The 72,089-nt window shown below is 40.7% G+C and overlaps 1 protein-coding gene and 1 pseudogene across 3 annotated transcripts; one reads left to right on the top strand and one right to left on the bottom strand.

Moving 5' to 3' along the window:
- Positions 1-10,943: 10,943 nt before the first annotated feature.
- LOC101529354 (small ribosomal subunit protein uS2-like) lies at positions 10,944-19,531 on the bottom strand (annotated as a pseudogene).
- Positions 19,532-34,359: 14,828 nt separating this feature from the next.
- Positions 34,360-63,706, top strand: KCNA3 (potassium voltage-gated channel subfamily A member 3). Of its 3 annotated transcripts, XR_009244888.1 has the most exons (5): positions 34,643-36,278; positions 41,065-41,185; positions 45,924-46,050; positions 54,691-54,818; positions 63,516-63,706. XR_009244888.1 is itself a non-coding variant. In XM_004581939.4 (1 exon), exon 1 carries the CDS (start codon positions 34,715-34,717, stop codon positions 36,431-36,433), a length of 1,719 nt encoding a protein of 572 aa, XP_004581996.2. In that variant the 5' UTR covers positions 34,360-34,714; the 3' UTR covers positions 36,434-37,109. The 3 variants fall into 3 exon arrangements, 1 of the variants encoding a protein (XP_004581996.2); XR_009244889.1 differs by lacking the exons at positions 54,691-54,818; positions 63,516-63,706 and having other exon boundaries at positions 41,068-41,185; positions 45,924-50,408; XM_004581939.4 differs by lacking the exons at positions 41,065-41,185; positions 45,924-46,050; positions 54,691-54,818; positions 63,516-63,706 and having other exon boundaries at positions 34,360-37,109.
- Positions 63,707-72,089: the final 8,383 nt, after the last annotated feature.

Genomic DNA, 72,089 nt, shown 5'->3' with positions numbered 1-72,089 from the left:
TGTTGTTACCTAACTCAGCCCACCCTACCCCATGAAGCTGTCCACATGTATGCCAATGGGTGCTGCTGCCTTGTCCAGTCTGGACTGCCCACAGGCCTGGATGTAATACACACCAGCAGGAACTGCAGCCTACAGAGAAGTTCCCACAGTTTCACTAGTAGGGCCCAGTTCCTTGTCTCCATCTTGGATCTTGCCCTTTCCAGGCAGTACAGCAGTACAATCTGACACAACGTGCACCCTTATTGACACTTGCTAGCAGATGCTGTGTCAAAGCCCAGCCAGCTAGCACTTATCCTGTCCCTTACATTGACCGGCAGATGCAGTGGCTTGGCCTGGCCTGGCCCAGTCCTCCGCAAATGCAGCTCACATGCAGGCTAACAGTTGCAACCTGCCCAGCCTGGTCCGCCCCCAGTCTCAGCTCACATGCTCACTAGTAGAAGCAGTGACCCCAAAACTCCTCCTTCCCACCAGTCTGGCATGGCCAGTCTCACCTTGGCATTCACCAGATGCTTTAGCCTGGCTCTATCCAGCCTGCCAAAAATCCCTGCTCATACTAGGGATGCTACAGCCTAGCCCAGGCAAACAAGCCTTCAGTTCTGGCCCTAACATGAACTAGCAGGTGTTGCGTCTCAATCCAGCCTGGCCTGCACCCTGTCCTGACTCTCACACCTGCAATCAGGTGTTACAGTCTAACCCAGACTTGCCTACCCCCAGACCTGACTCACATGTATGCTAACAGTTACTATACCCAGACTTAGTTCTCATGATGACCACCTAACGTTGAATCTTAACAAGGAAATTCCCTAAGCTCTTCTAATAGACCAGCTCCCAGTCATGGATCTCATGCACACTGATGGGTGTTTGGCTCAGCTTGCCTTGGCCCACCTCCAGTTTTGACATTCACCGGCAGGTACTATTGCATTGCCAGGCCAGCCCACAACCTGTACCAGCTCTCACTGGTGGACTACAGCCTAGCCCTTCCTGGCTCACCCCAGACCTGGCTCTCGTGGGGATCAGCATGTGTCGCTACCTAGCTCAGCCTTTTCCACACCCACTCTGGCTCTCATGAACTCCAGAGAGTGCTAGAGCCTAGCACAGTCTGGCACACCTCCAGACCCAACCCACACCCATGCCAAGAGATGTTATAGACATGTTCAATCCAGTCTTCCCTCATTCTCAGCTCTTGCACTCACCATTGGGAAACACAGCCCAGTAGGGAGGTCCCCTTAGCTCCTCTTCCAGGCCTTTTCTAACCACAGTTCTTACACATGACAGTGGTTCTCTGACCCAGCTTGGCGTGGAGTACCCCCAATCTAGGTCCTTGCATCAGGTGCTGTAGCCTGGCCTGGACATGCCTATCCAGGCCCCAACTTTCACTGGTGGTTGTGTAGCCTATGCCCACCGAGCCTGCCCCCATCTCTGGCTCTCATGCAAACCAGTGGGTATGACAGCTTAACCCAGTATGGCCCACACCCAGTCCAGGCTCCTGCACATGCCAATGTGCTATGGATTGGCCCATCCCTACCCAATCTGCCCCAAGCCAGCCACACATCTCCCAATAAGTGAAGCAGCCTTTCCTGGTCCGGCTCATACCAAGCCCTGACTCTCATGCTCATCAGCGAGACCTACAGCCCAGTAGGGGAATTCTTCAAGGTCCCCTACCAGGCCTACTCTCATGCATGGATCTCACGCATGTCAGCAGGTACTAGACCCTACGCAGTATATTCTACTCCCAGTACTGGCCTTTGCGTGTGTGTTTATGGATTTTGTGGTCCAGCCCAGCCCACTCTACACACAATTCTTGGGTGTGCCTAGGTGCTGCAGCCTGGACCAGTCTAGCCTATTTCCAACCCCAGTTCCCATAAGTGCAGGTGACCGCATAGTGTCATACCTAGTTTGGCTCATAACCCCCAACCCTTGAGCAAACTAGCAAGATTTTCAGTCCCATGGGGGTGAGCCCAGAAATCACCCATAGAATCTACCCTCAGAACTGGTTCAGTCTCTTACCAGTTAGTGTCATGACCCAGTCTAACATGGCCCATCACCTGCCATGACACTCACTGTCGCATACTGTGCTCAAGTCCCTCCAGGCAGGCCCCCAGCCCTAGCCTTTGTGTGCACCAGTAGGTGGTCAATACCAACAAGTCCAGCTGAGGTTTCTCACATGGGTGGGTGCACTTGTCCCACTAGCAATGTTCTCAGGTTTCCCTCCTCCTAACTGCCCAGCCTCAGGCTCCTCATTTACATGAAAGTGCAGTGGTCTAGTTGGTGGATGTCCTCCAGGAGTTATACCTCACCTGCAATATGAGGTGGCCCTCCATCCCACACATCCCCATACCCACTTCCCTGAGCATTCCACAGCCCCTGTGCCAGCAGGCATAATTTCCCATGGCAGGTCTCCTGGCAGATGCAGTATGTTGGCCTGGTGTCTTACATGCCTGCTCTGAGCCTAGTATACCTTCATGGGGCTTAGCATACCTCCATGGGGCCTGACGTAGCAGCATCTGCTAGTGTGGAAAACAGCATTTAATAAAGGCAGCTAGAGGACACATTCACCCATTATTTCTCAAGATCCATTCACATATCCATGCACTTCCTTTACTTTTTTCCATATCCCTTATTATCACTTAATGTTAGCACAAATGCTTTGATACATTTGCATTTCCCTACTACAATGAAAGTTCTATGAAGGTAGACCTGAACTTCATTTTTGTTTCTCAGCATCCATAACAGCAACACTGAGGGCACTGTAAATTTGCATTGATTGAATTAGTGATGGTAGCATTCTGTTCAGTGACTAAAATTTGACAACTTAGATTAAATTAAATTAATGCAGCACTCAAATATAAGTAACATAAGAACTGCATATTATGCTTTTAAAGAGATCATTTCATTTGTTTCTCACAACAATTTTGTCAGGTAGGTCTTAGCACCAGTTGTATTTTGAAGATATTGAAACGAAAGCTCAAAAATGTTAAATGCACTTGGGCTCAAATGTGTACCACTGGTACTTAAATTTAGTTCTTCCAAGAACTTGCCTAATGGTCCTTTAATTATTACTCTCTAATGGCTTTACCAAGTTATTATTTGATAATTCTATTGTGAACCATTTAAAGAAATAGTCTGACAAATAATATTTGTAACCTGCTGGATTACTATTGAGGACAATAATTTTAAAAATAAGTAAGAATGGGCTCAGCAGCGTGGCCTAGTGGCTAAGGTCCTCACCTTGATCCCATATGGCCGCTGGTTCTAATCCCGGCAGCTCCACTTCCTCTCTATCTCTCCTCCTCTCAGTATATCTGACTTTGTAATAAAAATAAAATAAATCTTTAAAAAAAAAAAAAAAAAAAAAGTAAGAATAAGAGTCTAGTCTGTTACAAATAGATGGAAATTCAGTGTCCATAATAAAGCTGTGTCTCCTGAAGATGTTTTCTCTTATCTAACAGAATCTTATAAATTAAGGGATTTTACTTTTTTCTTGACTGTTAGAAAGCATAAAAATTGAATTAGTACTTAATTATAGCAATAATCAATTTTTTATCCAATTGCATCCTTTTCTTCTGTGTGATTCCTGATCTCCATCTTCACTTCAAGTAACTGTGAACATAGATAAACCGTTTGACTATTAGCTATAAAAAGTTCTTTTTAGGGCCTGGTGCCGTGACCTAGAGGCTAAAGTCCTTGCCTTAAGTGCACACCGGGATCCCATATGAGTTCTAATCCTGGTGGCCCCGCTTCCCATCCAACCCCCTGCTTGTGGCCTGGGAAAGCGTTGAGGATGGCCCAAAGCCTTGGGACCCTGAACCTGTGTGGGAGACCCGGAGGAAGCTCCTGGCTCCTGACTTGAGATTGAGCTCAGCTTTGGCCGTTGCAGCTGCTTGGGGAGTGAATCGTCGGACAAAAGATCTTCCTCTCTGTAAAAAAACAAAGTCCTTTTTAGAAATAACTATGATAAAAAAAGAAAGAAAGAACTATAGTGGAAAACAGAAAATAGGCAATAACTAACACTAATCAAATGTTTATCATCTTCCAGGAGCCATTTTTGTATCATGCATATATTTATTTTATCATCAAAAAAATGAAATTGTCTTTCCAGAGACATTTTCAAAACCCCAAATTTTATATTGCTGTATTGCAATGTGCTCTAATAAGTTGGGCATTCTGAATTATGAAAGACTATAATCTGTGCCTAGAGCACACTTCCTCCATTGCCACCATGGTGTGCCTCCTAGCACCTCCAGCCTTTGTTGTTTTACTTCTTATACTCACACTCCCTGCTTCCACTTTTGTCCCTTTCAGTATATTTCCCCAATGAATGACTAGAATGATCCTGTCATTACTCTGCCCAGAACCCTCCAACGACATCCTGTGTCCTGCATGTCCACAAATATCTCTAAGATCTGGTTCCATGTTAAGTCTCATGGTCTCACACTTTCATGGTCTCCCTCATCTTTACACTTTATAGTCTTTGCCTTTGCTGTTAGCCAAAATTGAAAGCTTCTTTCTATAGATATCTACATGGCTTCCTCCTGCTTTCTTCAGATGTCACAAATCACCTTGTTGAGTGTAATAGGTTAAGCCACTGCTTGGGACTTCACATTCCACATCAGACGGCTGGTTCAAGTTCCTGCTTCTCCAGTTTTGATCCAGTTTCTCGTATCTTAATGCATCCTGAGAACCAGCAGGTAATGGCTAAGTGCTTGGGTCTGTGCTATCCACTGGGGAGGCCTGAATAGAGTTTTAGCTCCCTGACTTTGGTATGGTCCAGCCATGGCTGCGGTGGGGATTTGGGGGATGAACTAGCAGATAGAGGATCTCTCTCTGTCTTTCTCTTTTTATTTTCTCTCTCTCTCTCTCTCTCTCTCTCTCTCTCTCTGCCTTTTCCAAATAAATAAATAGACAAGCATTTAAAAATAATCACATCACTTCATTAAAAACTTACTTAATCCTTCTGCCAGCCCTTCCCTCAATACTCCCTATCTGCTTCCTTGGTATATATTTCCCTAAGCATATTGAACTAAAAACTTCTTACTGTTTTCATCTGTGATTTGCATTGAATGCTATACCATACAGTGAAGATTCTGAAAGCAGGAAGTGCTGTTCATCTTTGTCTTTGCTAGATTCTGATCAATTAGAAGAATGTTTGTCATATAGCAGGTGCTATACTTTGAGTTAATCAGTCATTGCAGGAAAAAGGAGGCATATTTTGCTACAAACATACTACATTCTGCAAACATACAAATACAAAAATTTTCTGTATTTTGCAAATACAGAAAATGTGCAAATCTAAAATATTCACTGTAATTATTAAGCTTGTTTTCTAAAGTTCTTCCTCCTGCCACATATTGAAACTATTCAGTAAATTTAGTTAGTGTTTGATTGCATGATATATCACCAATACAATTTAAGCATGTGAGTTTTTCAGACAGACAGGGTATTTTTTGTTACTGTGGGCAATACATTTCTTGCCAGTGCTGCTTTCTCCTAAGACCTTCTTCATTCATGTATAGGCTTAAGAAGGTTTGTTAGGGACTAGAGAAGGTAGGATAATTGAGTTTGCAGGGAGCTATGGCAGAGAAGGGAATGAGAAGGTAGGGATGAAATCCATGTGTTTGTTACTGCAGCCCAGCTTCTCAAAAAGTACCAGGCCACCATTAAAGACTTACTGATCAAATTGCTCAAGTGTCGCATTGGCCTATGTCTGAATATTTCTGGCTGGAGTAATGAAGATGAGAAAGAACATTTTTTCTGCAAGCCTTTTAAGGTTCAGAGCAGTACATTCTACTCATCTTTGCCTGGAGTCCTAGCAGCTCTGCGAGCTTTGAGAGGTGGTGGCCCTGGATGGACACAAATGTAGGCAATGAACAGGAGGCAAACCTCTTCAAGGCGCTTTTGGTCACTAAATATGGGCAAGCAGAGGGCACCTCTCAGTGACTGTCACTCAAGCCTGGGCTGAAAATACTTATTTGGGAATTCCTAGAAACAATGGAGACATTTTGAGAAAATGGGGTAGGTGGCTCCACCAGCTGGGGAGGCCAGGTTTGATTTTTATTCATCATCATTAGAATCAGATTGAATCACCCAGCCCTGCTTCCCTGGGGGAGGTGGCTGGGAGACCTAGGCTAACCTAAATAAACCACCTTTATGCCTTAAAAAAAAAAAAAGAATCAGATTGAAAAAGGGTGCAAGTCATTTCAACTAGCTAGGTATCTCTTCCAGAAGTATCTTCCATCTTCATGGAAGTACACAATTTAATCACCCCTTTCACATGCATCTCTTTGAGTTTGTCTAGGCTATTGTAAATCCCTCTCATCCCTGTCCCACAGTTATCAGTGTTGACATTTGTCTTCTCACAAACTTTCTGGCTCTTGTGGAAGTAAGAGCTTTTGTTCCTCTCCACTTAGTGTGCCTTGCTGTTGACACTCCTGCCAAGTGTCTCCTTGCAGTTTTAATTGCTAGTCTTAGTATGGGGCGGCTCTTTCTTCTTTTAGAAGACAAAAAAAAGCATTCATTTAATCTCTAATTCAATTAAACCATGAGCTCATGAACTCTTGCTCTGTGGGCAAGAGACAGGCACAGAAGAAAAACTGCCAACATTAACCTGACTTCCTCTTCCTCACTCAGGAATGACTAACACATGGTGAGATTATATTTGTATTCCAGTACAAATAGCTTTCTTCAATTAGTTAATCAGCAAGAACAAGTTCAAAAGACAACACTGAGTGCTTGCTGCATTCTTGGAACCATCAGGACAATAACTCAGGAGTTGCACAGGAGCTCAGGAATGCTTTGTGAATCTGATACTGACTATTAACCCCTCCCAACTAGCAGATTCTGGGCAGTTTCATTCAGCTGCAAATCAGTTACAGGCCTGCAAAGCAGGGTCTGAGAGTAAACAGAATAGAATGGAAAGTTGTGCCTGCTCTGTTCCTGGTAGAAAGCGAAGAACGAGCCTCAGGTTTGCTTGACAGAATGACCAGTGATGACAGGGAAAGCTATTAATGGCAGGGGAGCACTGGCTCAGAAGCCAGGAGAAGAAAACTGTGCAGGTGTCTTCTATTAAGGACTTGGGTGGGTTTTTCATTATATGAACCTTACTTCCTTTTCTGTACAACACAATTGCTGTGCAAGAAAGCTTCTCCGAGTGAATGACATTTGGGCATTTGCTGGGTGCTTGTGCCTTTTTCCATTTCTATTACGCCTCTCATGCCACTTCCTGCCAACATAAAACATTATCTTCCAGAACATGTCCTTTGAGTTGATTACCAGGACAGATTACTGGAATTTCTTGAGTTCAAGAGGTATGGGAGTCAGAGATCTAATCAAGGATGGAGACTAGAGGAAACAGATAAGCAATATGGTGCCAGATGCAGAGAGAGAACGATGATCTGAAAGAATCAGGCCAGAGAATGAGAGGCATCAAGACCCCACGGGATGGGAAAAGAAATACCATTGCAGAAAAATCTATCTCCAAGCTGATCAGATCTGGATTCTAATTATTACATCCCTCATTCTTTTTCCAGAGATCAATAAGGAAAGTGACTAAAAGAGAAAACAATACTGCTAAATTTTTCTCCAACCACAAGAATCAGGGCTTTGGACCATGAACTAATGAAAGGGAATGACCCTGGCAGGAGCTGTCTAATTCTGCAGGCCCATGATCAGACTCATGGCTAATGTATTACAGAGTTTTCTTGAATCAATCTCCCCCTCCACATACACTCTCACAGAATGACTCATGTGCATCCTTGAACCAACTGCAAGCACAATGTAAAAAAAAAAAAATGACTTAAAAAATTTTTATTTGAAAGGCATACTTCTAGAGAGAAGGAGAGACACAAGTGAGAGAGAATCTTCCATTTGCTGGTTCACTCTCCAAATGACCCACAATAGCCACAGCTGAGCTGATCTGAAACCAGTAGCCAGGAGCTTCTTCCAAGTCTTCCATGTGGATACAGGGACCCAGGGTCTTGGGTCATCCACTGTAGCTTTCCCGGGATACAAGCACAGAATTGAATCAGAAATGGAACAAGTCATGACATGAACTGGCACCCATATGGGATGCCAGCACTATAGACAGAGGATAGTTTGCTATGCTACTATACCAGCCCCATAAGCAGTTTTAAAATGTGCTGTCAGAGAAAAACAAAATGTGAGGGTGAAATTCTCTCTCTCTTTTTTTTAAAGATTTATTCATTTTATTACAGCCAGATATACACAGAGGAGGAGAGACAGAGAGGAAGATCTTCCATCCGATGATTCACTCCCCAAGTGAGCTGCAACGGGCCGATGCGCGCCGATCCAAAGCCGGGAACCAGGAACCTCTTCCAGGTCTCCCACGCGGGTGCAGTGTCCCAATGCATTGGGCCGTCCTCAATTGCTTTCCCAGGCCACAAGCCGGGAGCTGGATGGAAAGTGGAGCTGCCGGGATTAAAACCGCCGCCCATATGGGATCCCAGGGCTTTCAAGGCGAGGACTTTAGCCGCTAGGCCACGCTGCCGGGCCCAATTTTCCCTCTTTTACACTGGTGTTAGTAAAGCAATAACAGGACTAGTATTTGAATAATTAAGGAGATATTTCATCAATTACTAAGAAAATTAAAGACTCATCTATTAATGAGAACTGATCCTATCCTATGGTAGGATAGGTACTCTGGTCTCTAACAGCATATTTACTATGTTTCTTTTTGGGACACTCTTATAAATTTATGTTTCTGTCAAAGCAAATAAACATAACATGTAAATAATACACGCAACATAAACAAAATGTGTAAACCTTCTACCGATGGCCTCCTAAGATGAGGAAGGTTTGGAAAAGTACTGTGTGAAGACCATTTCACTCTTTTTTGTCACCAACTAGCAAGAAATGCTGAGAAACAAGTGTCCGCAATCATTTTGTGTAGCTTGATAAGGCTTATTTTCTCACAGCTGGGTGAGATAAAAACAAGTAGCTGATTTTTTTCCCCAAGTAAACTAAATTCCAACTGCAGAGGCTATATCAGTAGAGAGCCCATTAAATGCACATATTCTCATTTTCTATTCTTTGACACTTGTGTAACATGAAAGACAAGATTCTATTATTTCCTGTCACTGTCTTTTCCAGTAACCAAGACGCAAAATCATCACTGGGTATGTATAAATGACTCCCATATAAAATTGTGATAATACAATACTGGCCAAATGCCAAGAAGAACTTTGGATTAAGTCAAAAATGTAAGCATCAAAGTTCTAACTAAATCGACTTTTTTTTCTGTATTAGAATTTCCCTCATTAAGTCTCATCATTGCAGGCTCCTCTATTTCATCTCTGGAATATCTCAGAGTGACTCTGCCTAAGACTAGAGTGTCATGAAGCATTACAGAAAATGGGAGTTGTACCCTCTGGAATGGGCAAAAATTAGAAGGTCAGGAGGGATTAGAGAGGCCCAAGAAGATATTTTCTGACCCAATCCATCCCAAGAATCCTCCAGGTAGTCTAAGCTGTTATACAGTAGGAGTGTGCATATTGGGAACATCAAACAATAATGAACATCAAAACATTTTTAGAATGGAAGTAAAGTGGAGAAAGCTGTATTTCCAGAATTATATTTCTAAACTTTCAGGAGATGAGGAGTAAGTTTCTCAAAAGTTGTACTCAAGATCACTATCTGTCTTCTAAGGGATAGACCCATTTAAATACGGGGAAGGGTGAGTCCATTTGGGACAGGATTGTTTGTTTGAGACTGTCTTGCATAATTGTCTTTTTTCTCTGCCTTTCTCCACCAAGCATTCATCTAGAAAAAAAAAGTAATGAGCAAATATTTGACAAATGATAGGGTTACAGAATAGCTAAATTCTAACGTACAGAATGGATATCTATGGTGCCTGGTACGATAGCCTAGTGGTGAAATCCCCGCCTTGCACACGTCAGGGTCCTATATGGGCATTGGTTCATGCCCTGGCTGCTCTGTTTCCCATCCAGTTCCTGCTTGTGACCTGAGAAAGCAGTAGAGGATGGCCCAAAACCTTGGGACCCTTCACCCATGTGGGAGACCTGGAAAACGCTCCTGGTTCCAGCTTTGGATCAGCTTAACTATAACCATTCCAACTATCTGGGTAGTGAACCAATGGATGGAAGATCTTTCTGTCCTTCCTTCTCTCTGTAAATCTGACTTTCAATAAAAATAAATCTTTTTTAAAAAGAAAAAAAAAAGGATGACCCTGGGCAAGCACCAGGCAAGGACTTTCTAGGTTTCCCTTTCGGCATGTGCTGCCTCCCATTTGGCACCTTCCTCCACCACAAATCCCTGTGGTTCTGGATGCCCAAGACGCCGCACACATTCCTTGTTCTTGGTTTGATCAGTTTGATCCCCAAAAAAATCTTATGAACAGATATATTTGAAAACTCATAAAAAAGCCACAGCATGGCTCCCAGGCTCCGTGCCCAAACTGTTGGCTCTAAGCTCCATGGTCCCCAAAATACCCTGAGTGATTTCTAATCACTATCCTCCATCTCAGCAGGAAAATAAGACACTGAGTTCAACTAAAACTTCAGAAATATAAAACCTGATTCCTAGCTCTAGTTTAGTTACCAAGTTGCCTTAGTAACTCATATGCCCTACTGCCTTCCACTTGTGGTAGGGTTGGAATCCTATGACTAGTACTTGTCACTGAAGTATGAAAAGAAGTAACCTACTTCACTTTCAGGCTGCAGCCTGTCCTTCCTCATCCCTGTGATTATGGAGGATGCAGGTTCCAGATGCCATATTTACAAAATGGAGGTAGATCACTGAATTATTTTTAATTGTGATGTGAAAAATGTACTTCCATTGTGTTAAGCCACTAATATAGATGATGATTTTGGTTTGTCTGGTGCCGCCTGCATTTAGTCTGGAGCTTCCCCCCACCTGCTCTGCAGTTTCACTTGTTATTGTTACACATCATCAACCACAGCCTGAAAATATTAAATAGAAAGTGGTATTTATTTTCCATCAACCTCATTTCCATGTCTGCTTCAGAGACTGAAGGTCCGTTTAAGACCACTCAGTGGTAGTTTCTATCCATGCAGTGACCTGAGCCATAGGGGCTGCAGACCAGTCTTCAGCGGCAGGCTGAGGCCTGCAGTCTTCAGAGGGAAACTGTTGAATAGGCATAGAAGGCACCCACATGCCTTCAGACCAGTCTGCAACCTCAGACTGAGTATCAGTGAACTCAGACACTGGAGCAATCCTTTTACCCTGAAATTCCTCCTTGGTCACAGATTTCTCAGAGGCAGCCTGATCTCCTTTTTCAGGCTCTTTGGTGTCTCAGTAGAGATCAGATGTGATCTCCCACAGGAGTTGTGGGAGTTGGTACCATGCATCCACCACATCAGATCCACTGAGTGGGCTCCTATGTTGTTGCAGAGGAGAGTCTGTGTAACAGAGCGGTGGTAGGCAGGTTCACATAATACATCTCCATGAGAGGCTGGTGGTCAGTCCTGGAATCAGTAACCACTGGGTTACGTGGCTCCCAGAAGGCTACCTCCATCTGGTGAGGGAAGGTTCCAAGAGCGAAGTGGCCAACGACACGAATAGCTCCAGTGGCAACAGCAGACTTCAGCATAGCCCTTTGGCCATTGTTCCTGGAAGATATCACACTGATGTCAGCAGTGTTTTCAATGGCAACAATAGCACATTCTGTCAACAGAAGCTTCTCCCAGGTCCTCTCGAGTGCATTCCTTTTATGGATGCACTGTTCCATTTGAAAGTCAAGGTTGGTGCCACCTAGGTGGATTCCTGATGCAAGGAATTTGAGGACATCCTCCTCTTTCATTTGCAGGATGTCAAGGGCTCTGGATATTGTGACAGCTTCCCTTTAAGTTAAGGCAGGAATCAAAACAATGCTGTATGGACCCCCTAGCCTGATAGCACAGATAAGCTTACATAGATATCTTAAGAGAAACTACAGCCACACAATTGTTACAGCAATTATAAAATTGTTTTTTATTATTATTTTGTTGATCTTTTATGGTATCTAATTTATAAATTAATATCATTATGAGTATATGCAAGAATATTGCAAAAAGTTCATGAAAACAATGAAACAAAACGATAAGTTAATTTTGGTACAGCTCAAGCACAACTTCAAAAAGCTCATGGAAAATGTATATCATAAGAAAACTATGTATGGATTTTTTTTTGCACCCAAATAAGCTTGTTTCATTTTTCTGCGAACATTATGAAGTCCCTTGTATGGATGGGGAAACACCATTTTGAATATTGGGGTCAGTGCACACCAAGATTTCAGGCATCCGCTGGGAATCTGGGAATGTGACCCCATGGGCAAGGAGGACTACTGTAGCCAGATGAGTGTGTGTTTCAGCTCTGATTTTCATTCTTCTCACTTAATTGAAACCGTTCCTCTTGAACAACCTCTCTCTACTTCTCCCTCAAAACCCTGCCCCTGCCACCCCGCCCCAAGTCCCTGTTAAACACGATTCTACTCTGTGGTTTTACAATTTCCACTCTGTTAGATTTCACAGTAAATTAGATCATGTAGTTATTTATCCTTGCTGTGTCTGGTTTTTTTCACAATGCCCTCCAGATTCATTCATATTGTTGCTATTGGTAAGATTTCCTAAAAGGCTAAATAATATCCCACTCTGCATATATATTACATTCTCTTTAACCATCAGTCAACTGATGGACATTTAGATGGCTCTCCATATTTGGACTCTGAGATAAACGTATGAATGCAGATACTTTGTTGAGATTCTGATTTACTTTCATTTAGTTAGATTCCTGGAAGTGAGATTATTGATGGTAAACTGAGCAACCTCCCACTTGTTTTTCATAATAGCTGTACCAATTTATATTCTCAATAACAGTCTACAAAGATTCCCTTTTCTCCACACATTCAGACGAGACCTAGTCTGTTTTTTATTTTGGTTAATCATTTTAAGAGGTGGATGGTAATATCTCTTTACACTTTTCATTTGCATTTCCCTGATCATCAGTGATATCAAGCATTTTTTTCTTATGTGGTTGCCATTTGTACGGCTTCTTTTTTAAGATTTGTTTATTTACTTGAAAGAGTTACAGAGGGAGAGAGCGAGAGAGACAGAGAGAGAAAGGGATGAGAGAGATTGCCTTTGCTAATATGAAGCTTCATCTGGTCTCCCACATGAATGACATGGACCTAAACCTTTGGGTCATCTTCCACTGCTTTTTCCAGGCTGTTAGCAGGGATCTGGAACAGAAGTGGAGTAACCTGGATTGGAATTTGTGCCTATATGGAAAGTTGGCATTGCAGGAAGTAGATTTACCCACTTTATCACAACCCTAGACCCTGTATGTCTTCTTTTGAGAAATGGCTATTCAATTCCTCTTTAAATCAGGTTATATGCTTAATATTTATTTTATTTATTTGAAATGTAGAGTTACAGAGAGAGAGAGGGAGAGACATTTTGTTGCAACGATCAAGGCTGGGCCAGACTGTAGCCAGAAACCAGGATCTTCTGGGTCTCCCATGTGAGTTCAGGGGCCCAAGGACTCAAACCATCCTGAGCTGTTTTGTCAGGTGCATTAATAGGGAGCTGAATCTGAAGTGGAGCTACTGAAACATGAACAGATTGTCCATATGGGATGCCAACATTGCAGGGAGACACTTTACTCACTACACCAGAATGTCAGCTCCTGTAAGTCTTCTTTTAAGAAACAGCGATTCACATCCTTTTTAATAAGGTTATTTGGGATTATTTTCCTATTTCCCCATGTTGTGTTTTCAGCACACTTATCAAAAATTAGTTTGCTGTAGATGATGCATGATTTTGGTTCTGAACTCTTTATTCTGTTTTATTGTCCTGTGTCCATTTCATGGTAGTATCGTACTATTTAGATTACTGTTAAGTTTGTAATATATTTTGAAATAAGGAAGTGTGATACTTACAACTTTATGTTTCTTGTTCAAGCATTCTTTGGTTATTTGGGATCTTTTGTGGTTCCATATGCATTTTAGGATTACAATTTCTGTTTCTGTAAAGAATAGTAAGAGCTGGGGCATTCGACTTGGTGGTTAGAATGCTGGCTATGACATCTGTATCTCACCTGTATTTAACGTTCTGCTTCAGTTCCTAATTCCAGCTTCCTGCTATCACAGACCTTGGAAGGGAACGGTTATAGTTGAATTAACTGGTTTCCTGCCACCCATGTGATACCCCTGAGTCAAGTTCCTAGCTCCTTACTTCAACTCCACAGCCATTTGGGACTTCAAGGGAGTGAATCAGCAAATGGGAGCTGTCTATTTGTCTGTACCCCTCAAATAAACAAATAAGTTCAGTAAGTGTCTTTAAAGAGAACTGTATGATAATTCTTCCAATGATGGAGGATTCATTTACCTTGAGAGAAATTGCCTTCCCTGAGGGCAGTTACAAAAACTCTTCTTTCACTATCTAATTAACTCACAATTTCTGTATGCTGTTCAATGGTTTTTTATTTTTTTTTAAAAAGATTTATTTTCTTTTAACTTTTAAAAAATTTATTTTGTTTTTATTGGAAAGTCAGATCTACAGAGAGGAGGAGAGACAGAGTAAAATCTTTTGTCCATTGATTCACTCCCCAAGTAGCCACAATGGCCAAAACTGCTCCAATCCAAAGCAAGGAGCCTGGAGCCTCTTCAGGGTCTCCCACACAAGTACAGGGTCCCAAGGCTTTGGGCCGTCCTTAACTGCTTTCCCAGGCTGCAAACAGGGAGCTGGATGGGAAGCAGGGCCACCAGAATTAGAAATAGTGTCCATATGGGAGCCCAGTGCGTGCAAGGTAGGGACTTTCACCATTAGGTTACCATGCCAGGCCCCTGTTTAATGTTTAAAGCAATAAGAATAAGTCTACTTTTTCCCAGGTGACAACTTTTCAGATAATTGAAGACAACTGATGATTTTTCTTATACTTCCACTTTGCAAGTTAAACCTATTCAGTTTCTTCTATAATGACTCATTCAATGTTTTATCATATTTAATTTACTAAGTTTACTTATGTACTATTTCAAAAGAAGACTTAAAGAAAAAAATAATGAGGCAAATATGCCAAAGGTTACGATTTGATTTATCAAATTTAATTCTGAGCATCCTGTGGCAACCAAGATAAAATGGAAAATAAAACTATTTTACATAGCTCTCAATATCAGCAAAATCAGACATCAAAAATTTTGTTTCCAGACATCTTTTTTTGCCATTTTCATTATTTTTTTTCCAAAAGAATCTAACTTATCATTATCTTCCCTATCCTTCCATAAGCAGAAATGAATAGTTTTCCTAGAAGAAGCTTGTGAAACTATAAGTTGGTTTTATATACAAAGCTATTTCCTGGAATATTTTTCACGGACTAAGAATGTACAGAGTGCTGCCCTGTATTATCTGTAATTCTCACAATGGCCTTGTAAAGAAGATACAGATCCTATTTCACAATGAATAGACATATAACTTATTCAAGGTTACATAATTATTACAAACCCAACTCTATCTGGATCCAAATTATTCATTAATCAATGATAAAATCTGAACTGAAAGCATTATACAAAGGTGCCTCAATAAAAACCACAGGCATATTGAGTCAGAGGGAGAAAATGGTTGAATATTTTGAATCTGACATTTTCTTAAAAACCAACACTAGTGACTGTTTTCATCTCCTTCCGGCATCTTAAGGAATCACAGAAGCACATGTGAGCTGGGGGTGGTTTTGTTTTGTACACTGCAGCAATTACTCATTTTTTTGGGACACACTCAGCACAAACTGGATTTGACCTACCAGGATTTGTCTAACACAGGTGTTTAAGGACTAATTCAAGTTTGGGTTGGCAGAGTAAGGATTCAATATGGTGGTTTACATCAGCAGAAATGTATGGGAAATATATTAAATACTACAGTATGCAGCAAGAGAATGGGGAAATGATTTCCTAGTGAACAGAGACCCTTAACGCCAAATATTTTTTTCTCTGTTCCCAGGGCTATTCACACAGCATTTACATTTTGATACCTTCTCAATCACCAACCCTGTCCCAAGCCACTACCCTGATCTATACCATCTTCCACACCCTCACAAAGAGACAACATTAGAAATAGTTTTGTCATGCCACATTCCAATTTACAAATATCTATCAATTTCCATTGGTCAAAGATCAGGTTAAAATCCTACAGCAGGAGCAAGCATTGGTACAGCAATTAAGACAGCACTTGATATACCAACATCACATAGCAGACTGCTTGGTTCGAGCTGTAGCTCCTCTGCTCCTGACCCAGTTTTCTGGGAGATGGCAGGTGATGGCTAAAGTACTTGTGTCTCTACCACTCACATGGGAAACCTAGCCTGGGTTCAAAGCACCTAGCTTCAGTCTCACCCAGCTCTGCTTGTAGCATACATTTGGAGAGTGAACCAGCAGAAGAAAGATATCTGCGCATTGTCTATGTCTGTCTTTCTGTCTCTCAAATAAGTGAAAATACCTAGTCAAGTAACTAATTTTAAATCCTGAAACATAATACAAAAGATACCTTTGATATTGATCAGTCACACTGATTCCATTTCCCCTTTCTTTCTCCATGATACCCTAAGCCCAAGCCACAATAAATCTCTCAGCATTCCACATCATGGTTTTTCAGTTTTCTGTCTCTGCATGGGTACTTTTCCTAGAAAGGCTTTCCTGTTCTCCCTCACCTAGGAAGTATCTATTCATTTCTTAAAGACCCCACTTAAAATTTGCCTATCCTATTATGACCAGTTTGATTGTCCTTGTTGCAACTTGTAGCTTCCTCTTCTGGGATCATAGTCTCCTATTTCCAGAGAAGCATGTACAACTCGTTTAACGTTTGTTTCTACCCCACCTTGACTCATTTAGGACATTCAAGACGCATTGTTCAAATATTTGTCCTCAAAGTCTACACAAAGAAAGTCCTCAGTAAATATTTGTTGAGTGAATGTCCTCATCACAGTGGTTAAATTGTGTGTTCATGAGCAGGAATTGACAGCCATAAACTTCATAACTGAAACTGAACTGTGAATGAAGTTAGTCCAGATCAAGAATTGGTAAATGACAGCCATTATTTATAGAAGTAACACAACTCCAAAACTGTATTTGAAGGCTACCCAATGTATAATTATACTGATACAGATAACCTTAGAAAGAACTGCATAGACTATGACTTCTATAACATTTATTTTATGACAAAATTAGTAAAAATTATGATACAATTAAAACTGATGCAGATATGAGTAAAGAAGAGCAATTAAAATCGCTCACGGGGTAGGCATTTGGCCCCAGCAGTTAAGATGTTGCTTAGGACATGCACATCCCGTATCAGAGTGCCTGAGTTTGAGTTCCAGCTCTGCTCCTGATCCCTGCTTCCTGCTAATGCACACCAAGGGAGGCAGCAGGTGATGGGCCTCCCTGTGGAGGAGTCAAACTGAGTTCTAGGCTGCTGGTTTCAGCCTGGCCCAGTCCCAGCTGTGGTGGGCATTTAGGGAGTGAACCAGTAAATGGAGGACCTCTCTCTTTTTCTTTTGCTCTCTCTTTCAAATAAATAAAAATTAACTAATTTTTAAAAACACTAATACCACCATTCAGAGAAAGTTATTGCTAACATATTAGTATATTACTTCCACATAAGACAATACATTGTATGAATCTGGGGTCAGGAACATGGGCATTCCATTCATGTGGCACGTGCTTTCTTCTGATACAGGTGAATGCCTCAAGTGCACGGTGTTTGATGGTTCTAATTCTCATGATCGTCTATCTTCCCTGCCCCTGGATCTCTGCCTGTTCAGTCTGCAAGGCAAGCAAGGCCTTGGCCTGTCAACAGCCTGAGGCTCAGTAGTTCCCATTGTCAGTTTTGTCATTCTGACCCATACATCAGTAATTTGGTGTAAGCCTTAGGCATCAAGTTTTCAAAAACAGCTGTATGAGAGGTAGTCATGTTGAAATAATGTGATCTCTATGGTGAAATCTCTTTTGGGGAAAACCCACACCTCTACAGGAATTTTCCTTTTCTCTCTTTTGCACTAAGATCTTCTAGGGGTTCTGAGAAAGCTACTGTCGCTGCCAAGGTGGAGGTATGTGGTCCACAGGCTGTAGAAAGCCAGTGGAATCATTTGGTCTGACCCTAGCAAGGCAATCACAGGCTCAAAATTCAATAAATCTAGAGCAGGCTAATTTTTAGGTAGGTAATTTTGTGTGGCCCATAAATTTCCCTTGGCAGAAAAAAAGGTTCCCCACTTCTGACTGGTTTTCTAGCAACTCGAGCTGAGGCATCGTCTCTGAGAATAGAACTTGGCCAGAGACCCTCCAAATCCAGTCAAAACCAGCTAGACTCTCCTGAAAATGATAGGAGCCCTGTCAAGACTTAACGTGTAGTCACAGCTCCAAGTTCTGCCCAAAGTGCTCCTGGCACCAGAAATAAACAATGAATTCAGAATTCATTCCTGGTCATGCTCTAATCAGAAAGGGCTTCCTAGAAAAAAGAGGAGTTCAAAGAGAGCAAGGGAAGTTGCACAGCAAGCAGGGAGAAGCTGTGCACATTGCTTGAGCCCATGAAGCATGCTTACCTCTGACTGCCTTTTTACTGTAACTCAAAAAACGAGAGTCGGCTGGAAAATGCCATCTCAGAACATGACAGACCCCACTGGTCTTGCCCCACAAGAGGTCAGGGTTTTCTCTGGCACTAGAGTGACACTAGGATGACTTCCCGCATATCAAAGGGTTGGTAGAGGATTCTGGGATCGCAATCCAGTGCATGCTGATGGAACCAGAACCTGAAAACTCAAAGGCTACTATTTTTCATAACATTTTTATTTCTGGATCCATATCAGGATGGGGGCACACCTGCTGCCTGACATTTCTTAGGTCCACCCTTGCCTTGGCCCATGCTCCTAAAGCTCTCAGGAATATTCATAGTAAAGTGGTTTCTAAAAACATGAGCTGCGCACCTGGCAAGTCCAGCACAAGCTCACCTCCAAGCCCAAGGGAAAGTGCACTTCCCTTCATGGCAACTCCCACACTACCAGCTCCCCACAGATCCACATCTATGACTATCAGAAGGTAGCCTGATTTTAGCCTCTTGGGTCCTCTTTTTGTCTCAGTAGCATCTCCAAGAAGCCTGGGAAAACACAGAGATTAGAGCAGAATCTTGGGAGGGAAAAAGATGCCAAGCTGGAGCCAAGCTACAAAGAGATTTACTTACTCACGTGAGCAGTGAAATGTGTCCAGGTGAGCAGACCGCTGAGCTCTGTCAGTGACAAATGCAGCTGCAAGCATGCTGATAAAATGCAGGCAATGTTGAGTTGACGTTTCTGTTTCAAAAAAGGGAAAAAACACATTTGAACTTCTCTCTGTCTTTCTGGATGCAGCATTAGCTGGCTTCCTCCACAATAAGCCCCCAGATAGAAAGAATGCGTGAGAGGTGGGTGCATTGAGGACAGTCCAACAACAAAATTAGAACCAAGTCCTGGGAGGCAAAAGAACCCTAGGCTTTTCACAAAATCTGCTCTCCAAATCAGGCTCCCAAAGCACTGCTCTTTTGTTAAACTGGCAACGGTTGCCACTGAGAACCTCAATACCATCTCACACTTGTCAATCTGAGTAGCTTGGCAGTAACTAAACCTGTTTTCAAACTGGTGTTTGTAGCTCTTCCCACTTCTGCGATCCACCCTCCTCAGACTTCTTTCATTTTTCGTTTACCTCTCAGTTGGCCTGCTTGTCACACATTTGGAGGACAGAAGCCAACAAAAGACAAAGAACATAACATGCATATGGCTCTTATTTCTCTGCTGTCAAGGATGTGAAACACGTCAGTCTTGGGAGTCATGGGGGCTATGAAGCTGAAGTGGGTGAGGGGTAAAGAGAAACCCTGGACTGGCAGTGAGAGAATAGTTGGGCTCCAGGGTGCCCAGATCTCATTTCTGGGCTCAATGATTCTCTCCATCTGGTTTGCTGATATGTGATTCTCATCTTTCAAGACGGGCCCCAAGTGTCAAAATGGTTTTCTTGCTCTTCTTTTGATGGAATTCTTATTAGCAGACAGTGCCCTTTGTGTGAAGGTGACCTCAGATAGGATACAATTCTCCCTGTCGATTCTTGCCCTTTGCACTGGAGGAGCTAGTGAGGTGGAGCTGGGTGTTAAGGGACTTGTTTGACTCAACAAATCCAGGAAACTCAGAAGTAAGGGATGTTGCTACAGAAGTTAACCCACTTAAAAACCAGGAATTGGAGGGCAATCCAGTTTCCAGCTAAATAACTTGCAAGCAAGCCTATAACAAGGACATAAGCTTTTCCTCCTGCTCCTCCCCACAAAAAGTGCTTACTTACTCCACCATGTTAGGCAAACTTATGATTATGAAATACTATACTTTTTGCTCTAAATAGCACAGATAACTGAGTAAAATTAAAGAGTATGTTATGGGAATCAGTATGAAAGTTTGGATGATTATTTTTATGGTTTTCACTTTTTACAAAAATCTTTTTGAGAAGACTATTTAAAATTGCCTACTGTGGGGTAGGCATTTAGCACAACAGAAAACATGCCACTTGGAATGTCTAGATTTCATGTTGGAGTACCTAGGTTCTAGTCCTGGCCATGCTTGCAAATTTGTAGCTTCCTGGTAGTGTGAAACTCTGGGGAGTAGCAGGTCAGGTACTTAAGTCCCTGCCATCCACATGGGAGACGGAGATGGAGTTGCAGCCTTCTGGCTTCAGTCTGGCCCAACCCTGCCAATTGAGAGCATTTTAGGAGTGAATCAGTGGGTGGAAGTCTCTTTCTCTCTCCCTCTTTTTCTTTCTCCTACCACTTCAAATACATTTTTAAAGGAAATGAAATTACCTAGTGACTTCAGAATTTTTTTAAAATTTTATTTATTTTTATTGCAAAGTCAAATATATATATATATATATATATATATATATATATATAGAGAGAGAGAGAGAGAGAGAGAGAGAGAGAGAGAAGGAGAGACAGAAAGAAACATCTTCCGTCCGATGATTCACTCCCCAAGTGACCACAATGGCCCGTACTGCGCCGATCCGAAGCCAGGAGCCAAGAGCTCTTCCAGGTCTCCCACGTGGGTGCAGGGTCCCAAGGCTTTGGGCCGTCCTCCACTGTTTTCCCAGGCCACAAGCAGGGAGCTGGATGGGAAGTGGAGCTGCCGGGATTAGAACTGGTGCCTATGTGGGATCCTGGCGCATTCAAGGCGAGGACTTTAGCCACTAGGCCACCACACCGGGCCCCAGAATTCTTTAAAAAAAGCTAAGATATATAATGGATATATAATCAGGGATGACAATGTTGCTAAAATAGTGCCCTTGCACAAATTTCCAGTTGAACATGTAAGGATGAAATAATAGTGCAACAGTAAAATTATGGGCCTGAGAACTAACCTGAGCTCATGTAAATGTGCCCATCAGGGCAGATTTTATGTCTCTTGATTTTAAAAGTTATGACATGGAGTTTATTACACAGGAACTTCCAGAGTAGAAACATCACAAATGTGTGCAAAAAATTTAAATGTGATCCTCTGGTATAAAGGAAAGAACAAATGTGAAAATCAGGAAACATCAGGATAGGGCCAGTTGTCTCTACCATTGAGGGAGAGACAGTGCTAAATGCTTGGCAATGCAGCTCTGTGCTGCTCCAGAATCAGTTCGGAAGGTCGGGTGCTCATCATAGCAATAGGAAAGATTTACACTAAAAATAGAACACTGTAAATACATTTGGCCAACAGAGCTCATGAAATAAAACGATGTAAGAACTCCAGAAGACAATAATTATTACTGCCATGTATCTTCAGGCATCTATCCATACTTTATATAGATATATAATGACATTAGTCATCATTATGAACATTTAAATATGTTTACATTCTATTCAAATACAAATATTATGTGTATTTGTGTATATGAATACATGCACATATACAGATGGCTATAAGTAATGTATGGGGTGCTTTGGTGTTTTGTGAATATTATCTCTAACCCTTCACATTTTAAGGATTTAATTATTTATGTATTCTTATTTGTAAGTCAGAGTGACAGAGAGAGAGATTTTACAAGTTCTAGTACATATTTCAAATGCCTATAACAGCCTGGACTGGGCCAAGCAAAACCAGGAGCCAAGAACTTGAAACTCTGTCCCAGTCTCCCAAGCAAGCATCAGGGACCCAGGTACTTATTTCTTCCCAAGGTGCATATTAGTTGGAAGCTGGATCAGAAACAGAGGTGTTACTCAAACCTAGGTATTCATATATGGGAGGCAGGAATCCCAAGCAACACCTAACACAAAATACTAAAATGTGATCTTCCGCATTAGACTGATTTAATACAACTAAATTCACTACAAGGTTGCCCCTTTTCCACTAACTTACTTAGTTAAATATTTTTCTATTTAACTTAAATTGCAATACTGAGTCTTCCTCTTGCAGCAAGCGGTTAGTCTCACATTTTATTTTTATTTTGGTGTGCTAAATACTTGGTCAAAGTATAATAGGTCAATTTGTCCTCACACTGTTAGCTAAAATTATTTCTGATGTCTCCTAGTCAAAGCAGGATTCTCTGTAGTCTGTTTTGAGGACTGAAGGTAGCATTCAAGAAGAGAAATCAGATCCACACAGCAATTTACAATGCTTAAACATATTTATTGTGAATGTTGCTATTCTTAGCATTTTTCAAATTAATACTTCAAAGCTGTATGGGTTTATGAGTAAGAACTGGAAATATTTAATCAGGATTTTTTTTATAATCTCTTACATGTCTTTAAAACATAATGCAGAAATTTTATGCAATGAGTTTAAAAGCCACTATCAGCAATGAGGATTATTATAATATTAATTGAACTTCCATTTCTGCAGTTCAATGCAGTTCCAGAACAACAACAAAAAAAATGACCAAAGTCAGACCACAGGAAGAACAGAAATGACTAGTTGGCAATATTACCTTATTAACTAGACACAGACAGGTTAAAAGAACACACTTATCTCTCGCCTGTGCAGCCTTTTTGGCCTGTTCACATCCTAATCTCCCGTTTGTGAGGGCTTCTATAAAAGAGAACATGATTCATACACATATAAATGATGGTACTAAGGACAAAACCGGCCCTTTAACGTGTCTGTGTGTTCCTAGTCTCTGGCTGGTAAAATGCAGCAACCCATAGAAGTTATAGGTTCATCCATCAATGTCCTGCCTGCCTTTCCTGTGTTTTCTCGTTTCCTAAGCAGGAGTAGCAGGTGATGTTTTCTTCTAGCTGGTATCATAGGCCCAGAAAATGCAGAATACTGTATCTTCAATGAGCAATGCACCAGGGACAATACTGTGAATCAATTAGATATATTTCATATTTGAAATTAAGTTACCTGACGTCCAACATGTCTTCTGTCCCCAAAGAATGATGTATTTGTCTTCTTGGTCATTTGGCAAAAATTGGGCTAACTGGAGTTGAAGCCTGTTCTCTGACTCTAACAAATTAATCTATCTTAGCAACTACTTTATTATTACAGCCCCTGAGCAGAAGGGCCTTACTTGTCTTTGCCCTAGATTATACTGGAGTCTTGCAGATTTTATTACATTTCTGCAAATCTGAAACTATAAGAAGGATGCAGCTAATAAGTAAATATCTTCCTAAAGCTGCTACGAGGCTTTGGGGAAGGGTGGGTGAGGATAAAACTGCAGGGTAAATGATGTATATACATACATATCAGTTTATCCTTATATCATTGTCATCTTGAAATGTAAGCTTTAAATCTACCACCTTATTCTCTTGTAGATAATGTCCATGTGCAGAAGAAGCAGTAACTTTTCCCTTTACACTCTCAGAAATTTTATTGCTTTGCAACATGATGCAAATTATAAACATGTTAAATGTGAAGAAATGACACAAATGGCTGCAGGTTCTGATCAAGGCAGCAAAAATGTACATTAAAAGTTAGTAGGGAGCTAGCATCTTTGGTCAATACAGGAAATAAATATTAAATATTCCATCAATGCCTATGGAGGATCACTATGGACAAAGCACAGTATAGAGTGCTGAGAGAAGTCATCATTTAAAAAAGGCACAGAGCTCTTTTCCACAACCTAAATGGAGAGATTACAAAACCAATCTGTAATTCTTAAAAGTGTTGCTTTATTGAACCAAGAGGTCATTCATGAGGTGAATTTTAAAAATCTGAAAAATTGAATATATCATGTTCCATGGTCATGTTATCAATTTCCTATTGCCATTTATGATCGGACATTTAGTTCAGAAGAATCCATTTATAGTAGACTTTGTGTGGTGTACACTTATTTTTTTAAAACTTCCAAAGTCTATTGGAATTTAGGAAAACCTGACCAAAAATGAATATTTCAACATTCTAATCATGCTCAATACTTTCTCTGATTCAAATATGCAGCATTATAAAAGCAAAGCTGTTGGCTTATTACTTTTTTTCAACATCTGGGGCCGATAGCATAGTCGGACTATTTATGAAGCACGAAAGTACTCAGATGCACTTAAAACTCTCAGATTCCATTCTTGCCATGTGAGAATATGGAATATTCCCTCTGGTTGATACCTGTGATTTCATTTTTAATGCTGAGCTAGGTTCAGAGTTCCTGTGTTTCATAATTCTTAGTAACTGAATTGCAGTCCATTTGTTTATAAACGGTCCTACAACAAGGTGTAAAGAGTACTTAGGGATGCATTATCTCCCAAAGTTGTGGAGCTGGTGTTATCCAGGCACAGCGGGAGCACTACCATCCACTAATGGTATGCAGCCCCACAAAGCACATTCAGTTTCTACACCCTCAGATGCTCACATTTAGAAACTGAGCCTCTCCTAGATTTTGCCATTTTGTTCTACAGAGTGTAGAAAAACAATGTTTCCTGTGCCCATCACTGATGCCCGTAGTCCTGGTAAGATATGATATAAAAGGGCATCTCTTCATCATGGTAACAGAAGAGGGACTTTAGTCTTCATAGTGTAAAGAATGGCTACTCATATCCACATGGGGTTGAGGGCTATGACAATCCAGGCAGCTTGGCACTGGCTAAGAAATGGGGCCATGGTTTCAAGATTGCAGCCCTTAAAGAGAATTCAGATAGCAGTTGATGATACAAATAGTAGGGCCAATCTCTCTTTCTCTCACTCTTAGATTTTTTTTAAATTGGAAAAACAGATATATAGAGAGGAGAGACATAGAGGACGATCTTCCATCCGTAGGTTCACTCCCCAAGTAGCCCCAAAAGCCAGAGCTGTGCCAATCTGAAGTTAGGAGCTCAGAGACTCTTCTGGGTCTCCCACACAGATGCAGGGTCCCAACTGGTGCCTACATAGATCTCGGCATGTGCAAGGTGAGGACTTCAGTCGCTAGGCTACTGTGCAGGGCCCAGTAGAGCCAATCTCTCAAGGAGCAATCTAGCATTTGTTGGTAAGGAGACAATCCATTTTTAACAAGAGGCAGTCAACTCTGAAGAACTGGGTAAATAAAACAAGAAGTGGAGGAGACAGCAACTTTGAAGACTGGTTTATTCAAAAGACAGACTTAGAGGGAGACAGAGAATCTTCCAACAGCCAGAGCTGGGCCAGTTTGAAACCAGGAGCCAAGGAACTTCTTCCATGTCTCTTATGTAGGTGCAAGGTCCCAAGCCCCTCCACTGCTTTCCCAGGCACATTGGTGGGCAACTGCATTAGAAATGGGGCACGTAGGACTCTAACCAGGGCTCATGGCAATGCTAGTCCCATTAGTGGCACCTAGATAGCAACTTGCTAGACTCTAGGTTGCATTAAGCTTGTGTGGCTGAGACCGCTGTACCAGTTGAAATGCATTTAGACAGTACACAAAATATAAATGAGAAATGAATTAATGAACACCTACTACAGACAATCTTAGGAACTGAATAATTTCATATATGTAATCTCATTCAATCCTGACTTCATGTGGCTTAGATATTATTCTCTTTAATTTACAACTGACTGAAAAATGGATTTTGCAAGGTCACTTTAACTCCAGAAAGTTTGAATTTCTGGATTCAACATAAAAAAGGCTAGAGTCACTTTTACTATACTAAAGAATATCTTAACATTGGCTTATTTTGAATCACGTCATAAATAAATATGTTCATAGAGTAGGTTTTCCATGGAAGCTAATCTTCAACATAAAAATATTTGGTGGAAAATTGTTTTCATATATATATGTTGAGGTGGACATACTATGGGTGGATTCCAAAATTCAAATTGAGTCTGATGGGGGTGGGAAGTCAAGAAAATTCTATTAATACAGCTAAGATATCTATTTATATGTATCTATAGACAAAGATAGATCATTCATCATGTAGTTCACTAAGTGACTAAACAGTGGACCTCGTTTTAAATTGGTTTAGTATTATCTGCTGTGGAGGCCAGCCTATGCAATTCAATTATGAACCATTTTAGGATTTCAGTAGGCTAGGCAGAATTTGGAGGATGGATGAGAATGGTAAGATTTGATGTGAGGAGCATAAATTGAGCTTCAAGGTAGGTCACCAATGAAGGTAGCCACGTCCTCCAATTACAAAACCTAAGAGGAGAAAAATACAAATATTACTCATTACTCAGGAAGCCCAAGATAATAGATGATGCAGGGTCATGAGAGTGACACAGCAGTGGTGATACTGTTAGTCAAATATGTGGGTAAAGCTATATAGCTCTAAGATGCCATTAAAGGTGACATTAAAAAGAAGTCCAGATCTCATCAGGATTCAGCCTATGTGCAGCCTAGTTAGGGCTAAAGATAGGAACAGAAAAAAGAAATTCAAACAAACCAGTTGGGGTTTCAGGTTCTCCAGACAGTGGAAAAACTGAAGAAAATCATAGTGAGTTAAGGTAGAGGCTTGGTTCTTTTGTATATAAAACATGACAAAGGTTCAGAAGGAAACTTTACAGGCAATGGGGATCCCAACTCATTCAAAATGACCTCAGGGCAGCGAGAATGATTCTAGCCCTAACACCAGGAATGTGAATAAGATTTTCTAATATATTTCAACAAGCTTATTTAGAATTGACACTAGAACTAAACTGTCCTGAACTCGAAATGAAGCCCCTCAACTCGCAGTTGTGTCTCAATCAGGAAGGGATTGACACATCACAATATGGTTTAATTTTATTTGCACTCATTCTATAAACTGAATCATGTGTTGCATTTTACCTCAGGTACAATGAAGTCCCCCCAAAATTACCATCACATTCTTTTGTCATTATAATACTCACTATTAATTGGATCATTATGGGTCTTTATACACTTTCATTAACATTATTATTATTGTAGCAAAAACCCACTGAAATTGTAATGCTAATTTACTGACATCTTTTTTAATTGCTTAATCAACATATTTGCAAAACCTAATGACAAAGTAATAACTCTGTAATAATATGCCCATAGATTCTTAAGATTTGGTTTTTACCAAAATATTAAAAAAAAAATTCTCAATCAAAATTTTCCCTTGACCTGATAGTTTTTTCAATAGGGTCCTGTGTTTGATTTATAATTTCATGTCAAATTATGCTCGATAGGTTATGTTAGTGTCAATCCAATCACAAGACTCAAATGCTCTTTTTCAACTCTTTAAATTAAGAGCTAAGTTATGGCTTACACGTAGCCTCACAATAAAATACAGAGAGAACATGTAGAAATAAATAAATTTTCTAGATAATTTTAAACAATCCTAGTAAAATTCACTTTGAAGAAATTCATTGTAAAGTATTATTTGGAATGTACCTCTTACTAAAACAAAGCTAATGTTCCTCATGCTCTAAAGCCATTCAGTTGTTTCTACATATGTTAAGAAGGTACCCATCTGCAAACAAGTAATTGGTACATACCAGGGGGCCTTTCAGCTTATCTCATCATTAACTGCACGTCTTGTCTATGATTAGAGGTGTGACTGTGCCTGCATCATCAATAAATTAACTAGAACCAGAAAAGGCCAGGCAGGTGTTTCAGTGTTGTATTGTTCTCTCTTACACATAGAAGCTTAAGAAGGAAGCAGCAGGCTTATTTAAATGCTTGCTCTAATGCAATACTTTTAACTCTTTGGTTGGCATACTTCTTGGTAGAGATACAATCTTCCCTAAATACAAACATTTTTCTGAAAATTGCTCTGCCATGGGAGAACACAGGTCATTCTGCAGAACACAGCCATAGGAAAACCTGCAATGCTCCAATCAGCACTGGGGTCTACTTCCACTTGAAATTACTTCCCCGCTATATCTAGCATCTTTCCTAATTCTTAAAAACAAAAACCCACACATTCAGAAAATTTGTTTATAATCTTTGTATTGAAGAACAGAACTGATTCTTTCATCATAGTCTCAGTTTTCTGGAGAACAAGAACTTGTGCTTCACCATCATTTCCCTTGTATTATACTATTTGAGAAGTTTTTTTTACCATAGAACAATACAATATTGAGGACCGGGATGAAGCTGGATAAGATAATGGTCTCCAGATCTCACAGAGATTGCGTAGAAGAGAGCTTCAGGTTGTGAACTTCTACACTTGATCTTAGCCAAAAGGCTGAGAAGTTACAAGAATCTGACTTGTCAAGGCCCTGGTTCTACCATTAATTAGTAATATCCGTCTGCACTTTTCTTCCTTCCCACTCTGTTCACATTTCTTCGTCTGAAACAGCGTATCAGTCCTCTTGCCCACTTTTACAGGGCTGCAGGATGCTACTGCATATAGAGCAGTGCTCAACATGTTAGCTATTAGTATCCCAGAGTTCACATTCTCCTAGGGAGGTTGGTCATACCATACACTCCTAAATATAGTAGAAGACAGTCTTTATCGATAGAGTTGTGAACAAAATGCCATGGGAGCTCTGATGAGAGTGTGACACTGAATTCACTTATAATCAGGTCTAGTGAGTTTTCTTTGCAGTATTGATGAAGAGAGGGGGCTTTCTTCAAAGCAGTGATCTCTAAGCTGGGACTTGAAGATTAAATTCACCAGTGGCAAAATGGTGGTAAGAGTGTCTGTCAGGTCTAAGCATGTGCAACTGACACAGCAAAGGTGTGGCATTGTGTAACTAGATGACCTGTACTGGGACAGCAAGTGGTGTGGAGACCCTGCCACAGTGGCAGGTCAGGATAGGGTTTGTGCATTGTGGAAACACTGAAAAGCAACATAATCAAGTCTAAATTTTACAAAAATAGCCCAGCTATACCCTGGAAGATGAAATACATTAAAAGAATGAAAGCAGGGAGTCTGTTATGAAACTTATCATTGCAGCCTGAACTGGGGCAGTAGCTGTGAGAACAGCGAAGTGAAGACAGAATTAACAGCAACTTTGAAGGGAAGTGAAAAGAACTTGGTGATCATCTGAATGTGGGGACAGAGGAAAGATTCAGGAATGACTATATTTCTAGAACAAAATAAAAACAGGAAGAGCAGCAAGTCTGGGTAGTCAGATAATGAGTTCAGTGCTATAAATACTAAGTTTGGGGTATCTGCAGGAAGAGTATCAAGTTAGGGAGTTTAAACTGAATTCCTGGAGTGCAGGATAGACCCATTCAGGGTGGTGGGGAGAAGAGAAGTTAAAGAAAAATGGACAAAGTGGAGCTTTGAAAATGATTTCTGTACATCTTCAAAGCCAGAATCAGACAGACATCCCAAAAAACCTCTCCACACCAGCAAAATTGGATAATACATTGAACCTTAATATACCTCATGTAGTCACTTTATGCCTTTTCTTTCCTCTATTCAGCTTACAGTCATTAAGTACCTACTGTACTTTTCTAGATGTGGGGGATACAGCTACTCCTCTAGATGTGGGGGATACAGATGTGAAAAAGCCTAAATACTAACATTAAGCAGTTTATATTTTTGTGCAACAGAGATTCTAGAGCAAGGGTATTTCAGGTAGGAAGTATAAGTACATAGACTCTAAGATGGGAATGAACTTGGTAGGACTAGAAAAAATAACAAGTTGTGCAAGCTAGCCAGAACAGACAGAATGATCACAGAATGTCTTATAGCTTTGCTGATGCTATTCTTTTACAGTGTTACTAATAACATTATTTAAGAAAAAACTGTCAAAAGATCTATATGCTGTCCTCTCAAATCTCCCCAAGCCTCCTCAGTGACTACACAATGCTTTGCATAAAGTAGGTGCTCTTTTTTCATTCATTTATTGTAACTGTGGGTTAAGATCTCTAGGCCTGTTTGGTCCCACTCCCAAACACATGTGTGCTAATCCCAGATGTTGCTTACCATCTGGTAAGCATCTGGTGATCTATTTTTAGTACTACTGCGGTCAGTGGGAAACCCAGGCTGTGTTTAGAGTAACAGAAAGGCCAGGTATCAAGATCTATGCTTCTTCTTTGTAAACTATCTTTGTAAACCTGTTAGTTTTACTTAGAGTGCAATATTAGATATTGACATAGAAAGAAATCCTGCCCATGCTCAGAGAAGCTGTAGGCTTTGCTGCAGTACTAAGCTTAAACATTATGCTAATATTATTATTATCCCACAAGGGTGTCTTGAGGATTAATGAGACATTTTCAAATTACTTTGAGCTACTCCACTGGTGGTATTAAATAAAATGATATGTGTTCCCACTGAAGTGCCATTTTTGACATTGATTTGTTGTGATGGGTTCTGCTGTCCAACAGGGCTGGAATGTACCCACCAACTCGTTTCCTGTAGACAGCCAACTATCCATCAGAAGGCAGTATTTTTCAGCTTAAATAAATATGAATTTAAGTGAACTAGTCAGCAATCAGAAGCAAATAGACTGCTGTTAGAAATCAAGCATTTATTAAGTATTCACAGTGATCAACATAAGAGTTTCACAGTGTGATACAGCAGAACAAATACTGGATTTGGAAATGGTCCAAGATTTTAGGCCCTGCTCTACAACTAACTAGCAATGTGAATTGAACAATTGCTAAATTTGGGAATCAAATATAAAATAGGGGGTGTTCTAAGAAGCTCATAATAAGAGCCTTCCAGACAAGGCAAATACATGAAAAGAATGGAAAAAGTCATTTCTGAAGAAGAGATATTCACCGCAGGGAAAAAGTTGTGATCATCCATCACAGGACCATTATCTGCTCTGAACTTCCTTGTGATTGATTAATATTAATTTCAGCACTAATTCATGCAAAATGAAAAATAAATCACTTTCCAAACCAGACATAGAAGTTCATGAAACATTTGGTCTTTAAAAATAGGGTCTTTGCCTTTTTATGAGCTATCCTTGAAGCAAACAATCTCTCTTGTTCTTATATTTAAATATGATTAAATATCTGCTATCCGAATCATCAACTTAAGAAAATACATGAAAAATGATGAGGGGCGGTCACACAAAACAGCATTCTGGAATTTTGTAACTATATTTTACATGACTCCAAATGCTAATCTCTCACCGGCTACCAATTACAGAGTTGCACACTGATCTGCTGTGCAAGACGAAGGCACAGTAAAAAACATGGGTACTTGTACTGGAAGAGCCAGACACACTAACCCTGCGGAATGCATAAGAACTATTCTGTACCATGAGCTCAGTGAGCTCTGTTTGTCTCAGGAAGCCCAGCAGGGGCCTGGGCTCAAAAAGAAAGTTTGACATCAAGAGCAAATAGAAATATAATAGATAAATAAATAAATACAAACAACAGAAAATTTGGGGGGGGAATTTGATTCCACACATACTGATTTCCCAGTTATAGAAATATAAATTGGGTAAGATCTAGTCTTTGCCCTCAAGAGTCTCGTGGTTGGGAGTGGCACTGGGAAAATAATGGCCAATAGTCACTCTTCAAATCTAATTGTCCACCCACTTCAGACTATGAGGATTTGTCAATATTCTCTTTCATAAATGACTTAAATGATATAATAGAACATGATTTTTAAAGACTTATTTACCATATGAAAGGAAGAGTGACAGCAAGACAGGGAGAAATGGAAGTCAAGAGAACAAATCTTCCTTCTGCTGGTTCACCTCTAAATAGCCGTAACAGCCCAGACTGGGCCAGGCCAAACCCAAGGTCCAGGAATTCCATCCTGGTCATCTATGTGGAAGGCAATGATCCAATTTCTCAGGTCATCTTCCACTGCCTTTTGGGCACAATAATAGGAAATTGGATTAAAACTAGAGCATTCACGACACAACCAGTACTCCAAAGCAGGATGCCAGTGTCACAATCCACAGTTTAATCCATCATGCCACACTTGCCCTGCATTTAAGCCTAGGGTTGTCAAATTATATTGGAATTGCTAAAATTTCTGGAAACAGAAATTGTGTTCAAAGTGACCACGACAATTTAAACAATAGTTTTAGCTCAAAGGAGATAAACAGAAGTCATTTCTCAGCCCAAATCAAGCAATAGAATAACATTCTCCAGTTTACCAACTAGAATGTAGAATTTACATGTTAAGTATTAATAAGCATGGTGACTTAACAGGCTACTCTTCTGCCCATAACAACAGCATCCCACATGGGCACCAGTTTGAGTCCCAGCTGCTCCACTTTTGATTCAGCGCCTTGATAATGGCCTTGGAAAGCAGTGGAGGATGGCCCTACTCTTAAGAGCCTCTTCATCAATGTGGGAGACCCAGGAGAAGCTCCAGGATCCCAGCCCGAGACCAGACCAGTCCAGCTCTGGCCTTTGAGAACACTTAAGGCATGAACCAGCAGATGCAAGATTGTTCTCTGTCTCTCCCTCACTTCATATATATATGAAGTCGGGAAGCAGTCCCTATTTGCATCCCTCTAGAGACAGACCTATTTCAGGGGTTGAATTTTCTTTGTTTTTTGTTTGTTTGTTTGTTTGTTTGGCATTAGTTTTTGCCTTTTTTTAAGATTTATGTTTTATTTGAAAGGAACATTTACAGAGAAGGGGAGACACACACAGAGAGAGAGAGAGAGAGAGAGAGAGAGAGAGATTGATCTCCTATCTGATGGTTAACTCCTAAAATGGCCACAGTAGAGACAGTTGGGCCTTACAGGATCCAGGGATTTCTTCCAGGTCTCCCATGTGGGTGCAGGGTCCCAAGGACTTGGGAAATCCTCCACTGCTTTCCCAGGTCATGAGTGAGGAGCTGGATGGCAAGGGAAACAGCTGGCACATGAATGGCCTGAGGGGGTGGGGGAGACTCTTCCCACAGGCAGAGATTTAGTGTGCTATGCCACAACATCAGTCCCTCTTCCTGTTTCTTCTTTTTTATTTTTATTTTTTTAGATTTATTACTTTTAGTGGAACATCAGATTTACAAAGAGAGACAGAAAGATCTTCCATCCACTGGTTCACTCCCCCAAGTGACCACAACTGCTGGAGCTGAGCCTAACTGAAGCCAGGAGCCAAGAACTTCTGGGTCTCCTATTTGGATCCAGGGTCCCAAAGCTGTGGGCTGTCCTCAACTGCTTTCCCAGGCCACAACCAGCGAGCTGGATGGGAAGTAGAGCAGCCAGGACATAAACTGGCAGCCCTATGGGATCCTGGCGCATTCAATACAAGGACTTAAGTCACTAGGCTATTGCGCCAAACCCCCATTTTGGTTTTTTTAGGATTCATTTAATGTATGTGAAAGGCATAGTGACAAAGGTGGGGGCTTTCCATCTTCTGGGTCACTCCCCAAATGTGTGCACAAGACAAGACCCCGTTTGCCACCATGGGGGGAGGAATCCAAACACTTCAGTCATCATCACCTGTGTCTCCCAGGGTGCCCTTTAGCAGGAAGCTGGGATTAGAAGCAGAGGCTGGACTTGAACCAGGCACTGCTGTATGGTTCACAAGTCAGCTCAGCCAACAATGTGGATCCCAGGAAGCTGAACTTTTCGCATTGGACATGGTGCATTTCTGTTTTCATTTGCCTCCTGTTTTCTCATTGACAGGCAATCTCAAGGTCTTGTGAAGACCAGGCTGCCCTGGCTAACCTCAACCTGAAATGGTTCTTGATTCTTGGCCAATGGTCAGTGTTTGCTACAGAATCAAAGTCCTTGAATGCCTGTAATGACCAATTGCTTTCAGACTCTGGTTGCCAAGCCCATTAACACCCATTCCTCCGTTCTTGCTTAGCCCGTCAAGAATAAAATCATTGAAAACATCCCGGTCCCTATCTGAGCAGCCCTCCACTCCCACATTGGTACCATCCTCATCTCCTACCTGGGATGCTCACCTGGCCCTGCCATTCCCTCCTTGGACATCGCTCTGATGAGTGTCAGGGGAGATGGGAGAGGCGCCAAGAGGCCCATGTTGTGCTCCCTCTCTTCCTGCCTCCACCTTCTGAGATCCAAAAGCCCCACAACTGCGACCAGTAGCCAGGGGTTGGGGGACGGAGGTCCGCTGACCGGAAACGAGCTGAACCCAGCGGGCCTAGGTCGGCTGGGTAGAGGATTCGGGGGATAGGGCACTCCGAAGTGCAAAATAACAGCGTCTGTGTGCCACACAGGGGTCAGGAAGACAGCGGCCAGCGGCAAGCACGCCGGCTCGCCCGGGGAGCGGGGGCGCGCGCCCGCGCGGTGGGCGGGAATCCTGAGGGGACGCGGAGGGCGGGCGCGCGCGCCGCGAGGGAGAGGGTGGCGGGAGCGAGGGAGAGGCGTGAGGAGGCGTCTGTGTGCCGGAGCCGCTCCGGCCGCGCCAGACCCAGACGGAGCCTCGCGGCCGCTGCAGCAACAGGCGGCGGGCTCCCGGAGGAGGCGGCCCCCTGGAGGAGGCGGCCCCAGGGGCGGGGAGCGCGAGGAGGAGCGCCCGCCGCCTGTTCCCCGCCGCATGGACGAGCACCTCAGCCTCCTGCCCTCGCCGCCGCAGCCCTCCGCCCGCCACCGCACCCACCCGCCCCAGGACCCCGCGAGCAGCGGCTGCGGCGCCCACACGCTGGTGAACCCCGGCTACGCCGAGCCCGCCGCAGACCCGGAGCTGCCTCCCGACATGACCGTGGTGCCCGGGGACCACCTGCTGGAGCCCGAGGTGGCCGACGGCGGAGGGGACCCGCCTCAGGGTGGCGGCGGCGGCGGCGGCTGTGACCGCTACGAGCCGCTGCCGGCCGCTGGCGAGCAGGAATGCTGCGGGGAACGCGTGGTCATCAACATCTCGGGGCTGCGCTTCGAGACGCAGCTCAAGACCCTCTGCCAGTTCCCCGAGACGCTGCTGGGCGACCCCAAGCGGCGCATGAGGTACTTCGACCCGCTCCGCAACGAGTACTTCTTCGACCGCAACCGACCCAGCTTCGACGCCATCCTCTACTACTATCAGTCCGGAGGTCGCATCCGCCGGCCGGTCAACGTGCCCATCGACATCTTCTCCGAGGAGATCCGCTTCTACCAGCTGGGCGAGGAGGCCATGGAGAAGTTCCGCGAGGACGAGGGCTTCCTGCGGGAGGAAGAGCGGCCCCTGCCCCGCCGCGACTTCCAGCGCCAGGTGTGGCTGCTCTTCGAGTACCCCGAGAGCTCCGGGCCGGCCCGGGGCATCGCCATCGTGTCCGTGCTCGTCATCCTCATCTCCATCGTCATCTTCTGCCTGGAGACACTGCCCGAGTTCCGCGACGAGAAGGACTATCCTGCCGCGCCGTCGCAGGACGGGTTGGAGGCGGCCGGCAACGGCACGTCGGGGAGCCCCGCGGGAGCCTCCAGCTTCTCTGACCCCTTCTTCGTGGTGGAGACCCTGTGCATCATCTGGTTCTCCTTCGAGCTGCTCGTGCGCTTCTTCGCTTGTCCCAGCAAAGCCACCTTCTCAAGAAATATCATGAACCTGATCGACATCGTGGCCATCATTCCCTATTTCATCACCCTGGGCACCGAGCTGGCCGAGCGACAGGGCAACGGACAGCAGGCCATGTCCCTAGCTATCCTGAGGGTCATCCGCCTGGTGAGGGTCTTCCGCATCTTCAAGCTGTCCCGCCACTCCAAGGGGCTGCAGATCCTGGGGCAGACGCTGAAGGCTTCCATGCGTGAGCTGGGGCTGCTCATCTTCTTCCTCTTTATTGGAGTCATCCTCTTCTCCAGCGCCGTCTACTTTGCTGAGGCTGACGACCCCACTTCGGGCTTTAGCAGTATCCCAGATGCCTTCTGGTGGGCAGTGGTGACCATGACGACAGTCGGGTATGGTGACATGCATCCTGTGACCATAGGGGGAAAGATTGTGGGCTCTCTCTGTGCCATCGCCGGTGTCTTGACCATTGCGCTGCCAGTCCCCGTGATTGTTTCCAACTTCAATTACTTCTACCACCGGGAGACAGAAGGGGAAGAGCAAGCCCAGTACATGCATGTGGGAAGTTGCCAGCACCTCTCTTCCTCAGCCGAGGAGCTCCGGAAAGCAAGGAGCAACTCGACCCTGAGTAAGTCGGAGTATATGGTGATTGAAGAGGGCGGGATGAATCACAGTGCTTTCCCCCAGACCCCGTTCAAAACGGCCAATTCCACTGCCACTTGCACCACGAACAATAACCCCAACTCCTGTGTCAACATCAAAAAAATATTCACCGATGTTTAAAAACTGGCACGAGGGCTGTTGTGTGGAACCTGCCCCCTTGGTCTGTGTATGCCCTTGTTTTATACATTTCCAGACCATTCATCAAGGAAAGGACATGAAGAAGTGGGACACACACTTCATTTTCCCTCTCCCTATTGCTTCATACTGAAACAGGTGCCTGTTTTGCAAGTGGGCTGCATTCTCTCAGCTCTTTTTTTTCCCTCCCTCCCTCTTAATTTTGTGAGCAACAAACTTACATTACACTTGATTTCCAGTACACGCCCTATTTTTTTAAAAGTACATCCTGGGAGGAAATGAAACTAAAAAACAGAAGAACTGCTTAACCTCAAAATTGAAAAATGATTGTCTCTTTTCTAAGTAAAGCAGACAAATGCTTACAGGATGCTGTGGTTTAATGGACTTTTAGACATTCATTATCTATTAAATAGTTCAGTTGCCTGCCCTGTGGGTATGTGGATAAAACAAAAAAAAAGCCCCCCACCCTCCAAAGTAACTCTTAAACCCACCAAAAATCTAGTTGGTTTTGGACTAGAATTTCAGTTTGAATCCTTCTTCCTGGAACTTGAAGGGTCCACTACAACTTTGAACAAAGGGAAATGCCCAAATCGTTCTGATCTGACTCTTTGGGACTTACAAAGCATTTCTAAAGTATTAACAGATTTCACTGTGCATATGTCCCAGCCAACATCTATCAAAGTCTAGAAACAGATGTTTTCAGTGCTGCTGAGACAAAGAATTTCCTAATGCATTTGAGAGATAAGCTTCTGCAGTATCACAAGAAGATTAAAGTGGCAGACACCCCTTCCAGCGGAAGTTACTAATTCGGACCTGACTGATGCAGTTCCCATAGCAACCTGTGTTTCCTGGGAAACCCGAAAAAGGTTGTCATGGCATCTCTTGCTCTCTAGCCCCACCCCCTAGCCCCTGCCGTTTCCACAGTAACCTTTCCAGATGGTTCCTACTTACATGATTTCATAAGGAAAAACAATGTTTGAATAAACCGCACAAATAAAGTTAAGTCTAAAGAAGGGAAATGAATTGTGACATGCATTTTTTTTTTCACTACGAAAATCGTTGATGTCATCTCATAATGACTTAATCAAGGAGGAAAATATTGTCATTGGAACATTAGCTATGAACCACAATAAGACATTGTTTGAATTAAATGCCTAGTACTGGCAATAATGTTAAAGTATGCTACTCTACCGTTTTTTGCTCTAAGAAGTTTCAAGCCAACAAATGAAATTAAGCAAATGTAAAAGTGTTCTGTACATAAGCAAATGAGAGATTCAATCAGTGTACCCAAGACCTTATAAGGGACCTTCAGTCTTCTTCTTTAAAAAAAAAAAAATGGTATAGATCCTACCACAGGACTGTCAACTATCACAGCACTTTGAAAAGCTAAATAAACTTCAAGTCTATAAAACATGCACATTTGTAGCTGAGGGAATTACAGTTAGTGAAACAGAGGGACGGGAAGCCGCCAGATCTTGGGGGAACACCTGCGAGTTGCAGCCATACGCCAAAGGTTGCCAGAAGACAGCTGGAAGCAGGTGAGTGCTGACTGAAGGCAGTCCCCTTTTGTACAGAGTACTGAGAAAATGTCATTCATACACAGACTGATAATGTGTAAAATCAATAGTTTTATATCAAGTGCATGCTGCCAGGTGCCTTTTTAAAGATCATTCACACCTTTCCCATTTGATTTCCATGTTGCTAACTGTCCTTTGTTTCCATGCTTTATTGTAAAAGGATGAGGAAAAAGTCTTTTCTTTTCCAGAATAATCGTCACCCAAGCTGAACTGAAAATATATTCTATTTCTTTTACCATTCCTCTTGGCTTTTAAACAGTCTGTTCCTCCTTTAAAAAAAGACAAAAGGCAGAACCTATGCACATTAAATTATTGTACATTATCCACAAGTTTTATTTTGATAGCATCTTGCTGTTCTATCCTTGTAGAGTGAGAGTAACTTTTCAAAGCTTACAGTGTATTTTAGGTAGTCAGAGCTGGTGTACTTCATCATTTGAGAGAGTGGAAAATAATGATTGAAATTATAAGGGGAAGAGAAAGGGAAAGAAAAAAATGCAAGAACTCTGTATACAACTGGCCATGGAGTATTAGTCTTACATATGTGGATATAAACAGAACTCTTTTTTTCTAGCTTCTTTTGCTGGATAAAATAAAAATTTCCTTTAGCATTGATTTACCTTTGCCCAAACATTTGGTAACTTATGACCCACTTTTATAGTAATGCTAGAAACACTACAGCAATTACATAAAAATAATGTTTGCATATGTTCTTAAAACAATCAAAGGTAAACGAAGTACAATGAGTTTTATTCACACTTATTCGTAGTATGTGGAAATTATGCCTATTCTAGAAATTTTGTGGTTATTATATGACAGTAATTCTAAGGAAGCCTTTCTTTTTTCAATTCAGAGAAATGGTATGCCTATTGAGGCATAACTTTAAGGTAGTATAATAGCTTGTAGCCGCCATATTGGAAGCTCCTTAAAGGTTATGGGTTATGTCTTGATTTTTTTCTGATAATTGGAGCTTTGGATACTATTGCCTAGCATAGAATATTGTGCCTTGTATATTTGCTGATGGAATGGCTATTATCTTATACTAATGCTATTTTCAGGCATTTTGTGAAGTGGTTGAAGACGCAAGCTCAGCAGTTGTTTTGCCAGGGTTTAAGTCCTGAAATGCTGTTTGACCTTGACAAAGTCACTAAATCTTTCTTTGTCTCAGTTTCCTTATCTACAAAATGAGAATAATCAATATTACTTCATGGGTTTGTCATGAATATTAAATGTTAATACAGACAAAACACTTAGAAAAAAATAATTGCATGACATGCATTAGAGATTTTGCTAAGAGATTACCATATCTTGTGGTCATTACAAACATTGTATAATTATTGCAAAACTTTGTGCATATGAAGCACATAATCAATGTCTTATTATTTTTCTCTTTATAATAATAATAAGGATTATTATCATTTATGAAGGGTTAACCATGTCCTGGATTCTTGCCAAAGCTACAAGGTGGGTGTTATTAACTTCATTTCGGAATAAAAATCAATGACAAAGCTAAGTGATTTCCCTAAGACTTCACAGCTAGCCATAAATCTAGTAGCGATATAAAACTAGGTCAGTCTAGCTCCAAGACCTATGCTCCTTTTATTGAGTAATTTGAAAGGCAATGTAAAATAAATTCATACTTGGGGGTTTGATTTCTGCCATGTCACTAATTAATGAATTTATGTAAAGAGCATGTTTCCTGAAGTCTCATTCAACATAATTAAAATTAACCCCTTTTCCATAATTGAATACTTTTAACCAGAAGGGTCAAAAATAAATCATTTAAATTAGATAAAGAGATTGGCTTTTCTTTTTTTAATTTTTATTTTTATTTATTTTTACATTTTTTTATTAATTACATTGCATTATGTGGCACATTTTTATATGCACTGGGATTCCCCCCACTCCTCCCCAAACCCTCCCCCCACGGTGGATTGCTCCACCTTATTGCATTTCCATAGTTCAAATTCAGTTGAGATTCTTTCATTGGAGTATTTACCAAGCATACATGTATGCTTGGAGATTGGCTTTTCTAATAACAAAAGATCTCTTGCTTCTATGATTGACTTATCTGTATCTCAGGAAATGCAATCAGTCATTGTAATACCTGCTAAGACAATATTTTTCAGTTTTAAGATTATTTCCTGTTTTTACATACTCTGGTCAACATTAGATGAGAATATAGTTGAAATTTTTTCATCTTCTGATACTTTGGTTAGGTTGCTGATAACAATGCCAGAAAGTAGTATAAATGTTTTGACTCCAATTAGGAAGGCAGGTCACTTAGATCAGTGGAATTGAAAGCAGAATGACATTGTCAGTTCCTTGAATTGTGGAATGTTATTTCTTTACCCCAAAACTGCATAGATCTTTAAAAGCATCTATACTCAAAAAACATTAAAATCTGGTCCTATGTCTGAAGCACCTCTCTAAAGTCTTAAATCATTTATGGTATGAAATGAAATAAATTGGCCTGCAGCAAATGCTAATGAATTCTCATCTGCCATGCCAGTTAACTTTGCCAATTTGAGGACTTCACTCTTGAGCCCAGTTGCAGTGTCTTGGGTGTTGAAAAGGAGTACATAGAGCTGTTCATAGCAAGAGATTCAAGTGGGGAAATATGGATAAATTAGTATATATCCTTTAATGTGCTGGCAAAAATGTATATTCCCTACAGTAGATAAATCCAGACAAAAGCATAGTAATTAACATTGTTGTTAATTACTATGCTTTAAACTGATAATGTGCCACATTAAATTTCCACCAACCATGAGGACTTAATTATATGTAAGCATTATATCAGCTATTTCTAAACTTTGAAATAAAATTTCAAGTTTGCAGCTTTAAATTTACAATTTGAAGAAATTTAAAGTTATGATTTGTTTACATGATATTTATTTACCTCTATCATTTAATCTATCCAATGCCTTGCTGTCAGTATATGATTATGTACATACAATGTACATTAGTAATCTACTTCTGTAAAGACCATAACTGTAATTTGTTGGCTTTTATACATAAAAATGTCAACATTTTCTACAGCAGCTCCAAGTCCTTCCCACCTCTCAGCTGTGAATAGAAGTAATTACCCCTCCCACTGATACATGCAAAGAAGCACACAGGACCCCCAGTTGAAGACTTATGGAAACACTGTGAGATAGAGGTAAGAACATAAGATGGGATAAAAGATGTTTAGGGATTATATTTGAGGATAAGATGGATAATTACTGGTTTTATATGACTAATTTTTTGTATTTTATTGTGACAGTTTGGTGTTGATTAATGAAATCACTTGGTTTTTCAATACACATTCAAGAAGTGGTTAACAAAATTCTGAGAGGTAAAGCAGAGAAGGAAGGGAGGAGGAAGGGGATACCATTGCATAGTCCAAATCATACTGTTGTGACTCAATTCCTAACCTGCTGCCTAGAAAAAATGGCTGCTGCTGTATAGTGTATAACAGTATTCTTTGCTGTTCTTATTCATTTAAAAATATAATTTAATGATTCAGACTGATTAGAAACTTTTCAGATGTTTGCCTTTGCTTTGTTCTTAATGATTCAATTTTCTCTTCCAAATTGTACAGAACGTATATTCTAGAAAGAAATATTTTCATGCTTTTTCATTTTCTTTTTTTGTACTGAATTGTTTTTCCTATATTTTGAAATTTGCACCATGACCATAAAAGCATTAAAGAAGATATTTGAAAAAAGAGCTCCATCATTTTCTTGGTAGCCATTTTATTATTGTTGTAATCTAAACATTATAGATAGGAACTTGGCTCTGAGAAGCAAAGCCTTGGATTCTGGCTGTTGGTAAAAAAGCACTTACATGAATAAAAATTATATTTCATGATATATGAGGAATGTTATGGATACATCTGTTCACACAGAATTCTGACTTTGCACATCCAGGGCCTAAACCTTTTCATGTGTGGTGGAGAGTAGAGGGAAGCTTTCTGTCTTCATGTGCCTATACCCTCTCTTCCTCGCCTTCTGTCCTAACACAGAGCCTCTTGGGAACCTCTCTCAAGCTCCTCACCAGCTGTTCTGAATGAAAGTTAGCATTGCACCTATACATTGTATGTCAGTCAGCATTGTTGACCCACTTGTTTTCCATAGTTTATTTTAAACTCCTGTTATTTATGAAAACTTGTTTTCAATTCTGATTTTTTTTTCATTTAAACGTGTTCCTTAAAATATATGATTTCATTTGGAAAAGGAGATAGTGTGTGGCGGGCAATTTATCGCACATATATACAAACATACCAGGTCACACACTTGTATGTTTACATATTCCACTCGGATGTCTGTTGGACATCTCAACATTAATATGGCTAAAACTGACCTTCCCTGTGACTTATGCTGACAACTTCAATTATCTGATTGCTCAAGGTATAATCCTCAGAATTATTCTTGATTCTTCTCTTTCACTTATCATCCTTATCCAATCTACTAGCCAGTCCTATGGCACTACTGTTAGAATGTCTCCAGAACCATACCACTTGTTACTCCCTGTTGTGTTACCATCTGATCAAAGCAATTATTTTTGTGTGGGTTTTTTAGGGGACCCCACTGATTAGTTCCCCCATCTTCCATCCTTTCTCCTGCTTGAGTCTATTCTCAACATGGCAGCCGTAGTCATTTTTTGTCAGGTCATGCTGCTGCTTTGTGTTCAGTTCCATTTGATTCCCCATTTCACATGGAGTACAAACTAAGGGCTTTATAGTGGTCTACAAGAGCCCATATAATTTAGCCTTCTAGTGGCCTCATTTCCAGCTCCTCTCCCATTTGATCCTGTGCTGCACCCACACTGACCCTTCTTGCTCTTCTTCACATACTAAGTATGCTCTATCTCAGGGTTTTAGGTGTATACTGTTCCCTTTGCTGGAAATCTATCAGCTTCATTCATTCTACCGCATGACAGGAAGGTCCCAAGCACTTCAGCACTCTACTGCCTTCACAGGTATATTAGCAGCGAACTAGATTGGAAGCAGAGAAACTGGAACTGAAATCAGTGCCTTTAAAGGATGCTGAAGTCACAGGTGGTGGGTTTATCTACTATGCTACAATGCCAGCCCTACTAAGAATGTTCTAACATCTAATATCTTTGTGGCTATTACCTGCTTCAATTGTTGCCTTTTCATTGAATGCCTCCTGGCCACTCTATTTACAGGTACAGTCTCAAACTCGCTATATCCTTTCTCTTCTTAACTTTTCCTCTAGCATTAGGTGTTTTATTTATTTTTATTGTCTGTTTTTTCTGCCTTTCTATGAGGACAAGGATTTTTGTCTGTTCCTTATTCTATATTCTGTAACATTTGACATAATCCTAGATATGGTTGGTATTCAGTAAGTATTTATTGAAGGGAAAGAGGAAAGAACATTCTAATTTGAGTTGTCTTTAACCTATAAACTAAATATTCATGATGTCCATCTATGCTTCATTTTAATCACTACTGCGTACCATGCTCTTATGAATAAAATTCCCTGTAACCAATTCACTGAAGAATTCTTTATTTGATAAAACATACTCCAACAAGTTTTTCACAAAATTAATGTCCAGTTGCTAGGATAGAGTTGCTGAATTAATTGACTAAAAATTATCATTATATATTACCAAGGGTACCTGGAAGTTGGAATACTTCACAGGGACTGTATTTCCCACATAATAGCTCATTGAATATTGTGTATAAACAATACTCAAATTATGTATGTTGATTCAATCACTCAAGGGGAATGGCAGAATCAAAACAAATGATATCTCCAAATGTCTTACTTGGTAGATATCCTAAGAAACTTCGCTATGAGCCTCAACTTGTTTCAGCCAGTATTAAATACTAAAATTCCATGGGGTCTCGATGGAAACTAGTTGAATCTGACATTACAAGTTTTACCAGTGAATCCCACTGTAGAATTATATCGCTGAAGTTACAGCATTAGTGTCAAAAAGCACTTCCTTATCGATATATACAGTAGGGTCACGAAAGTAAGCTGTTTTTCAAATGGTTATTCACTCATGAAAAGAAATGGGAACCTTTAAACAAATTTTTTTTTAAAGATTTATTCAGTTTATTACAAAGTCAGATATACAGAGAGGAGGAGAGACAGAGAGGAAGGTCTTCCGTCCGATGATTCACTCCCCAAGTGAGCCACAACGGGCCGGTGCGCTCCGATCCGAAGCCGGGAACCAGGAACCTCTTCCAGGTCTCCCACGCGGGTGCAGGGTCCCAAAGCATTGGGCCGTCCTCAACTGCTTTCCCAGGCCACAAGCAGGGAGCTGGATGGAAAGTGGAGCGGCCTGAATTAGAACCGGTGCCCATATGGGATCCCGGGGCGTTCAAGGCGAGGACTTTAAGCCGCTAGGCCACGCCGCCGGGCCCTAAACAAATTTTTTAAAAGTAAATTCTTTTTTTTTTTTTTTTTAAAGATTTATTCATTTTATTACAGCCAGATATACACAGAGGAGGAGAGACAGAGAGGAAGATCTTCCGTCCGATGTTTCACTCCCCAAGTGAGCCGCAACGGGCTGATGCGCGCCGAACCGAAGCCGGGAACCAGGAACCTCCTCCAGGTCTCCCAAGCGGGTGCAGGGTCCCAAAGCTTTGGGCTGTCCTCTCCTGCCCTCCCAGGCCACAAGCAGGGAGCTGGATGGGAAGTGGAGCTGCCGGGATTAGAACCGGCGCCCATATGGGATCCCGGGGCTTTCAAGGCGAGGACTTTAGCCGCTAGGCCACGCCGCCGGGCCCAAAAGTAAATTCTTAAAGAATGACAATACTGATAAAATTTAAGCAAATTCTAAAGAGTAAGATGGAAGATGAGAGGCAATTCAATAGCATAGGTATATAGAGAGATTACTGACAGCTCTCAAAATACAGCACATAATGAGATAACTGATACTAAAGCATTAATATGAATACTACAGATATTTTTGTGATTTTGCTGTTTTAGTAAATGTAGTTTCCTTTGCAGCGTGAAATCATGGTTCTCCTAATATGAACAGAGAAAAATTTTCTCCATACCCCTTCTGAAATTTCTCTTTTCTTTGGATTTCCCAGGCAAACCAATAATAATAATAAAAAAAAGACACAGCTGTTGCCTCTGCAGACCAAAGTGGTACTATGTTCTTATCAAATTTGTCCATGAATTAAAATGAATGAATGATTAAAGTAATTCATCCTTCCCTCAAAAGCACACTCAAATTCCACATCATCATCTTAGGTATTTGCCACTGACCTGAGGGAGCCAGAAGTACAAAAAAGAAAGTTTTCTGTCTGTATTATGATGAATGATATCCACATATTCAAGAGAAGTTTTCCTGTTGAAAAAGCAAGCCATTGCATTTAGTTGGACTAAGTTTGGAGATCATTAATGAAACAAATTTGAAAGTTTATTGTTCCAAGGCACTGTAAGACTTTTTAAAAATTTATATAGAAATTAAAAACAATTAGTATATAGTTAATACATTTAGGAAAAAATACTTGAACTTTTCAGAGTAGCAGTAAAAATGTTTTAAAAATATAATGAATGGAACATTTTCTTTTGAGTCTTTTTTTCTAGTAGAAGTATTTTACCAACAGTAATACACATTTGTGTGGTACACTGTGACGTTTCCCTTTTGTGTCTTTGGACTTCTAGAAGGATTTTTAAAATTTATTTTAAGGTTTCATGATTTTGAGATTCTGCCACATTCACTTCATATATAGATATATACATACATGCATACATAAGTTACTATTTTCCTGACAACAGAAATATTAATATCACACAATGTAGGACTCATGCTAATGATCATAAAATGAGGGAAGAATGGTAGGTTGCCATGTAGATACTATAACTCAATGAAGACAATGTTTTTTGAATAACTAAAAATAATATAAATTATTGTGCTTCTTCTGCCAGATCCCTGAGGAGCCCCACATCAAGAACTGTAGAGCTTCAGTGATCAGTAGGGTGCTGAGTTTTCAACTGTCTGGATCAAGATCACAGTAGCAGTTGTACCACTGACAGGTGGTGATCTGTCTGCCAGGTCATATTTTTATTTCAGTTGACATTAAATAGTATGTCTCTAACAAATACTTCCTGCAAAGGAAACAGTTTTGAAACTGGAGGATTCCCTTTGTACTGTGTACAGTATAAAGGATATGAATCAAAGATAAAGAAGAATGTTAAGAAGATTAAGGTGTTGTTTCAATCTTTAACATTTTGATGGAATTTTATCATCCAAAAACTATAATCAGTGCTGCAAACAAGGGAAACCTAAATGTGTCTCACAATCACAACTATTGATTTTTTTTTCAGTTACTGGACTGTATTTAAGCATGAGATACATTCTGTGTTTGGGGTTGTGTGCAGCTTTGTGAAGGTTGTGTGTTGTACCAAAGGCTCTCATGCAGCAGTTAGCCTATTTACAAATAACTAAGGGAAGTCTACACTGTGCCCAGATGAATGGTATTGAGGACAGACATGCCTAAAAGAAATGTGCCTTGCTTGATTAAACATTCCTTTATTTTTAACTCAAAATGATAGATAATCTTATAGGCAGATGCTAGCTGAGTTCATGTTACAGAAATGCATTAGTATGCTTATGTTGTCTATTTTAACTAAATTTTAACATCTGTACTTTCCAAAAGATCATATTTAACCATTCAATTTTATTTTCGTTGGATGTTGGTTGTGGCAAGACCAAGCACGTTCTTAGAGATATATGTAATAGTTCATTTAATGTTTATAACTTTTCCTGTACAATTACTTACATAAATTTTCCTTGACTTGTTTTCTATTAGTATATTCTTTTAGAAATGGTACTCTTTTTTCAATTAAAGTTTTATTTGGAAAAGATATTTAGTAGGTCATGAAGATGATGTCTCACTTGAGGACATTTCACTTTTGTGCCATTATTAATGTACTTACTGTGATATTTCAGCAGAATGGTAGCTATTTGTATATTATTTCATACGCCTTATGAGAAGTCAGACTGTGAACATTTAGTATATGGAAAACTTCTCATTTCAAAGTACACTTTACAAAGTACAAATACACAAATAATCAATATCCTATTATTTAAATATATAGTAATAACATGTTGTAACAGGACTTGCAGAATTTTAATCACTATAAAATATCTCAGTAGCAAAGCCAACACTTTGTGAACTTTTTGAAGCCCAATAGAAAGAATATATATAGGTGATAAATCTAATTGGTAATATATAAGAATCAGTAACTAAAACAATTTTATAACTAGCAGCAAAACAAACGGATGGGACAATCTGGGTTACTTTCTTTGAGGCAATCTCCACAATAAAGTGTTCACAGTCTTCTAGAGATTTCTTGATGTTCAAAGCTTTGATCTGCATCATAATTGGCAAAGGTGAAATGAAAGGATGGCAACTATCTCAGGTTGGAGCTATATGAAAACGTCTAATCCAGATGATTTATGATTCGAACAAGAATAGCCACCAGCTTGTTTTTGTTGTTAGACCACTTAGTAGAGACATTGGCCCTGAGAACCGACTTAACCCTCATGCTAATAGACAAAGCCTAGCCAGCAGTAAGCAATCCCCATCAGCTACTAGACGATTGGAATACACCCACCAACTGTGTATAAGACATCTCAGACATTCAGGTGTGTCTGGTTTTTTTTTTAAGGATCAATAGGTTTTATAAAAATTGAACCAAAAACTGCCTTCATAAAGCACCAGTGGCACAACATTGAACGGTCTAATGTACTTGTATGTCATATCTACATTATTATAGGTTAGTTTGAAATAAAGCCAAACCTGGACTTTGGTGATGAAAGCACAGAATGGTTTGGATGACTCACCTGTCATACCACATATGGTTCACAGGTTGGGTGGTGATAACAGTATTGGTCTAGTTAACAGGAGATCATGGTTCTTACCTACTTTCTAACTGGGGGACCTTGATATTTCAGTTACCATTTCTAGTGTTCATTTTCTTGGATTGCATAATGGGTTCAATCATTCAATAAATTCCTGAGCCCTTTTCCAGTCCCCAGATCCTTCCTCATTATACACATTACTTGAAAAATGCTTTGAAGAATATTTAAGTACTCAGATTTTCTTATGCATTTCTAAAGGGAGAGATAAAATGAAATAAGCTTTTAAGCCTTGAAAGTGCCATAGTGTCATAAATATATCATTCTTCAAATTGATCATAAGAAGAGGAAATAGGGTTCTTTTTATTTTAAGAAGTTTTACTGATTTATAATGGGATCATGAAAAAGTAGAAAATCACTCAGTAGAACGCAAACAGATGAATAAAACAGCTAGAAAGTAGGAGAGGATATTTGTGAAGTATTTAAGGTAATTTGAAAATTGTGCATGAAATGGTAAAATGGTACCAAGAGCTTTATTGCACACTCAACATTTAGGAACCTGGGAATAGGGGACAGTGGAAGAATACTGGAGCAATGGAGTGCCTTATGGTCTCTTGACTCTTTTCCGTAAGAAGCTGTCGGCTGGAGCTCAGGCAGGTGTCTGCTGCAGTTCTGTTTCTGCTAGTAATTCTCATGTGCCCTAGGAAGTTCCATTTTGCTTTTTTGAGCCTCAATTTCCTTATCCATAAAATCACTTTAAATTTAATAATCTGTATATTTTCATCTTTAAAAATTTCATAACATTTTCATATTGTTAACATATGAACAGGCTTCAAAAAATTCATGAAAAAAATGGAACTAAACATTAAAGGGATTTTCCATGAACTTCTTGAAGCCCCCTTAAATATGTGTACTTGTTGTTCCTTTTTGGTCTTTAAGGTACCACATATTTCTACCCAAATGACTGAACAGATTGCAAATCCAAATGTTTTTATTTCTCATGTTGCTAACTGACCTCAGCAGGACATTAAAAAGTTAAACTTTTCATTTTCACCATCCTTTGTCATTTCGTGTTTACATGCTGAGTTAATTACCTAAACAGAATGTTCCCATCAGTCTTCTCTTTAAATATTTTAGCAAATTAGAATCAAATATATTGTGCTTACCAATGAACTGTTAGATAGTTTTGGCGCCCCCCCCGCCAAAAATGGTAATGCCCTTTTGGTCTCAGAAGCAATGAACTTACCTTTAAACAATATTCACAAAATTTTATTAGTTTTCTTAATACGCAGGAGGCATGACAGAGCCATATTTTAATTAATTTTGCTCAGGAGTGAGAAATAAAATTCAGGGACAATCCAAACACTTCTGTTTGGCATTGGTGGACAATTAGGACAAGAAGGGTTATAACTTTTGCACACGTAGGTAGGAAATCACTGTACCCCTTAGAAAAATCAGTATATTATTACTGCTGGTTTTATGATAGAAAGAAATTAGGTTAGAAAAGTGCTAAATCTTGGACATTAGAGAAACTGTTAAGATAATTGGAGGCCATTTGAATAATACAGACATATTCTGCCATTCTCAGATTATTTGTCCAGAGGTTTAGTCTTGTATCCCTTCCATTCAGAAAAGGGGGCAGTTTTTAAAGACCTCTATCATAATAGGAAATGTATATTTTGACTAGTGGAGCAATTACTTAGCACATTCAATCTGATAATTTTGGCTTTGTGAATCTGAATTTTCATTGTATATGTAATTGAGTCTCACGTATTCATGTTAGTGATCATTGTGAGAAGTGACTTTATCTGTTCTTTTAAAAAGTGATGAAATTTGCTAAATGGTGATTCTAGTGCATTGTGTTAATATTGTATCTTACAATTTGTGAACTGATAATACTAAACAAACTGTAGCAGTATTTCTTCTGGTAAATTGTTTCTGTGGTGTGATCTCTTAATACTGGGATTGCGGTTGGGGGGAGGTTAAATTTACTTAAAACTGTCGAAGTGTTTTCCTTACATGCCATGAAACTGTATGACTCTAAACCAAATAAGAGTATCTTCTTTTTGTTTATTTCAAGAACACTGTATAAACCGTTTTTGAAACTATCCCATGAAATGGTATGATTTGTGTTTCAAAAGCTCCTATATGTATATACAAGGGAAAGCACTGTGTGTAGTGTTTCTGTGTAATATACTAAATGTTATAGGAATCCATTCTTGAAATCTTATAGAAATGGTAATTAAGCAGATGTCACAATAACAAACATGTCACCTCAATTTTTCATAGGAAGTCTAACGTTTATAACATATCTTTGCCAGTATCATTCATTTTTATGTAATTCTGAAGCATCCTGTGAAGTACTGATACTATCTGAAGTTTAGAGATTAAACAACCAAAACTTGGAAAGAGCAGACGATTTGTCCAAGAACATTTGGCCAAATAGCTAAAACTCATGTTCACTGTGTTACTGTTTTTATCCTATTGTTACCATTATATTTAAGGCTTTGGCAGAGTTTAAATTCTGAAAGACATATAAGGAAATTGCAAATTTTTCAAGTTTTACTGCTATTCTGTCAGACCTTTTTGGATATTTGGTTACTGCAGTGCTTCCATAGAAAGCCATCTACTTTCCACCTAAAACATGTCAAGTCCACACACCCTAATCACAGATACTGAATACAAAAGATAACAAAATGCTAGATTGAAAAATTATCTCCTTCACTAATCTTTTTCTTTCTTTAAAATCCATTATGATGGATGATTTCTGAAAGGGTGGAAGAAGCAACAATCAACCCAAGTAACCACAGTTATTCAGAACCAGAGAATCAGAAGAAGAAAAAATCACGCTCACCACAGTGACTGCTCTCAGCGTATTATTTTTCATCGCACAAGTTCTGTGATGGGGTAGCACAGGGTAGGGAGTGGGGAGGAAAATGCCTTTATTTTTGAAACATTAATTATTTTCTGTAACAATTCAGAAAAATGGGTTATCAAATGTTGTAACAGTTTTGTTAACATTTAGCTGCAGTTTAAATATTTGTAAAGTTTTTCACATACTTAAAAATCCACTTAAGAAGTTTTCCAGATTAAATTAAAATTTGATGATTGCTCAGTTGGAATATGTTGAACGTTCATGTATTAATCCATGACTGATAACATTTTTATTCTTTTCTCAAACAACAGTTAGACACTATTGCTGCTTTCCCTTGGAAGTCAACAGTCTGTGATACATTCTGTACTTTTACTGATTAGCAATGCAGTGTTACTGTGAATATTCAAATGGAACATATGCTTATTGTATTGGAATTTAAATTTTTATAACCTTAAGTTTAATTCTCCTTATCAGATAAGTTTTATTTTGTAAGGTGTGAAATAATAATTGTTCCTAGATAATAATAAAATTCTGAATAATATATAGAATAAAACATAGATTTTATATTTTTTCTACATTCATCATATTTTAACACTGAATTTTGTTAATTTGTCATATATCAATGTAAAGTTAAAATAAGCTCCTACATACACCATGTTCTCTGATGTTCTCATCAATCATTTTGGGCCTTCTGTTAAGTAAATGTCAGTATATACTTACGACTTTTGATTACATGATGCATTTCATAAAATTTTTCCATGTATTTAATGTGTTTTCATTGCAAGTGTTATATACAGAATTCAATAAAAGACCACCCAAAATATAGTTACTTATATTAATAATTCTTACCAAATGACTCCTCCCCCACTGTTTCTCGTCCCTGAGTTTTATTCTTTTGTTTGTTTATGTACTTTTTTGCAAAACATGGGCTATTATCAACAGCTGGAACATCTCTAACTCTATTGTGTGTCCTCCCACATGAGTATAAAGATTTCTATACCTTACACCTAGCAAGCCTTCTTGGATGCCAACATTCCATAGCTTTCTTCCATTGTTTCCTATCTGATACTGTTGGAAGTTCAATAAAGTCTCAAGAAAGAACACATTTATTTACAATGAGACTGTCCTTTTATGCTTTGTGCCACTGCTATGAGAGTAAATTGTGACATAGCAAGTATGCATTATCTCATCCATTGAGTGCGTTATTCCAAACAAAGCACCCTGAAGTATTAAGGTCAACACAAAGATGACCTCAGAAAGCTTACAATCGTATTCTCTGTGTATGTCCTTTGCAGCAAAACAGTAAAATTTCTAGTAATCACTCTTTTCATACCCTTCATTCTTATTTTTGTGCCTAGCATTGTTGACCCAAAATCATTTTCTTAATAGCAGCTAGTTACTTAAATGTGTTGGTGATTTTGGAATGTCAGCAAATGCTGCATTACCAAAACAAAGGCCCTCTGTCTTTTTTTCAGTCTGGAATTATATTTTGTCTAAAACAACACCTCCCTTTAAAAAATTTCAGAGTTAGATCACTTTACACATGTGGTAATTAGCAATGAGACAAAGAAAACATAAACCTCCAATTAAAAAAAAACTTTTTTAGGCTTTCTCATCATATGATCTTGGATGTGGATTTCATGAGCCATAATTTGTAAGAATTTCATTTTATGGACCAAATATTTAAGCTATTTCCAAGCATTTACAGACTAAGACATTGGATACAAGGGATTACAGGTGTTCTCCTTGACCCATGCCTCTAAGAGAACTCTCACATACCTGTTGGACTTCAACAGGAATAATGTAGTACAGAATCATTTATGCACACTACCTGCAGGTTAAGGCCCATTCACACCTCATTCCCTTTTCTGTACTTTCATTTGTACTTTACCAATCTTTTGCTTTTCCTCCTGTTATGTCTACTGTTTATATGATTGATTCATCACAGCCAAAGTACATATCATGGTAATAGAAAAGCCAAATTAAGAACCAAAACCTCTGATGAGAATAATCTTGCATAGCTTAAGGGCAGTGAAATTTTTTTTTTCCTTCTGGAAATGATAATGAAACGGAAGGGGCAAAACAAATAACTTAAATCATTTTGAATTACACAATTCACAAGGAAATGAGTTTGCATGACACAATCCCTGACCTGTGTTTGGTTAAATTTGGCCTAAGAAATGCTTTTAGATCAAGGTGAAGAACACAAACTACGTTGCTAACCTTAACAAAGTTAGAAGTAGAGTGCAGGTATTAGTAGTTGGTTAGTTTACCCATTACACCACCCAGGAAAACAAGTAGTTCCGCATAATCTGATCTAAAAGTCATCAGACATTAATTGCATGGACAGAATTTAATGAGAGGACCTGACAGGAATCCTGAAGCTGAGCTAAAAAATAGCAGATCTACATTAAATAGATATACTTCAGTTTCCTTTTCTCTGTATAGATAAACCAGCAGCTCTGCGGAGGAAACTGCCTGAATCGTCATTAAATAATGAAGAGATAGAGGTCGCATTCATAAATGCAGGTGTGAATTTTTGAGGCACAGTTAATTTTTGCCTTATAATTTCTGAAGGCAATTTATACGACTCTTTCAATTTCATATGTCCTAGTCTTCCAAAAGTAGTAAATTTGTAATTCAAATAGCCCTCTCCCTTCAGGCATTCTATGCATATCAGGTCAAACTCTCAGCATGTGAGTAGCCAAGAAAGAACCTGGCAAACATTACCCTAGAGGCAAGCCATACAGGTATATTTGATAGATAAGATTAGACAGCTCCACAGGCATATCCCAGAGGTAACTCACATACTTAAGTTGTCCGGAGTTTGTATTACTGGGGCCTTTCACCTGTACTATGCTTTATAATATTCATGTTGTTTCAACTCAATAAGAGTTTTACATTTGAGTTAAAGATTTACATACAGATAAACTACTTTCTCAAAATTCTTTCTTTAGCCCACATCTCAATCCTGAGTGCTATTTTCTCTACATATGTAACTAAGAAAAAAAAACTGTATAACCAAGAAGCTAATACCACATTTTTGACAAAGAAACTGAATGAACAGTTATACAATTTGTCTGATGTGATAATGTGATCAGTAAATTTCAGAAAGTGACTAGAATTCAACGTTTTCTGACTCCTAACCTGGGGTTCTTTGTGCGTAAACAAATTCCACTCTTCCTCTCTCAAGTTCTGGCTTCCTCAGGAAGTGAAGAAACTGGGGATGTTACCATCCCAGCACCTTGAAGAGCAGAATGATGTTTTCACTTTCACTGTCTTTTTTTAAAAAAAGATTTATTATTATTATTGGAAAGTCAGATATACACAGAGGAGGAGAGACAGAGAGGAAGATCTTCCATCCGATGATTCACTCCCCAAGTGAGCCGCAACGGGCCAGTGCGCGCCGATCCGAAGCCAGGAACCAGGAACCTCTTCCAGGTCTCCCACATAGGTGCAGGGTCCCAAAGCATTGGGCCGTCCTTGACTGCTTTCCCAGGCCACAAGCAGGGAGCTGGATGGGAAGTGGAGCTGCCTGGACTAGAACCGGCGCCCATATGAGATCCTGGTGTGTTCAAGGCGAGGACTTTAGCAGCTAGGCCATGCTGCCGGGCCCATTTTCACTGTCTTATGCCACATTCACATGAGCAAACCTAGTCTTAATGATCTTGGATTAAAGTGAAACCCCATTGTATGTGTCTACTTACCCATTCACTCAAAAACACTTATTGAGAATCTCCTTCATTACTTCTCCCTTTTCAGTGAAAAAATTGTCTCAGTCTCTGCAATTCTGGACCATTTGTCCAACTTCCTCCAGAACCCAAATTAATCAAGTAATGAAGTGTCCAAACCCCTGTATCAAAAAAAAAAAAAAAAAAAGACACAAAATTGCTGTCTGCTTTTTGGTAAATCTGTGAGCAACTAAAGAGCTGCCCTGCAATCTTTTGTACTCACAGTGCCTGGTGTCCAGTGCATCTTCAACAAATACTCATTGAACAAGCAAGACACTGACAAGATGTAATTTCTGCCCTCCAAAAAATCATAGAAATAGTGGGAAATGAGAAAGCCTATGATTATGGCATTGGTAAGTTGTATACCACATAGGCTCAGGGTAAGAGAGCACTTCAGAAAGTTCATAAAAAAATAAATGCAAAGACATATTTTAGCTCATGCACATGGAGGAGCTTCAAAATGTTTATCATATGTATTATTAAAAAAAACAATTTAAATTTTGTGTACCAAAGTGAATTTACCAATTTATTTTTTCCACAAATGTTAAAAAAATTGTTTAACTTGATTGACAAAATACAGAAAGGAGGAGAGGCAAGGAGAGATATTTCATCCTCTAGGTCGCTCTCCAAATGCCTGCTGTGGTCAGAGCAGAGCCTATCCAAAGCCAGGAGCCAGGAGCCTCAAACCACCTCTGCATCTCCCACGTAGGTGCAGGGATCCAAGGACGAGGGCCATCCTCTACTGCTTTCCCAGGCTACCAACAAGGAGCTGGACTGGAAATGGAGCAACAGGAATTCAAACCAGTGCCCATATGGAATGCTGGTACCACAGGCAGAGCCTTTGCCTACTATGCTACCGCACCAGCCCCAAACATTTTGACATACTGTTGTACTGTAGGACAGAAGGAAAGAACAACTACACTCTCAAGTGTCTTCAGGAGGTAAGAGGAGTAGATACTCAATGAACAACTAGAAAGGGCTGCATAAGGGTGAGGAAGGGTGTTTGGCCCCTTGCAGCCAGGGCCAGGCAATTTATTTTCCATAAGGTATAAAAGTTGCTGTATATTGATGGACCGCTGTTTAGAAACTCTCCACACTGGATGGACAACACAAATGCACACAGAAGAAACTAGATGACTGTTCTAGTCATAGAAAACCTTAAAAGTCATTGAACTATTGCAGTGCTTAAAACTGTCTTGGACTCAATACAACTCCAAATTTGTCTTTCACTTGGAAATGTTCCCTCTTAATTTTGAAACACTAAGTAGTGTTGACAAAATTCATTGATGCTTTCAAGTCAACCACACTTACCTCATCCAGCTTTTAGAAGAGCTGCTTTTTATTCCATAAACTCTTGCGATCCTATTTTTAAGTTTTTTGACTTAAGACAAGCAATCAGATTGTATCTTCAGTGATATTTAAAAATTTCAAGTAGTTTCTACACTCCATCACGAGAGGGATACTTCAATATTCTTTCTTTAAAATTTTTTTTCTGGTTTGACAAGAGCTCCTGTGTTTAAATTGTACAGTATTTGTACACTGATATCTTTACCAACCCAGTCAAAATGACTTCCAGCTCAAAGGCATACACACATTCTCTCATTCCTATGAAATCTACTGGAAATTAGCCCACACAAAGGCTTCAAGAACAGATGTAAGTCATTATTAATATCAAAAAAACATTGACTAACTTAGTGTATGATTTTAGTTACTGATAATTCTAGGCAAACTCCTTATTAAAAGTGAAAAGACAGATTTCCCACTGGCACTGATGCAGAAAAGAATATCACAAATAGTAAAACACCAACCCAGAGGGCTGCAAGTCTTTCTCAATACTTACTCATCACAATGCCTCCAGGTTTATTAGAAAGGAACTTGGGGAGCCAGAGAATAATACGCAATTAATGTAATTTGGTGTTGGTGATTTACTCAAAGATCCTTGTTGTTGTAACAAGGATCCAGAAGCTCGGAAGGAAGAAAACTCCTCTTTTAAGAATAAATCATGGGAGACTCACAAGATGGCCAACATAGGAGGAAGACTGTGAGAGAGCTCACAGACAGAGAGGGCTAGAACGCGACAAAAGCATAAGTGGAGCAGCATAGAACTACAGGGAGAAGAACGTGAAGTTCCCTGGACAGTGTGGAACCAAAAAAATCCACACAACTCGGAAGAGCAACCAGGGAAAAACAAAACGAAGGGCAGGGAAGACGACTTTCCGCTCCTGACCTGCTGAGTCACCTTTGAGTGCAGACGCTAAAAGCCGCAGACCAACCCGCAGACGCTGTGGCCATGAGGACTGGCGGTGATTGGGACCTGCTGGCATCTGCTCACCCTGGTCACCAGGACCTGCCAGGACCTGCGCCCGCTGAGGACACCAGGACCTCACCGGGACCCACTGGCATCCGCCCACCCTGGTCGCCAAGCCCCGCCGGGACCGCCGCAGCCTCCAGGTTCCAGCCGCCTGCACCCGCCGGGACCAGCAACGGACGCAGTAGCCGGGAGACGCACCCGCGGCGAGGGTTCCAACCAGAGGAAGAGGCAGACTGCAAGAACCTGAGGTTTGAGTGAGTTGGGTGGGGACAGTGGTGGGTTGGAGGCTTCGGGAGTTGGCCCCCCAGGAGCATGCACAGAGCCTGAATACAATTGGTGCTCGTCTCCCCGCCCCTCCCCCCCGAGACTCCAGCGTCTAGAGACACCGGGAGAGTGCCTTGAAACTGCCAAAACTGTGTCTGGGAGAAAGGCAAAAGGCACACTGAATACTCCCCCGTGCCTTTGTGGTCTGGCACTCAGCTGGGCGGTGCTATCCCACAGGAACCCAAGCACGCCTCTGGGCTGGGCAGTCCCGTGCTAGCGCTGGGGCAGTCAGTCCCCTGCAAGCGCTGGGGTGGGCGGGCCTGCGCAGGAGGCGCTTCCAGAGAGCACCTGGAACACCCCACGCCCTATAGTCCCGACCTTGGGAGACGAACCAGGAGAGCACTGCAGACCCGCGTGCAGGAGGCGTTCCCAGAGAGCACCTGGAACCTCCACGCCCTGCAGTCCCTGGCACTGGGGACACACCGAGAAAGCACCTAGAATCCTCTGAGCCCTGTGATCCCGCGCACAGGGGGCGCGCACAGAGAGTGCCTTCACTCCCCCACGCCCTGTGGTAGCATACCTGTAGGGGACGAGCTGAGAGTGCGCTTTGAATCCGCTGGGCCCTGGAAGTGGCGCCCTGAGGTCCAGTATTCTGGAGACGCACCAAAAGTGCCTTGAAAATTCCCACACCCTGCTACTCCACGCCTGCAGACTCCGATCTCTACAGGATAGTGCTTGGAGACCCCTCAGCACACTGGTGCCTAGGTCTCTCAAAAAAGAAACACTAACACAATGGGAAGAAATACCAGAAAAGGTAATGATCCACATGAGAGAGCCAACACCCTACCAATAAAGGATCAAAAGCCAATGTCTATTTCGGAGATGTGAGATGAAGACATAGAAGATCTACCAGACAAGGAATTCAAAAAAATAATGTTAAAATATGTCAGAGACAATGAGAAGAATTGGGAGGACTTCAAGGAATTCAAGAACCACATAGCCTCAGAAATACAACAAACGAAAAGTAAAATCCTTGACTTAGAGCACAAAATTGAGAGCCTAACCAACAGAACAAATACAGCAGAAGAGAGGATCTCTGAAACGGAAGACACACAAAACGAACATACCCAGTTCATTAAACAGCTGGAGACAAGTCTGAACAAAGCCAATAAGACCATACAAGAAATGAAAGACAACCTCAGAAAATCGAATATTAGGATTATTGGCCTTCCTGAAGGAGCGGAAAAAGAGTCAGGAATGCAAATGGTGCTCGACGAAATTATACAGGAAAACTTCCAAAACACTTGGAACATGAATCCAGCCCAAATCCAGGACGGTCAGAGGACTCCCAGCAGATATGACCCAAAGCGATCTTCACCCAGACATATGGTGCTCAAGTTCCACTCCAATGAAGACAAAGAAAGAATCCTGAGACAAGTACGAAGCAGAGAAAAGATCACATACCGGGGAAAACCAATCAGGATCACTGTTGACTTCTCTGAAGAGACTTTACAAGCAAGAAGAGAATGGACAAAGATCTTCCAAATCCTGAATCAGAACAACTGTCAACCAAGAATATTGTACCCAGCAAAGATCTCATTCGTATTTGAGAACGAAATCAAATACTTTCACAGCAAAGAGAAATTAGAAGAATATGCCAGCACAAAACCAGCTCTACAAAATCTCCTTAGAAATGCACTAAATCCAGAAAAAAAGGAGGTGAATCATAAGCAAAGATGGCAAACAGGAAGATCTCCCCACTAAAGTCCACACAAGGAAGGGCAATTACACAGATATCAACACCCACAAAAACAAGTATGGCAGGGCAAAATCACAACCTCTCAATTTTAACTCTTAACACAAATGGCCTGAACTCACCAATCAAAAGGCATAGATTAACAGAATGGATTATCAAACAGCACCCAACTATCTGTTGCCTACAAGAGACACATCTAACCAGAAGAGATTCGAAGAAGCTGAAAGTGAAAGGTTGCAAACAGATATTTCATGCCAATGGACGAGAAAAAAAGGCTGGGGTAGCTATCTTAATTTCAGATGATGTGGACTTCAATCTGACACACATCAAAAAGGACAGGGAAGGACATTATATATTGGTGAAGGGACTGATCCATCAGGAAGTAATTACCATTGTGAACATATATGCACCAAATTCAAACGCACCTAGCTACGTGAAGCAATTACTCACGGACTTAAGGGGAGACATAGATATGCACACAATAATAGTGGGTGATCTTAACACCCCACTAACAACAATAGACAGATCAACAAAACAAAAACTCAACAAAGAAACAACAGAGCTCATACAAACGATAGAACAACTGGACTTGGTTGACATTTATAGAATTTTTTACCCTAAGGCCACAGATTACACATTTTTTTCAGCAGTGCATGGCACCTTCTCCAGGATTGACCACATGATAGGACACAAAGCAAACCTAAATAACTTCAAAAAGATAGGAATCATACCATGTACCCTCTCAGACCACCACGGAATGAAGCTGGAAATCAGCAATTCAAAATGTCCCAGGAAATACAGAAACTCTTGGAGGCTGAACAATATGCTATTCAACGAACAATGGATCAGAGAAGAAATTAAAGATGAGATCAAAAAATTTATGGAAACCAATGAAAACTCTGACACAACATTCCAAAATTTGTGGGACACTGCCAAAGCAGTGCTACGGGGTAAACTCATCGCAATTGGAGCTCATGTCAAGGCCCAAGAGAGGCACCAAATACAGGAACTAAACACACACCTCCAGGAATTGGAAAAACAACAGCAGAAGAGCCCCACACACAATAGGAAACAAGAAATCATCAAAACAAGGGAGGAAATCAACCAGATAGAAATTAAAAAAAACCATACACAAAATCAATGAATCAAAAAGCTGGTTTTTTGAGAAGATAAACAAGATAGACACCCCACTGGCCCAACTGACAAAGAAAAAACAAGAGAAGGCAAGAATTAACAGCATCAAAGATGAAAAAGGCAACATAACAACAGACACCGCATCCATTAAGGCCATAATTAGAAATTACTACAAAGCACTGTACTCCAACAAATCAGAAGATCACCAAGAAATGGAAAAGTTCTTAGACTTCTACCACCTGCCAAAACTTAGCCCAGAGGCAACAAACGACCTGAACAAACCCATAACTGAAGTAGAGATTGAATCAGTGATTAAAGACCTCCCAACAAAGAAAAGCCCAGGCCCAGACGGCTTCACTCCAGAATTCTACAAAACATTCCGAACAGAACTGACCCCAATCCTCTACAAACTCTTCAAAACAATAGAAAAAGAGGCAACCCTTCCAAACTCATTCTATGAAGCCAACATTACCTTAATCCCAAAACCAGACAGAGAACTAACAGAGAAGGAAAACTACAGACCTATCTCTTTGATGAACACTGATGCTAAGATTCTCAACAAAATCCTAGCCAACAGAATTCAAAAACACATCAGACAGATCGTTCATCCAGATCAAGTAGGATTCATCCCCGGAATGCAGGGATGGTTCAACATTCGCAAATCCATAAATGTGATACACTACATCCAAAAACTGAAAAACAAGAATCACATGATAGTATCAATAGATGCAGAAAAAGCTTTCGACAAAATCCAACACCACTTCCTACTAAAAACCCTAACCAAGGTAGGCATAGATGGAAAAATCCACAACATAATTAAAGCCATATATGAAAAACCCAACGCCAGCATCATACTGAATGGAGAAAAACTGGAACCCTTCCCATTGAGATCTGGAACAAGACAGGGATGTCCACTTTCTCCACTACTATTCAACATAGTCCTAGAGGTACTCGCTGAGGCCATAAGACAAGAAAAAGAAATCAGAGGAATCCAAATGGGAAACGAAGAAGTTAAACTCTCACTATATGCAGATGATATGATTCTTTATGTAGAAGAGCCAAGAGACTCAATACAGAGACTGCTAGAACTTGTACGAGAGTTTGGTAGGGTGGCAGGGTACAAAATTAATGAACAAAAATCAACAGCCATAGTGTATGTGAACAGCCCCAAGATGGAAAAAGACTTAACCAGCAAGATACCATTCAAAATAACAGAGAAAAGTATGAAATATCTGGGAATAAACCTAACCAAAAATGTAGGAGACTTATTTGAAGAAAACTACAAACTACTTAAAAAAGAAATTGAACAAGACCTCAAAAGATGGAGTAACATCCCATGCTCCTGGATAGGTAAAATCAATATCATTAAAATGTCTATACTGCCAAAAGCAATATATACATTCAACGCAATCCCAATCAAATTGCCCAAAACATTCTTCATGGAACTGGAAACAATGATGCAAAGGTTCATCTGAAAGCACAAAAAACCACGGATAGCTAGAACCATCCTGAAGAACAGGAAGTTAGCAGGGGGAATCACAGTTCTGGACCTCTGGACATACTATAGGGCAGTGGTTATCAAAACAGCGTGGTACTGGCACAAAGATAGAGAGGAAGATCAATGGAGCAGAATAGAAACACCAGAAGGAAACCCACACAGATACAGCCAAATAATCTTTGACAAAAAGACAAACGACAATCCAGGCAAATGGGAAGGTCTGTTCAATAAATGCTGTTGGGACAACTGGTTGATAGCCTGCAGAAACAAAAAAATAGATCCACATCTCTCACCATACACTAAGATCAGATCTAAATGGATAACAGATCTAAACCTACATCCAGAAACCTTCAAACTTTTGGAAGAAAATGTTGGAAACACACTGGAACACTTAGGGGTAGGCCCTCACTTCCTAAAAAAGACTCCAAATGCAGTAGAAATCAAGACCAAAATAAACAATTGGGACCTCATCAAACTAAGAAGCTTCTGTACAGCTAGAGAAACAATCAACAAAGTAAAAAGGCAACCCACAGAATGGGAGAAGATCTTCGCACACGACATAGGTGACAGAGGGCTGATCTCCAGAATATACAAAGAGCTACAAAACAACCAAAATGTCAAAACAAACAAGCCACTCAAGAAATGGGCACGGGAAATGGGCAAACACTTCACAAAGGAACAAACCCAAATGGCAAATAAACATATGAAAAAATGCTCAAGTTCCCTGGCAATAAGGGAAATCCAAATTAAAACATCAATGAGGTACCACCTAACGCCAGTAAGACTGGCCCACATGAATAAAAGCACCAACAACACTTGTTGGCGAGGTTGCGGGGAAAAGGGAACCCTACTCCACTGCTGGTGGGGCTGCAGGCTGGTACAGCCTCTATGGAAATCAGTATGGAGAATATTCAAACAACTCAAATTCAACATACCGTATGATCCAGCAATAGCACTCCTAGGAATATATCCAGAACACTTGTTCTATGAGAAACCAACATGCACTCCTATGCTCATAGCAGCACAATCAGTAATTGCAAAAACATGGAAGCAACCAAAATGCCCATCAACAGAGGATTGGATAAGAAAGCTATGGTTCATCTACTCCATGGAATACTACTCAGCTATTAAAAAAAACAAAATGCAGTTCTTTGTGGCCAAATGGGCCAAACTGGAAACCATAATGCTAAGGGAAATGAGCCAATCCCAAAAGGTTAAATACCACATGTTTGCCTTAATTTAAGATGATATGATGTTATGTATAACATATTATGTTTGGAATGTTATATGTTGTGTATAAACTAAAATTGAAGTATAGGTGAGGTGGTCACAGAAGGTGGCTGGGAACTCGCATTTACTTTTAACATATTGGTTACTCATTACTATGTCAATTAATTCCATAATGATGTAAATTTTTGCTGATGGTATGTTGGAGCTTTCAATTGACTGGGATGATACTTTGCTGGCTCTGTCTTCAGACCAGAGAGGGTATACCTAAGAAGCCGTTGAACTTGACTGGACAATAAGATGTTGGACTCTATGTTTGGTATACGCTTGCAATGGGGGAATCTCAACTGAACTTGAGCTGTGGTTATGCAACTAGGTGGAGGAATCCACCATGGTGGGAGGGTTTGGGGAGGGGTGGGGAGAACCCAAGTATCTATGTAACTGTGTCACATAATACAATGTAATTAATGAAGTTAAATAATAAATAATTAAAAAAAAAAGAAATGAATCTTCTTGTGCAGCCGAACTGTACCCTCTGAACTCCCATATGAGTTGCTACTGGCTGATACAGTTATCATCTCTGAAAGCATGCCTTCATCTCTGGGTCTTTTGGAGCAATGTCACAGATCTTGCTTAATAATCTAGGAATAATAATAATTTTTTCCGTTGTCAAACACCTTACTGTCTTATAATAAAGAGGGCAGATGACATGTCTGTAAGTCTAAATCTAGCTGAGATGACCTTTTCAATTAAACAAGCGTATTTGGATGCACTGCCATACTCTTTGAATCGTGGTTAATCTAAAATTGAAGGAGGAAATCCTTATGGATCTTTCTCTGATTCCACATTTTCCTTCACAGTTCACCCATTTCTCCAAAGAGAAGCTTGCAACGCCTGGAGTAGCTGTGAGTCACGGACTGATTCATCCTGTGAAGTAGCTCTAACCTCTCATCTTACGTTGTGGGCCTTTAATTCCCCCACAGTGACTCGGAAGTGAGCTTGCAGCTGCTGTGCATCACTGTTATTGTTAGTTGTTAAAAACATGTCAAGAGCTTTGTGTTGGGGTTGTGGGTTTCTTTTTTTTCTGTAGCAAAGCTTGGACTGAAATAAGAGCTTTCCAGAGATTTATAGTAGGAAAGCAATGCTTTTAAACAGGAGTCAAAATTTCAAGTTAATGTTTTAATAATTATGTCTTCATCTGGCTCTGCTTCACTTGGAGTTTGATCCAAAAATCATATCTTCAAAAATATTCCGAATAAATCAACTTCCACCACCACTAAAAAAAGAAGTCAACCATCAGGAAAAATGATGACTTTTATCGGGTTCTGGAAATGCTTTAAGAATAAAACAAAGTGAGTGATTGCTCTTGACTTACAAAACAAGAGGAAAGAGTTTACATAACATAGTCAGGCATCTCTGAGCTGGTAGGTCAACAGAAAAAGAAACTATAATTTGCCTTCCTCAGTTTCTCTTGCCAAAAACCTCAGAAAAAGAGGCTTCCAGTTTCCAGTCATTGTTCTGAATCAATTCTTATCAGGACCTGGTTTTACTAACATTGGGTAGTTCCAGTTTCGAACCTGAGTAAGAAAAAGAGAAGACCTTCATCTAAACCGATACCTCTGCTTAAGGTTCCATAGAGAAAAGTTGGCCTTGGAAACCACAGAACCTCGCTGCTTGCTGCTCCTCAGGCACCAATAATAGCCACATCTCTTATGAGCTTACTGGGAATGCAGTTCAGGCCCCACATCAAATATGCAGAATTGGAACTTGAATTTTAGTAAACTCCCCAGGTGTTTCATATGCACATAAAAAATTTCATGAAGTACATTCAGTGCAATGGTTAAGTTGCTTCTTGAGATGCCCCTGTTCCATATCTGTATCTGGTTCATATCACAGCTCCATATCTGATTCCAGCTCCCTGCTAATGTGCAACTGGGAGAGGCAACAATGATGGCTTGGCTAGGTTTGTTTCCACCTCAGGCTTGCGTTTGCCTGGCCCAGTCCTGGATATTACAGGCATTTGTAGAGCGAGCCCATAGATGGAAGTGCTTGCTTGCTTTCTGTTTCTCTCTACCATTTAAATAGAATGGGGAAATTTAAAAAAAAAAAAAAAGCACCAATATCAAATTGTTACCACACAAAATTATTCAGAGACTCACTACCTGTTAGCCATAAGAATGGGTAAACAACATAAATTCAAATCAGGTTTCAACTAAACAAAACAAAACAAACCAAAAACAGTTGCCTCATATCAATGTCTTTTAACAGTCCCAAAATAACATGATAAACATGAGTATTTTCACTATTGGACTCTGAAAACTGAAATGCTACTATGATTTTCTATTTAGGATCAGATTCTGCTTCTCAGTGTAGTCTAAATGTTCCATTTCATAACGAAGTGACCGCTGCCAACCTTTAAGACTAGGCTTCTCCATTAGCAACTGGAAAACCTGGCAAAAACCCCAGGTTTATAGTGGTCTTCATGGATGTTGATAAACAACTAAAACAATCCTTCCCATTTGTTAAAAACCCATAACCAATGACAGTAGGCACTGTTCTGATTTTACCTATATAAACTTACTACATCCTTCAAACAACTCTTCAAACATGGGTTTTATTTTTAACAGAGATTCCAGAGATGAAGAAACTGAGGCATAGAGAAGTGAAGTAACTGGCCTTCAAGTCATAAAGTCAGAGTTGAGATTAGAAGCTGATTCCAGAGCCGACATTAACCAAACACCGGGAGGAAGACAGTGTCTCTTCCCCTCACAACAGCCCTGCAAAGTGCGAGGTCCAGGTGAGAACATTCCTCTCACAACTCCTAAGCAACAACACCTCTGTGTTTTCCCTTTATATCACACTGCCTTCTTTCCACCTTTGGCTTTTCATATCTCCCAGCAGTTCCTGCGAGGTGCTATAACTTCACAGTTTGGCACAATTAGAGCCCAGGAGTATAGTTCTCTCTACCAGTATAATAAAGATTAAAATATTGCACTTCACACCTGCTCTCCTCCAGACATATCTGGTCTGATGTGTGTCCAGCTTGGGTTCATTTGACAAGACAGAATTGTCAGCCCTGTCAATAGGTAGTTCTTCATAGATGAAAAGTCAAGTTCTGCATTGGTGCTGAAACTTTATCCTCAGCAACACATAGGTACACCAAAGTGAAGGCTTGGGAGGATCTGCTTGCTCCCTCACTGGAAAGCCACGTCACAGCTATTAGTATTCTGGTCAGACAGGAAGTCTGCCTGGCAGAGCTGCAGCAGAGGGGGATGCAGCTTTGTGCACTATAAATAGTGATCGTATTAAAATGTAGAAAAAAATTGTTAGGAGACAGAAAAGAGGTAGGGGTAGTGGTTGCCATGACAACTCAACTGTTCCCTCTTCTTCCAAGAGTGGAGAAGACTACAGAATAGTAAATAAAGAAAATAGAGACAGCCTCACTGGCACGTGACCACAAATACAGCTGAGGGAGACCAACTCCAATTGGGCCAGTGAACTGGGAAGCAAATTGTGGAGGCACCCCAGGGGGCTGTCCTGCCTCGAAAAACAAGGAGCCATTCAAACTTAGTGTTTTGTCATTGACTTCCTCGTGTGGCTCAGCCATCACACATCCCTCATGCCAACAGGTTGGTCAACTCCAGACAGATCACAATCAAAACCAACCGGAACTCCACCCACTCAGGAGACATAAGATGAATCTATGCATCACAACCACCGACTATGTTATGCACCAAGCTGCAGGGCTGACCTTTATGCAGGACTTGACAGGTTCCCACTTATACATTGCCTCATTTGATGCATGCAGGTAAGCCTCAGCAGTCAAGCGTTACTCCAACTCCCAGCAGCCCATGAAACCTGGCTACTCAGACTGAAGGGAATAATTACCATCTCCCTCATGTGAGAATTTACCATCTTTCCTGGAGAACAGAATGCACGCTGATAGCTTACATCATTTTCAGTCTGTCTCAGTCGCACCTTGTGACAGCCTGAGCAATGAAATATCCTCATTAATTAACACTTCAATCTGTGCAGATGTCAGGGGAGGGGAGGAGAGAGAGAGAGAGAGAGATACTAAGGTGAACACACAGAAGCAGTTCTTCATCAGCCCTGCTAATGGAGGGAAGATAAACAAAGGATCATCCAAAAGTCATTTTTAAGGACTTTGTAATACACTGTATTTATTGGGTTGTGTTAGAGGCTACTAGCAGATGTTTGGAATAATTTTTTTAAAAGGCTGCATTACCCACCTCCCCCTGCAAACTCTAAAAGAGAGCAAGGGAAGCTAGTTAAGAGGAAAGCAGGCTGGGATTACAAACTGGCCTCAGATAACCCACAGATTACCTTGCCAGCCTACTGAGCCATGGTGCACACATCTGGCTACCATCTTCCCTCTAGCTGCCTCTGCACTAGACAAACCTCATGCATGAGGCAGGGCTCTGAGCACTGACATGGCAAATAGGGGAAGGGCATGACTAGACAGAAAGCTGCCTTGTTGGGCAGAGGACAGGAGAAAATGACAAGGAAGGTTCTGGGTGAGAGAATGCAGGTTTGGTTAGCAGATCCCAGAACATTGTTCCTGAAGAGCACTGGCTTAAGCCGACCACTGGGGAAGTAATTTTAGAACAAACAGGAGGAAGTGCTCTGCACGTTCCCATCAGAATGTAGGCTGATATTTGACCCCCATTCTGAGGCACTAAAGGAGAAGAAACCTTTACTACCACTATGGGATTTGGAGGTGGGGTTTTTTCCAGAGCTGATTAACATCAAATGGGACCATAAGGTTGCCATCTAATGGAACTACGACTTTTATAAGAAGAGGAGAGGGACAGGTTTTGTAGGTCACTAGGTTGAAGTGCCATGTGGGATCTTTGCATATCATATCAGTGCCTAAGATCCAAACCCAACCTTGTTTCCAATCCAACTTTCTGTTAATACCCCTGGTAAGTGACAGAAGATGGTTTGAATTCTTGGGAGACCCAGACAACGTTCCTGGCCAGCCTTGGCTGTTGCAGGAGTTTAGGGAGTACACCAGCACTTGGTGAACTCTCTCACTCACTTGTTCACTCTCCCTCTCTTGCTGTCACTCTGCCTTTCAAATGAACAAATCTACTTCATAAAAAAGAAGAGATGCCTGAGCAAAGCTGCTCTGTTCTCACCATATGATGCCCTGGGTTACCACAGGGATCTACAGAAAATCCTCATCAGTAAGAAGGTCCATGCCAGATGTGAACATTCAGCCCTGAACTGCCCAGGCTTCAGCCCCATGAGCTGAATAAAACTTCTTTATATTTCAGTCTGTAGTACTCACTTATAGCCACAGAAAATGAACTGAGACGGCCAATAAATTACAGAGGGCATTTCCCAAAATGCAATTAAGATGATAATCTAAATAGCCTCAAAAAACATTCTAGACAAATTCACATATAACAAAGGCAAATAAACTATACTATTGAGGTAAACTTGTATTCAGCATTTCCAGGTGACTGAATACTTCATGTATTATGTTATTCGATAGAGGTAGATCCTGGGGCCTCAAAACAGAAAAGAAAACTTAAACTCACAGAAAATAGATTTTGAATTTGTGAGCTGAGTCTTGAGATGTGGTACTTTCAGTATTTCAGGTTCACTGAGGTGGAGAATGTGGGGCAGCAGGGGGAGAGGAGGAGGAGGGAATAAAAAGCTATCAATCAGGGCAGCCCAGCCACAGTCAGGAGCTTGTGTGGTGTTTTTGTAGCTTTGCTTGAGGAACTTGACGGCAAGCACCAATATTCACAACTGAACACTGAAAAACCACAGCGCAGGGCATTCCTGAGTCAACCAGGCAGTGATGCCACACCGTCCATCTCCAACCATAAAGGGCTGATGTTTTCCTAGTTTATTGTCCACTTGACCCCCTCCACACATTTCATAGTTACACTCACCATTTGCTTTGGTACTCCCAAAATCTCTCTTTTCTCTTCCTTTCACTCTTGGGTTTGGTTATGCACAACTTTTCACTGCTTAATAAATTGCATTTCTCCATTTGAGGCAAGTAATTGAGTATTTTTCTAGCTAAACCCTAGGGGCTGCACTGCCAAACTGCTCCTCCAAGACCGAGGCAATGCAGACAGCCAAGTAAACCTTGTAGTCATGATGGGTGATGTTCACTGAGCACCAACTGACCATGTGAAAGACATCAGTACAGTGACTCGCATGCATGCACAGTCCTAAATCTCTCATTCCAAGTTTACCACAAGGCAACATGCTGGGAACATATTTGGTTATTTCCTAAGCAATTTCCTTAGGAAAAGAAAGTTTCACATTAAATATTGTAATTGATTCTTATCTCATAGTCAGGCAATTCTATTTTATAAACAATGCTTGTTTTCTAAGTGATCTGTTTAGATATGCCTTCCCACACTCTCCGTTTCTTCCACCCTCATCAATTGCTTAATATTCTGGCTCCTGGAGGCCACCCAGCTCCTTTCCAGAACTCTTTTTTCTGGTCTTAAGCCGTGTAGTAGGAGCACAGGTAAGACTGATTGAACTTAGTCATTTGTCTCTCCTTTTCCTTTTACAAAGCCTATCAAAATTTCCCACTTTTTTTGTAACCTCTTGTCCTGGCATTACCACATTTTCTCACTGTACCTAACCCAGAACTCTGTGCAGAAGAACTTCTGTGCAGAAGGCTGTCAGAGGTCACCAGGAAGGAGTCTGCAAGCAGCCTTCCCTTGGGTCTCACCCTCTGTTCGCTGTTGACTCCCATGACACTGCGCTCTCTGGCTTCCCCTCATTAATCACTGTTCCTCTCATCTTGTTTGTGGCTTCTCCTCATCTGCCTTCTCCTTCAGTGTCCTGTCACTGTAGTCCAACCCTCAGCCCTCTTTGGTTCTTCTACAGTTTCTTCCTGAGCCGTCCTCTGCATTCTTGCCTTTTGACTGTCTTCAGGCTCTTGTCCAAATCTACAGCTTTATCCTTAGCCTCTCTCCAGCTCCTCTGCTGCCAACAATCTGCCAGTCTCTGCTACTAGAGTGATTCATGGGCACTTCTATCCAAACAGAGCCATTTTATGTCTTCTGTGGAACAAGCTCCTTCTTTTCACTCCCCTGCTTCTAGCAGATACTGCCATGTCTTTAGTCAAAACAAAAAGCACAGGGATAGGTATGTAATTATATGCATATCTTTGATCTTCTGTTTCCTTCATCCACTATATTATACAAATTTTAAAGTATAAAAAGATTTCACTTCAAGTATATCTTATTTAGAAACCTTGTCCAAAAACACCTTCAGTGGCTTCCATGACCTATAAACAAAATGCCAATTCTCAGCTAGCTTCTGCATTTCACACTCTTCAGTGGGATAACAAATCAACCTTTCTCACCCTGGGTTACTCAGATCAGTTAGGTTTTGCCTGGTTCCCAAATACATGCCAAGCTTTCCTGCCTCCCTACTCTGTTTCTGCTGTTCCTGCTATCTGCGCATTCAACACATATAGGACTACTAGGCAGAGTCCATGTTTTAACATCTTTGAACTTCTGAGAAACCCTATGAAATAGTCACCATAATCCCAACTTTACAGATAATAAATTGAGGCACAGAGCTATTATAAGACATGTCTAAACTTAGCTCAAGTGAAAGATGCCAAATTCTCACCATCTATCTACAGATCCAGTGCCCCCACCACCATGCTACAAGGAAATGCAAATTCAACGGGAAGAAATTTTACTTGTAGCTTTTCTTGGTGCAGATCTCAAAACTCAGAATCTAGCTTGGCCTTCACATGTTTGACCAGACTTGTACAGATGCATAGCCATATTTGATTGTGAATAAAGGTACAGCGGCCATCTATCTTCACTTTCTACTGTTTAGCTATAATTTCCCCCCCCCCCCAACACAAGCTTCCTGAGAGAAAACAGTACCTTCTGTGACTTTGTCTCCTTGTTTGAGTCTCATCTAGAGCTTGACATGTGACCCACGGTTTGAGGATTGCAGGGCATTTTCTTGTAGAATGCCATGCCCAATGTATTTCTTGCCAGATATGTTCTAAGAATTCTTTCTGTTCATTATAGCTGCTAACCTGTAGTTTGAACCAATTTTCTGCCAAATTAAAAGCTTGGGGAGAGTTTCACTGGTAATCGATCAATCTATGTGAACCGGATATATTTGAAGATGCAAAAACGTACTTTAGTTAAACACTGCTGAAGTTAGTGGTGCACAGATGACAGAACGTGTTTTGAAATCTGAACTATACTTAGCTTGGCATCAAGAGATGTGGGGAGCCATGCAGTTGGGTCGGATGGCATGGGTGTGTGATGAGCACCGCTCCTCGGTTAGCAAGGCTACGAGGAGTTTCTGGCAGCGAGGCAAGGCCCGGCGGAACGTCTCTGGTCACCTCATTACTGCCTCACCCCATTGTATGGTCACTCAATCACCTCTCTGATGTTTCATACAATTCTCCTGAGGGTGGTGGTGTTGTTTTTCTGTTAATGTGAAGTGATTCCTGTAACTGGTATGACACTTCAAATTGATCAATCATGTTGTGATAAAAACATCTTTAGCGACGTAAGGCTATGACACACAGCTAAAGTATACAATGGTACAATTGAGCCCACTATGTTTCCAAATATCCTGCTATGTGCCCACTTTTGTCCTGAAGTTTGCCCTAGTATAAGTGATGATTTCCTTAAAAACTGGCTTGATAATATCTTGCAACTGATGGCAATCATGGAGGTACAAAGAGTTTGTTTGCCATGCACCTCGAACTGTTACAACACATGATATGACACATTCTAGTTTCTCACCACAGAAAGCATAAGTATATGGGGCATCTTCTAAAGGGAAACAAATGTGAACCCCCTCAAAATGGCTTAAAATCTCAATCTTATATTGGCACTTGTGTTTAGGGAAAGAAAACAGTTTATATAGATAAAAGGAAGTTTCTTGTAAAAGCCCTCTGTAGTTTGGCTGAGCTGCCTTGATCCCTTTCACTGCCCTTTAACAAAATAACAAAAAACAATTGAATCAGCACTAGGTGAAGGTGACAGTAATTAATGCATGACTTCATTATAAGATTTAGCAAAGAATCTATGTTATATACTTTTCTAAGATCCTTTTATGATCTTTTAATTCTGTACTCTTAATATTCTAAGCAATATTTGTTTGTGTTTAGTAAAAATTGATTTTAAGTATAAGCAAATCATTTGTCACTATGTAACCACATGCACTGCCAACCTTGGAGTTCCTGGCTTTAGCCAGGTGACTGCAGGTTTCAATGAGTAATGATTGTTGAAAATGTTTTCCTTAGGATTGTTTTTTGTATTCTCTTAATCATGATGTAAAAATGAAACAATTGGACATTGGGCAAAAGCTTGTGATGATTTGTGTATAAATAAAGAAGGCAGCTTTTCTGAGTTGTCCATTATGAGCATCATGCCATAGTGGTCCATGTCTAA

This window comes from Ochotona princeps, chromosome 2 (genome assembly GCF_030435755.1).
Source record: "Ochotona princeps isolate mOchPri1 chromosome 2, mOchPri1.hap1, whole genome shotgun sequence".
In the NCBI taxonomy this organism is placed as follows: Eukaryota; Metazoa; Chordata; class Mammalia; order Lagomorpha; family Ochotonidae; genus Ochotona; species Ochotona princeps.
Note: the sequence above shows the minus strand (reverse complement) of the source record. Positions and strands in the feature narration are given on the sequence as shown.

Coding starts and splice junctions, on each gene's coding strand:
- KCNA3 (XM_004581939.4), top strand. CDS start 34,715: ATGGACGAGCACCTCAGCCTCCTGCCCTCGCCGCCGCAGCCCTCCGCC.